The sequence below is a fragment of the Diospyros lotus genome, chromosome 12 (assembly GCF_014633365.1).
Source record: "Diospyros lotus cultivar Yz01 chromosome 12, ASM1463336v1, whole genome shotgun sequence".
Lineage (NCBI taxonomy): Eukaryota > Viridiplantae > Streptophyta > Magnoliopsida > Ericales > Ebenaceae > Diospyros > Diospyros lotus.
Window position 1 is genome coordinate 36,073,932 of NC_068349.1, and position 53,145 is coordinate 36,127,076.

Below are 53,145 nucleotides of genomic sequence, written 5' to 3' on the forward strand. Positions count from 1 at the left end.
CCTTGGCCATGAACCCCTTATTTATAGGCTTTGGAAACTTAGCCACCAAGAAATACATATTCTGCAATCATTTCAAATCTTTCAAAATCTTTTCCAATCGTTCCAAATCTTCTAAAATCTTCTACAATCATTGTAAATCTTTTAAGATTTGAATATAATCATTCCAAATCTTCTAAGATCTTTTGCAATCATTCCAAAATCTTCTAAAATTTTCTCCAATCATTCTAAATCTTTTAAGATCTTCTACAATCATACTAAATCTTCTAAGATTTTATATAATCATTCCAAAATCTTCTAAGATCTTCTCCAATCATTCTAAATATTTTAAGATTTTCTATAATCATTTCAAATCTTATCCAAATCAAATCTTATCTTATCTCCAAAGTCATCATGAGCCTTCATCTTATCTCTAACATCATCATGAGCCTTCATCATATCTCTGATGTCATCATGAGGCTTCATCCTTATCTCTAAAGTTATTATGAGGCTTTTCTTGAATCTCCCAAATGCCCCTAGAAAAAAGGTTTCAAGAATTACATTTTGATCTAAACTTTTAGGTAATTGCACTTAGACCCTTTTAAGAAGTTTTTGGGCTAATTTTTAATTGCATTTTAGTCCCTAAAGAATGGATTAATTACGCCAGTACCCCTAATTTTTAGATAAATTACACTTTTACCCGAACCTCAAAAATTATGATTTTGCCCCTGGCTCAGAAATTAAACTTTTGTCTCCAAACACCCACAATCCCTTAAAATATCCTATTTCCTCAAGTATCTGAATCTAAAAATCTCGAGTATTATATCTCTTATGATCATTCGACTTTCCAAACTAAAATTAGTTGTATCGAGAAATTATCTCTATTCCAATTTCTTTAAGTGTTATAAATCATGTCTCAAGAGATTTGTCAATGACATACCTTTTTCCTTAGATATTTACATTCTAGGATACTCCATTTCATTAATTCGACAATTAGTTAACTAAATTCTCAAACTGATTTTCAGTTCTTTGAACTTACTTGACACTTTGCAATATGAGGTATTATAGTATGTGGCTTAGCTAGTTTTGTTTTCTTTACTTGGCTAGCTAGTTTTTATTATTGTTGATCTTTTTTGTAGGCTTCAGCCTTAAGTTTCTATTTTAGCAACAAAAATGTGATTTTTGCTATAGATGTGGGTGCTAACTCATGCCATGCTTGATTGTCTAGAAAATGATTTAGTGTATACTAGTTATAACTTCAAAGTAAAGAGTGAAACCTCACAAAGTTGAACGCATATATGTATATTCTTGATAAAGATTTGAGGAAGTCATTTTCAAGTGTAAAGGAGGAAAAGTCTAATGGAAAAATCATAGCAAAGTAATGAGTAACAAAGGAATTGAAGATTCACTTAAAAGAATCAGGTTGTGGTGCATGAACTTAAGTTACAAAGATAGGCAAATTCCAAAGCATAATGTTAGTAAAAAAGGTGTAAGGGATATGGCACACACCAAGAGGGGGGTGAAATGGCTATTTTAAAAATCTTGATAGGACTTGAAATCTTTTTGACCCAATTGAGGTTTTAGTGATTTAAAACATTAAACATATGAAATAAAAAATATAAAGCTCAATGAATGTAAAAGCAGGAAGGATAAATGACACAAAGAATTTATAGTGGTTCGGCTTAAACCAAGCCTAATCCACTACCTTAGCTCCCACTAAGAATTTTAAACCAATTCATTAAAACCTCCTACTTACACAAGTAGGCCCTCTAGCTACACAAACTAGGAAATACAACCTCCTACTTAAACCAAGTAGGCCCTCTAGCTACACAAGCTAGGAAATACAACCTCCTACTTAAACCAAGTAGGCCCTCTAACTACACAAGCTAGGAAATACAACAAGTATAACAAAGAGAGGATCTAAGAGATAAATCTCTTAGTTACAATGTCTCTCAAAAATTATACAAGGCTTGAAGTAAATAAATACAAGTGAGGATCAAAGCCTTGAAGAGAGAAAATACAACAGTGAAAACGCAAATATATATAAGCTCGAGTAAAAATGATTTGAACTCTTTAGATCAACTCGTTCCCATCCATTAGTCTTCTCTTGATCATCCACGACTTGTATTTATAGGCTTTCCAAAAGATTGAAGAGAAATGTAGCCGTTTGTGACCGTTGGAGTTGAAAAACTAGCCGTTGGAAGATTTCTGCAAAACACATAGTCAACAGAAGAAAATGCATAGTTGACTATTTTTACAAATAAAACAAAATATAGTCGACAGACAAAAACGCATAGTCGACTATCTTATAACACAAAAATCCCATAGTCGACAGATACATATGCATAGTCGACTATTGCAAAAATGTGAAGAAAATTTTGAATTTTAAGAACAATAATAGTCGACAGATGAAAAGCCATAGTCGACTATCCTTACTTGATAGTCGACAGATGCAAAAATAGTCGACAGAAGCCTTAAATAATCGACAGATCAAACCAGCATAGTCAACTATCCTAAAAACATAGTCGACTATATTTAGGCATAGTCAACAGCATTAAATCACATAGTCGACTATCCAATTTGAAAAAATGAAAACTAAACAAATTCTCATTTCGATTCTTTTGAAGCAAGTTGAGATTATTAAAAACGTATTTATTTTTAATCTAAATACACTCAACCACACTTCAATATATCTCCTATATAAATTTTCATAACTTTGCTCAAGGAGATTTAAAGATTGCTTTTCTCATTCATATAGATTGATTAAAAAAAACTTTGTCCATATATATATACTTACTCATAAAGATTTAGAGATTGATTTTCATATAGTCATTATCAAAACCATTATTTTATTTTTCAAGAGTAAAATATCAGATATGATATGAGAACATAATAGTATGTTGGTTAGATTACCAAGGTACATCTACTATCTAGAAGGTGAATGATAGCTCTACAAATGATCTCACAAAATCACTACAAGTTTGAGAGGAAAATTTCCTAGTGAAGCTTCCTCATAAGAAAAAAGGCATAGAAACTATCCCATCATTTGGAATTTTTAGTCATCGGAAAATAATAAAGGAAAGGTTGTTTAGGACATATTAATGAGAGGATCGTTCTAATCCTATTAAATTAATTGGTTGATCAACATCTTATGAGAAGATGAGTAGATGTAACATCCCGCATCGAGAGAAACGAAGAACCGAAACAACTTACCCTGATGGGCCTACACGAACTTCTTAGGGGGTCACCCATCCTTAAGCTTCCCCAGCTCAAGCACGCTTAACTTGGGAGTTCTTTGCCTACGTTCAGCCTAAAAGGTATCCGGCTGATGTTATTTCCTTCCCTACTTATCCTCGATATATACTACCCATCTCTAGGCTCTCGGGGTATTACATTCTCTTCCCCTTGAGCACATGACGTCCTCGTCATGCGACCTTACAACCGGTCTTAGATCTCCCCCCTTTGCATGGCCGATGTGGGATTCGCCTAAGGTGCCTACACGTACCCCTCTTAGGGACTCAGCGTCTTCGCTGAGGTTTGCCCTACCACCACGCTCAGAGGCTCAAGAGTCGGCTTTGATACCACCTGTAACATCATGTATCGAGCGATAGGAAAGACCAAAATAACTTATTCTTGTGGGCCTACGCGAACTTCTTAGGGGGTCACCCATCCTTGAGCTTTCCCAGCTCAAGCATGCTTAACTCAGGAGTTCTTTGCCTACATTCAGCCCAAAAGGTATCTAGCTGATGTTGTTTCCTTCCTTACTTATCCTCGATATATACTGCCCCTCTCTGGGCTCTCGGTGTATTACAATAGACGATAAAAAATCAAGTTTGATAATGAACATGTTAAGAAAATAAATCTTTTAATCCCCAATATATATCTAGGGAAGAAGAGAAGTCTAGTGAATGCAAACTCTAGGAAAATGTGCAACAAAGAGCTAGAATAGGCGAATAGTTGAAGAGAGTAAGAGCCTCAATAAGGTAGACTTAAGAATGGATTTGGAGAACACCATACTATGTGAATCACAAGCTGTTGTATGTCAACAAAAAAAGACCATGAGATGCTTGCAAGATCAATCATGTAGGCTATTTGTTAAGCTAAAGCTTGATTCACAAGTCCCAAAAGATCATGGCTAATAACCCATGGAATTGATATAAGAAAAAGAATCATTAACAAATGTTTTACTTTCATTGTTCATGTAACTTCCCCCATTTTTTTCTATAATTAATATTTATATATATATTTTTTCGGGGATACGACGTCAGCATAGCTACCAAAAACTCATGGCGACCTCTTCCTTGGAAACCCTAGTTGAGGAATTCAAGGGGAAGCATAAGAATAGTTGGCACATGCCAGAGTCTTAAAGAAAAACAACAACTGACGCACACATATCTGCTAACAAAGCTTTATTAACATCACCCATATCATTCATTATATTTGAATACATGTACCAAGTAACACAAAAGCTAACCTATAATATCTACAGCAAGAAGACACCACGAGGACCGTATGGTCGGGACTGCTCTGTACATGTGTAACCCCCACCTGGAGTATCGCCTACCCCGTCCTTACTTGGTACCCTGCTCTTACCCGGAACGATGCAAGCAAAACGTGAGCCACAAAGCTCTCAAGTATAATCGTATGTAGGTAACAGGTTAAGAATGGAACTTTCCCATACCACATGTATTCCATGTCAATGCAGTAACACACCATGCCATGTTCAATAAGTGTATTAGCCCTAATTGCATAAACATAAAGTAAATTGCACATAGAGGGTCCTTAGGGCCCACATAAGATACACATACTGGCGACTAAGTTTCACATACAAACCTGCGAGTTGCCCAATATAGGTTATTATATCATCATTCCTGACCTGCCTTTTCCTAACCTTGGTCGGCTTTTTCTTACATTCATAACATGTCTTTCCTATCATACATAACATATCATCACAACATGTCGCTCTCGTAGACCCGCTCCACGGTCTTACGCCGTGGACCTAACCCACCTCTCATAACCACTCATCCTCACCATGCGATACAACACATAGGAAATGCAATGGCATCTATAGCATAAACGTGATGTCAAGGTCCCCATAAACCAAGCTTCAGGCCATGCTACGCCCATATAAGAATACACACATGTGAAGTGATCTAAATGCATATGCTCACCTAAAGTACCCAAACTAGCTCTTAGGCAGACCGAGCCATGCTAATGCTCACACATACCATCACACACAAAGCATGTATCTCCCAATGAATGCAACCTAAACCCCGTGCATCACACAATATCATGATATGCACAAGTCAAGATGGGAATCCGGTAATACTTGCTCTTCTGGTCCGTTTCCCTGCTTATCGTAGCAGCTGATAACTGAAGCTCATACATCTAACCATCGACTACAACGACCTACGGCCGACAGTCAGTGGCTTTGTACCCTATACCCTTTAATATCCATAGCCATCATTTACTTACATTCTTTAAACTTAGCATTTCATGAGTTGTCTTCATTGTAATACCCGAGAATGATTTGAGGTCATAAATAATATTTGATGAAGGGCATAAATGGACTTTGTGGAAAATAAGACTATAGGGTATACTAACGCAACTTTGGACGATTGAATTAGTCAGAGGGAGTACCCTGGACCCTAGATAGCCAAGGAAAATGGTATAGTATCGACAAGTAATACGAGTTATGATTTTAGGCATCAAAAAAAGTTGGATTGGGAACGGTTCCCGGTACAGCTAAAAAAAAGGCAATTGTGATTTAGGCTGAAATACCGAATTATCGTACGGGGCATCCGGGAAGTCAATGGAACCCCGAGGAAGTTCATATTTGGCATATAGAGTAACCCTTCAGTAGTTTTTGGAAGAAACAAAAGGGTTTGTAGCTAAAACGAAGATTCGGGCCTAAGTGCAGTTTTTTCAAAATTGACAGAGGGAGATCAAAACGATATTTTTTCGGAATTTTAAAGAGAATGTTTTAGGATATTTCAAAGGGTTATAAAGGTCTTTAAAGAGAAGTTCAGTTTTTGAGACAGGGGCAAAATCGTAATTTTTGAGGTTGGGGGTAAAAGTGTAATTTATCTAAAAATTATGGGCATTAGCGCAATTAGTCCATTTTTCAGGAACTAAAATGCAATTAAAAATTAGCCTGGGACCATGTTGAAAAGGGTCTAAATGCAATTATCTAAAAGTTCGGACCAAAGTGTAATTCTTGAAATCTTTTTACTAGGGGCATTTGGGAGATTCAGGAAAAAGCTTCATAAAAGACTTTAGAGATAAGGATGAAGTCTCATGATGACGTTAGAGATAAGATGAAGGCTCATGATGACTTTAAGGATAAGATTTGTATAAGATTTGATTGGATAAGAAAAGATTTGATTTGGATAACAATGATTGCAAAAGATCTTACAAGATTTTGGAATGATTACAAAAGATATTAGAAGATTTGGAATGATTATAGAAGATTTACAATGATTGCAGAGAATCTTAGAAGATTTTGGAATAATTACAAAAGATATTAGAAGATTTGGAATGATTATAGAAGATTTACAATGATTACAGAGAATCTTAGAAGATTTTGGAATGATTGCAAAAGATATCAAAAGATTTGGAATGATTATAGAAAATATTAGAAGATTTGGAATGATTGGAAAAGATTTTAAAAGATTTGAAATGATTGCAAATATATATTTCTTGGTGGCTAAGTTTTCTAAATATATAAATAGGGGCTCAAGGCTAAGGATTCTCTCATTCGAAGTTGTGATACATTTGTGCTAGACGAGAGTGCTTCGGGTTTAGTGGATAGAGGGTTTTTAAAGCATACGTGAGGCATCACACGCGTAGAGCACTTGGGCAGCGCGTGAGGACCTGTAAGGAGGTGGTTTGGTTAAAAGACTTGAGGAGTTGCACGAAAATTGAGGTTGGGCACAAGATTCGAGGTGTTCTGAGTTTCGTTCAAGGTGAGTGGTTCTCCTCCAAAACTTGATTTATTGTGAGTGTTCTACCGAAAAACTTGGTTTTAAGTTGTGAGTGTTTGCCCCCAAAACTTGATTTATTATGCTTGTTCTATCTGAACATATGGTGATTTCATGCAAAATGGTTTTGTGCATTAAAATGGTAACTGGTGACGGTTGGATTTATGAGGGAGGTTTGTCCCTAAACGTTTTGAACTGTGCATTGCATTTTATAAATGTTTATACGATGCATTGAATTGTGAATTGTGGCATTGTCTTGAGTTTTATGTGTACGTATGGAATGTCAACCTTGGATGTTGTCTGGATAGTGTAGCCATAATTCTCCAAGGGCGTGACGGAATAATAGGGGTATCTGATGCTGGTGTGCATGTCAGGATAGCCACCTTGGTTTCCGTGCCAGACCGTTTGGTCAGGGAAGTTGCACTAGGACGACTAGGTGGTCCATACTGTGTTGTTCATGTGGGATGTCAGCCTAGGATGTTGTCTGGATAGTGTAGCCGTAATTCTCCAAGGGCGTGACGGAATAATAGGGGTATCTAATGCTATGTGTGCATGTCAGGATAGCCGCCTTGATTTTCGTGCCAGGCCGTTTGGCCAGGGAAGTTGCACTAGGATGACTAGGTGGTCCATGTGAAATTTTGGAGTTGGGATTGTATGGTGGTTCCTGGATGCTTAAGGTGGGAACGTATTCTGGTGAGATGCGTTGGCAGCCTCATTTAAGCTAGAATCGCGTCGCGTCGTCGTGTCGTCGAGTCGGTGTGGTGGCATAGCTTTTAGAGAGATTGCTCTTTCCCCATGGTAGGGTTAAACGCGTGGGAATTCTCTTGAGTTAGGGCTTACCGGGTGTATTGGTTTATTTCATGTCTTGCATTATTCATGAAAAATGTGTTTTGAACTCTCACTTAGATGATTCATCATCTAATTTGGACTTTGTCCCTGGAATATTCAAACGTTCCAGGTGAAGGCAGCGGTGCAAAAGGGAAAGGAATCGTCGAGGAGTGACGGCGATTAGCGGATAGTTTACATTATGTCTTTTCAGTTATGTTATTTACTTTTGAAAACGTCATGTAAACGTTGGTGCAACTTTATATATAAATAAAGTGGTTTCGGTTATGACCTGTTGAGGTTTCGATCTAGCTTCCGCATTTGTGTTGGTGAACCTGTCTTGGTTTATTAATGGTTCATAGTTGATATACTGAGAAGGTGTAACGGGATCTTCGGGGAATGGTTTTTGTGTTGGGTTTTTGTTTGAAAAAAAAAATTTATCCCTGGAATCTTACGTTACGTGAACGCTCCCGGGAATTGGGGTGTTACACTCATACTCCCCATGCACCTCACCCATTAAGACTCTTAACATAACCATCCCTTTTTGCAAGAAGACACAATTCTTCATGTCATCTAACCCTAACAATAATGCATCATTCTTTAGGAAATTGAGGGCATTTTGAGACCCTCGTTGAGATTACAACCATGGTTCAACCAGATTTAGAGTTATAGGCCAAATAAATAAAATGGATCAGATTATTCATATCGAAGAGGATAATACAAAGAAGACTCGCAACGGGAACTTACATGTAGCCAATAGAGAGAATAACTTAGGATAGGGTTAAGAATTTGCATAAAGGAAGTAAATGAGTGGAAGCTTGCACAAAGGAAATAAAGGAGTAGAAGCTTGCCTATTTAATAGCAAATCTGATGATTTTTTTGAAGAAAACACCAATTTTTGTAAATCAAATATCAAATATTTTTACAATTATTTGTAATACCCAGGGTTTTCTTAAGGCTATAAATGGAAATTAATGAAAAGTATAAATGGAATTTTTTGAAAAATGAGGGTTTAGGGTACACTATCACAGTTTTAAGTGACCGAATCGATCAGAAGGAGTACCTCGGACCCTAGATAGCAAAGGAAAATTATATAGTATTGATGAGTGGTTCGAGTTATGATTTTTGGTGATAAAAGAAAATGGATCGAGAACAGTTTTCGGTACAGCTATCGACCGGGCTGAGAAAATCGAATCAATGTAGGGATCATCTAAAAAGTCAACTGAGCATATTAATGACCAATATTTTATGTATAGAACAACCCTTAAGTGATTTCAGGTTGAAACGAATGGATTTAAGGTCAAATCGACTAGCCGGGTCAAAGTGCAATTTTCTAATTTTACCCGAGGGAAGTCAAAAAGGTAATTTTTTAGAAGTTTCAAGGGTGAAATGGATAATAAAAATATTGTGGGCCTTAATGGTGGTATTGAATAGATCAGGGGTGCATAAGAAAGGACAAAATGAGATTGGAAAAAACTGTGGGGGGGTTAAAGTGTAATAAATGGAAGTTGTAATGTGAACACAGCAACCAGATTTCGGTCGCCGCAAATCCACGCACATGGAGGCCAATCTCGGCGATTGGACGGACGAGGAAGAGCTAGGGAAGGCTGTATACGGCGTGGGCTGGCTTGGGGGCCAAGCCTTGGCCGTTGATTGGCCAGAAATTGCCTATAAAAGGGCAAGGGTTTGGAGCAATTTTAGAACTCAAATTGCTCACGATTAAGGATGAATTGAAGGGAGTGGATAAGGGGCTTATGATCTTTGCGTGAATGGGAGAAAATCTAGAGCATTTCGTGTGGTTTGGTGTTTGTTTGAAGGTGGTTCGAGGCTTACCAGAAAACGCAAAGCGGTCCGCCTTGTCGGACCTGCAACTGCCCATTTGGGCCCTTTGTCGGTGGTGTTTCAGCTGAAAAATGGTATGGATGTGATCGACTGGTCAAGGGCTTGAAGAGGGTGGGATCGGATCTTCCATCGGAGCAGTCGTCGGCATCGAAAAATTAGGGAAGATGATCGACGCGTGGCTACACGCGCCATCCTTCACACGCAGCCACACACAGGGTGCATGAGGGCGCATGTGATAAGGGCAATTCAGAAGTGTTGTGGCTCGAGGTTGAGTGTAAGTTCAAGTGATTGCGATTTGGCACGCAAATCGAAGTGTTGCACGAGGATCAAGACATTTCGAATGCGTTCAGATGAGTGATTTGATCCTAGTTTTACCTTATTTTGAACGTATGTTGGATGGGTGTAATGGATTCAAGTGAGCGATTTTATCCTCCCGAGCTTAGGATACACGTGATTGAACCAGTTCGAGTGGGTGGTTGTACCCTCAAGAACTTGGATGTTATGCTTATGTGTTTTACTTATGTAATTTTGGCATCGAATGCATATTAAACATGTGGTACATTGCATCAACTGTTTTTACTTACAAAAGAGTCGGTGCATGGCGTGTGATTTTCATATCATCAGGGCATTGGTTTTTGTGTCATGATTAAGTCCATGGGGGACGGGATGGAGTCTTCTTGAGAATGGAACAAGGTTAATACAGGTAAACGAGTGACACGGTAGGGCACTCGAGGATTAAGTATGTCGTGGTAAAGTCAACCCCAACGATGTGTGGAATGGATTTTCCACGGAAGGTTGAGTATGTCAGGAAGATTTCTCAAATTAGACGTGTTTGCATGTCGTCGTTTTGTCGGTATATGCCATGCTCATATGTCTTTCATGCATTATGTAAACTGTGTCATGCCATCACTTAGATGTTTTATCATCTAATCTGGGTTATGCCCCTTGAACATTCAAATGTTCCAGCCAAGGACTGCTGCGAGGGGGAAAACGAGGCCAGTTGAGGTCAACGGTGTTTAGCTTGCTGGTCGTTGTATCATTTTGGAAGCCTTAGTATGCATTTTGGTTGTGTATGAACGGTAATATGATAATATTATTATCATTTGGTAGTTTTGTAATAAGTGTTTCGGTGTAGAAACACCTTGTAAGAACTCGTGATAGGCCACAGTATTTGATGTTAATATATTCGTTGCGTTATAATATATCTAGTTTAGTTGTTAAAATTATTGATCTTGTTAGTTAAATGGGCAGGACTAGGGTTCTCGGAATTCGTTTTTTGTATGTGAAGATGGTTCTTGAAATCACTAAGCGTGATGAACTTGAAAAAAAGAAATTTCCGAAAATACCCTTATAGTGATATGCCTGGCGAGGCGGGGTGTTACATTATTAATCTAAATTGTTTTATGTGTTTGTGGGTGAAATTTCAAAGAAAAATGACTTGGAATGCGCCCTCACACGCCCCAAGAAGACTGACCACGCGTCCTCCGGCGACAGTGACGCACTAGTTTTGTTTTTTAGTCATATCTCCCTCGTTTTAACTCCGATTTGACCCCCGTTTGAACCTATAGGTCCCTCTCTTCCCCATATATAGGAATATAACAAAAAAAAAAAAAACTTACCTTGCTTTTTTTAAATTGGTTTGGCCCAAACTCCGATGAAGCTTCAATTTTTCCAGACGAAACCCGTTCTCCCTCGTTTCTTCTCCAATTCCACTCCTTTTTTTTGCAGAATCTCTCCCCCTTTCTAAAGAACAAAATCCTCACTCTCTTACCTCCCAAATGATCCAAAATTTCCCCAAATTTTCCCTATCCGAATGTCTCAAATCCTTTCCCAAGAGCCTTATTTATAGAATGTCCCAGCAAATCATAATCTGCCATGTGTCACCGCATTTATTTTGGACTCATCATGACTTCCATGTGTTCCCATACAAATGGTATCATGTGTCCTATTTAATAATTTCTATCCATGTGTTCTTATCAAATGGTGTCATGTGTCCCATATAATCATTCTTATCCATGTGTTCTTATCAAATGGTGTCATGTGTCCCAAACCATATTAGAATTCTATTTGGAATCCAAAGCCACATTTAAATAGTTTTTTTGAAATCCAAAGTTATAAGTTTTGAAATCCATTTCATTTAGGTCCCCGAGCTATCATTTAAGCTCACCAATTCCTAGGTCTTTTAGCAAATTACACTTGTTCCCGGGTTCCTTTTTTCGAAAATGGCACTTCCACCCGAGCTTCAAAATTACAATTTTTCCCCTGACTTCCCTACGATTCTATTTCTTTGAATATGAAAAATCTAGGATGTTACAGTTTAGATGTATGTGGATTTATAAGTGGAGACTTGAGTGATTGAACATTACTTTCAAGCCCTAGTCCCACCTCAATTTCAACAAGAGGTTGTTCATGTTTCGTTTGATATGTAAGATACAAATATCTAGAGTTTCTAAAGACAAGAAACGACAAAATGAAAGCTCTAGCATCTAAATTACAAGAGTATTAACTAAAATAAAGGATTAGTGTAGCCAAATATAAACCCATAAAACCCCTATGAATGTTCACCAAAATCTAATTAGATGATTCAAGCAAGCACCACGAAACATAATTAGCATGTTCAAAGTCATTCTAGGCTAATGTTATGGAAGAGGAAACTGTTGTCATTGAAATAGAGTATTACAAAAAGTATGAGAGCAAAGTAATATGGCTAGAGAAATGGAGACAAGAACCAAAGCTATGAACACAAGCTTTATAGTGCCCTCACAAGCAACATAATAAGTCTTACCTAGAATTACCAAAGCCTAGCTCAAGACATGGAAACCAACCAAGTGTGAGACTAATCAGAGACTATATCCCAATTTCTCCCTTGGAAAGACTCAATTAATAGAGAAAAGACATTTGGACGTAAGCAAAAAGTTGTTGGTTCTTAAGGTTAGTTGGGAGAGATAAATACTAGATGATACAAAGACATACAAGTGGAAGTTGTGCTCATGGATAATCGATTTCTTGTTACCCAACATATATGAGTAATGGTTAGCAAGATGAAATGGTAACAAGCTTCCCTCTAAGAGTGTTCAACTAGTCTTGTCATAAACACATTCTCACAACCAAACAACAAAATAAAAGCCATGAGATTCTTCCAAGTGAAGAATTTCAACTACAGAATTTGGTTAGGGTAGGATATGAAATTTTAGAATATTAGAATTAATATTAATTTGAAAAAGAAAAAGAGAAAACCCATATTTTCAAAAAATATTTATAAATAAGGCATGAGTCTTCACAAATGTGCATGGTATCAAAGAATAGGTTGTGTCAAGACACAATTAAGTGGAACACATAAAGGTGTCAAATAATGTAAATACAGGTGATGTTAGCTAGTGACAACATTAACTAAGGAAGGTTAGGAACTTAGGGGAAATTGTTGCTATAAAGGTTTCGATCAACAATATGATTATCTGTTCAAGGAGACTTATTATAACGACCCACATTGAGCGATAGGAAGGACTAAATCAATTTACCCTGATAGGTCTATACGAACTTCCCAAGAACCACCCATCCTTGAGTTACCCTACCTCAAGCACACTTAACTCAAGAGTTCTTTATTCACATTCAGCCCAAAAGGTATTCAGCTGGTGTTGTTTTCTTTCTTACTATCCTCGATATATATATATTAGCTTCTCTAGAGTCCCTTCTTGGACCTAACATTGGGCTCTCGGGATATTACATTCTCCCTTATTTGAGCACATGGCGTTCTCGTCATGTGACCTTACAACTAGTCCTAGATCTTCTCCTCTTTGGAGACTGTCATCCTAGAAGTCAGCCAGGAGCCACTCTTTGTTTAGGCCCTTGCACCCCGACTCCACTCCCCGTCCTCATCGGATCACCTTCTCCAATAGTCAGTTCTGATACCACCTATAACATCCCACATCAAACGATAGGAATAATCGAATCAACTTATTATGATGGGCCTACGCGAACTTCATAGATATATATTTTATAACAAAAATACACTTTAGTAAGTACTTTTCAAATATATAATTATATTTTAACAAATAAGATCATTTTATCAAAAACATACCACATGTTTTTACTATTTACACACAAGGAGTTAATGCAATTCCAATTGGGCAACCATAGAGAATATGGTGCCCACATCTTAGTTATTAAATGTCAAGAGACCTTAGCATTGGTCCAAGAAAGAAGACATATTACAGAGCCACAGGTGATAAGTGGTCCTAAAAGCCATAGAGACAAATATCATCAAATTTGTCATGTGAGTTTCTTTTAAAAGAAGCAAATGGTACAAAACTGACCTAAATGTCACCTTCTTAAAAGAATTAAAAGATTACAATATACATTTTTTGTTAACCTTATAAAAACATATAGAAACTTTTTTTTATCCTAACAAAAATTTACCTAAGATTTAAATTTTCATGAAAAAAAATCTGCAAAAATAATTGATACACTTCCAAAAATTAATAAAAGTATCCATAAAGTTACAAGTTCAAAAAAATAATCATTTAAAGGGTTTTAACTATCAAAAAGCCAACTATAACCGACAGATGGCAGTTGGCAGCCACATATCACATTCTAATTAATTTAATAAATATTAAATGTTAAGTATTAAAATTTATTAAAACCTAATTAAAATTTATAAGGGTTTAGTGAATAAGTAGATTCTCTAAATATTTTAGTTTCATCAATTCTATTGATCAATGAAAATTGGAAATGAGCAACATTTCGATTAATTTGAAATAATCAAATTGAATCGGTTGAAATTATCGGTTTAGTTGAATTCAAACTATGGATCGGTTCGCTTCACTTTTTATGTTTATGTGTTTTGATTATTTTAGTTTGATTTGATCTTTATTTTAAAAAAATAAAATAATCAAACATACTAAAATGTTAAGAACGATTTTTTTTTCCATTTTTTCAGCCAATTCAATTTTTTCTTATCGGTTCAATTTTCTTGGTTTTACAGTTTAAATATTTAATTGGTCAGTTCAGTTTTATTTTAAAACAAATTCAATCTATTCAATTTGAGTAATTGAACCGACCTCACCCCTAATGAAAAAAGATTGTAGTTTGAAATATTTTTATTTTTACTAGTAAAATTATTATAAAAAATAAAAATAATTAATATAATAATAAAATATATTTGTTACCCCTAAAATATATATTTATTATTTAAAATATATTTATTTAAATTAAATGCATGGCAAGTGGGAATTGTACACTTGTGGAGCTGACTGACACAATGTCAGCAAGCAATTGGCAGCGAGCACTTAGGACTCTCCGAGCCTTGGGGAGGGGAAATTTAAGGTGCGGGGGACCACTCCGCATGCCCTGCACATGTAGTTGCTCTCTCTCCATTTTCGATGTCAATCCTACCGTTGGATCTAACCGGTAATAGAGATTGGATATCAAAAAAATATTTATAATAAAATATGAGTGAGATATTTAAACTATTTATTAGATATAAATAAAGTATTCTTGATAAAATCTTGTTGTTACTTGAAAAAATGTCTTCATACCTTATTCCTCTCATTTAATCCCGTTCTTGCGTTCTTCTGCAACTCTCTTCTCTCTTCCAGCAACATTCTTTGAACAACGACTTTCTCTTATATATCATATCTCTTTCTTTTTTTTTCTTTTTTTCTTTTAAATCTCTTGCTAGGTTCTTATTATCTAGCGATAGACCCAACTAGAAATTTTCAATTCTCAACATTTCTTAGGTTGACCATTAGGTCTCTTTCTATTTTATAATGCTCAAAGCCCACACAAAAAAGAGAGTCAATTTCACCATTGTGTACCATATCCAAGAGGTAAGTTGTAGAGCATTGTTTTAGCCATTATTGATATTTGAAAAAAAATTAACGTCCAAGAAAAAGATCGCTTGATTTGTTATTATGAGAAATCTCTATTGTCATTTGCTACACACTTTTGTTAGTTGTTTTTTCCACCATCAATCATGACTGGTAATAGATGATTTGCTAAAATATTTCTTGAAGCATAGCCACCATCAATTATAGTCAATGAGATCTAAATTCGATACGGGTCATTAGTTTTATGGTGGCTAAAGTATCTTTCTTCCCCCTTTCCGTCTTTGCCCTTTTTTCAAGTAAAAAATTAAAAATAATACAAATTAGTGATGATTGGTCACGTCGTCTACTACCAACAATGTTGGAAGAACCTTACCGATGGTGTTAAGGTCAATTGAACCCAAAACCTAGCATCATCATTGGGTATTTTTGTTTTTTTGTAATTAGAGCAAGGAGAAAAAAAGTAGGAGGGATAAAAAAAAAATCAAGGACAAAATAGTTATTTTATCTCATTTGTTTAATAATATGGAGATCATTGTAATTTTTAAAATTAGATAAAGTGTCCATGTAATTAGGCATAACCTAGAGGATGTCTATGCAATTTACCCATTATTTAATAATAGTGGAGTGTCGCATGCTATGCTAGTGTAAGGAGATATTTAACCAACACTCATCTCCATATAATTTAATAATAAGGGGTGATATTTGGTAATTTAGTTTAGTTTTTGTATTTTAAATAAATTTTTATTAATGATTGGTAATAATAAAGTCATTTTATTTTATTTTGACCTCAAAGTCATAGATCTAAGTTATGAAAAAAACTTCTTTGGCCATTATATGTTCTTTTTTATAATTTTTAGACGAAATATGTTTTGACAAAATATAAAAAAAATTCGATAATTAGTAATATCAAATATAGTGTTTATTTATATAATAAAACAAATATCACTTTTCAAGTTGAAAGTTGTATGTTGTAATCTCAATATCACTTTTCAATAAATACCGTTAGCTGAGAGATCTCAACAAAATACGAGATTGATCAAGTGCGTTAGAAAAAATATATATATATAGTCTCATTAACGAGTAGATTGTCCCACACATCAAAAAAGAATTAAATAACACGAGTAATAGGGTTGGATTTACTAGTGAGCTACTCTGGCTGAAACCCAAGGCATGTCACTATCAAATTTAATTTTTTAGTGTAAAAAAAAATTAATAACAGTTTAGCCCCAAAAAAATTACAATCCAGTTTAAAATCTATAATATGCAGTTCTCCACTCTTGGCCATAACACATTTATAAGTAAAAAATTATAAATCCAAAACCAAACGCATTCAAATCCTATCATTAATTTCAAATAGACACAAATAATAACTTTTTAAAATTAACTTTTATCATTAATTTTAAGTTCAAATCCTATCATTAATTACATAAGAATTTTATTACATTAACTTTTTAAAATTTTAATTTCCTCCAACATAGATTCATGGATCCGACCCTAATGAGTAACGAAATTTTAATAAGATATGAGACCGACCAAACACGTTAGGGAAAAAGTATAGTATGTTTTAGTCTTTCTAAATTCTCCTTTAATCTTTCTTCTTTAAAAAAGAATCTCCTCAAGGAAGTCAACTAACCAACCCAACAAGCTTATCTACAAGAATTCTCAAAGAATGTTGTCCAATGGATGTAGGTTTCATCTTGAATTGATAGCTTCCCTAAAAAAATATGTTCGATCGTACCACATTGATTTTGTCAAATGAGGTGTAACAGCTAACAGAAATTCACACCAATGGACCACTCCATGGATCCAGAAGAGCATGTCTCTGTCAAATACAACTTGTGGATTCGGAGACTTTTTGTTTTTTAGATTCAAAAAAAAACAAAAAACACACTAAAAAAACACTAAAGAAAGTATTTTATGTCTTTATATAAACATAAGTATGCTTCAAATCTGATGTCTTATCTTGTTACGTGTTTAAATCAATATTTTCTATAACACTATTTATTAATAATATGAAGCTTTGTTAAAAACATTTGAAAAAATCTTGGGAGCCCGAGAGGGTTACAAGAGGGTAAAAAGACAAAATTACCCCCTCAAATTTTGCAAATTTGCAAAGCATTGCCCCTGTTCCTGTTTTCTTCTCGCTCCCCTCCTATGGTCGCGCTCCTCCGTTGTCTTCGCTTCTCCTCGACGCCTCGTCGCCTCGCGCATGTAGCGACGGTCGGCGAGGCAACACGAGTCGAGAAGAGGCGGCGATGGCAGCGAGGCGAAGGAGGCAAGGCGATAAAGCGCCGTAAAGAGGCGGAGGGGCGACCATGAGATGGGAGTGAGGAGAGAGCAGGGTCAAGGGCAGTGCTTTGCAAAGTTTGAGGGGGTAATTTTATCTTTTTGTCCTCTTTCTATAAAGCGCTCAATAAGCGTGTCTGACTCTATAATAAGACTCAAAATATTTACAAGCTAGTTCGCTCTAATTGCAAATATGTGGCACTAGAATGTGATTGATTTGAGGCATTGTTAATAGATATAGTGTATCGAAAATATAAAATATATTTTTATTGTCGAGAATGGTTCTTATGGCTAAGAGTGAGATTACGAAATTTCATAATTTAAAAAAAAAATAAAGAATTTAAAAGGAAGATCATGGAATTTCATAATTAGGAGACTGCTTTAAACCTTTCATTTCATCTCTAAGGTCAATAATGTCTATGTAAGGCTATATACAATTATTAGTATTATTAGTTGCCATGGATGAGTGTTACACTGTCATTAGGTCACTATAAACCTCAACCCAATTATTTATTTTTAAATTAATTGTATATTTGATATAATATAATTTATAATTTAAAATATATAATTTAATTAAATTTCATTTACCATTATTTTCTAAAATGTCATTGATATAATAATTACTTTAAGAAAAAAATTGTTAAGAGGTATTTTTATTCACTGTATTTGTTTGCAGACAAAATGGAGAAATTCATTTATAAATTCTAACCTATTTTGGTGGAATTTTAATTTAATTGGCTTTGAGGATCGAAATGAGAAAGTTTTTCCATTTTAAACACAAAAATTTAGAAATGAAAATGAATTTCACAAAATTTCGTTCTGTATAAAATGTTTAGGTTTGAATGATCTTATATCTTATTTCACGTCAGTATTTAAGTGAACAAATTAATAACATTATCGAAAATTGTACCAATTAGACTATTTAAGACGGTCCTTGGAGATTGAGTCACTACAAAATGAGGGCTCTTTTGATCACTAAAATAATGAACACAAGAAAGAAAGATTATGAATTTTCAAAATAATAAATTATACAATTATTTGTCATCTTGAGTGTCACATTGTCATTGAGTCGCAATAAATCTCAACCATATTAAATGCCTATCAAAGTGGTGAAAACTCAAACGAAGACGATATATTTTTGAGTAAATTATACGTGATATTTTTTAAATTTGATAAAAAAATATTTATCATTTTTGTATTTTTAGAAATATATATATTTTTTGTTTTATCTTTTTCAAAAATTCTCAAAATGCCCTACTGTTCTCTCGCTCTTTTTATTACATAGATATAGATACTAATACTGGTTCGCGACCATTGCTTGACACACCATGGTCATTGCCTTCAATGGGTTCCATAGAATCCAACACAAATGGGCTTCTTAGAACCTAGCTAGAGAGAAAGATGGAGCAGTGTAGTGACCCAATCCTTCTCTACAAATTGATGTTAACCCAACCCTTCATTGCAAATTGAACCCTAAACAAAATGACAATTTGTAATGATCCCCGTCAAGAGAGTTCTTAATTGAATCCTATTGTTGAGGTGTTATAAGAGATGCGGGATAAAGAAGAAGAGATGAGAGAACTAATGATTTCGTCATGCTAATATTTCTAAAGATAGAGATAGAGAAAAGAACAAATAAAACACAAAGTTGACAAAGCATTAATCCTTGAATTGGATTAAAAAAAAATAGATTTGCAAGGTCCCAAATGTGTGTATGTGAGAGAGAGAGAGAGAGAGCACGAGCCAGCTTAGAAACCCTATCAATGATGGGGTTAGAGGGAAAGAAACACACAAAGAGATATAGACAAATTTATTACCATCGCCTTTAGGATGTTGTCGTCCTCTTCTGTCCTCCTTCTTCTCTCTGATCTCCCTTCTTTCTTTCCTAGCTAGAAAGACTCCATCTCCAACATGAGAACGAGGTAGCCCCATAGTGATGAAGTCGTAGAGAACCCTATTGAATATGGTTAACAATTAACCATTCAACCATTATCTACCCCAAGGGCAGAAAAAAATAAAAGGAGAGAGGTGGTAGTTGAAATGAGGGCAAAAAGATAAATTTGTGAGCTCTCTTAAGAACAAGAAAAAATAGTATTAATTCAAAAAAACACAAGGCTAATCAATATTATTTTGCAAAATTTCAAAAATATTACATAAAATTTACCTTTTAGATTTTGTGAGAGGTGGGATGTACACTCGAAGACTCTGGGTGTAAGGTTTAGAAATTTTAATTTTTAATTTTTTGTGATTAATTCGCTTTCAAATTAATTTATCACATGTCTATATATACACAAATACATGCATACATATATATATATATATGTTGGGAGGACAAATTACAATAACTAGAAACCTTGAAAGTTGATGCAACTAAGAGTGGACCACAGCAAGCACATGGTGGAACACAAATAGCCAAAATCTCAAACGGTGCTCACTATTTTAGGTTTTAACTTTCCTTTTTCCTACTTATATTAATGTCTTGTTATGAAACAAAAACAAAAAAAAAAAATGGAACCATTAATGTTGTCAGGATGTGACAAAGTAATTCTAATCTAGTTGATTCTAACAAAGAAAAAAAATCATATATAATATCTAAAATTATTGATATTTTATATAATATAAAAAATGTGCCGTACAACATGAAATGTATATTATATAATTTAAAAGGGTATATAATACATGTGAAAAATCTTTACATAATAATTGTATTATATATAAAAATATATATAATATACCATTTGTGTTGTATGTCGCATCTTTTACATTATAAAATATCTAATTTTTATATTTAGGGTTATATTATCAAACAAAATTTAATACAATAATAAAACAAGCAATGATAGGAGAAGTCTAGATGAAAATATAATGCATGTATTTTCTATTAAACTCGATTCATTATCATTCCTACAAAAACCATGAACTAAAAGAGATGCTTGAGCCACTTTAACTTTATGAACAAGTTAGGCAATTATATTAGGATCATGTTAAGTCCTCCTTGGGCTACCAAATTCATGTTAAATAACAAAAATACCCCTTATGCCTTACTATATCGTCTCACCGTCTTAGAAGAGAGATGTTTAGTCATGCGCCTTACCATCTCACTTCGCCTCATCGCCTCACATCATCATATTACGCCAAGAATATTTTTGTCATTTAATGCACATTGGGTAGCCCAAAGGGTAACCCAAGGGTAGCTATACATTTTCCATTATATTGACCATCAAACCGAAGCATAAAGGCCATGTACCGAAAATGCTTGTACAGACGCCCAAGCCCATCACTGTAGCCCCATCGGCGTTCAATCCAGTAGGGGAAGAAATAATGGACAGAGACGAGGGGAGCTACCAGTGGCTGCCTGCAACAGCCAAACTATCACCTCCCCTCCTTAAAACTCATGAACCATACGACAAGTGACCGACGAGTCTCGATACAAGGGGATTCACCAGCAAAACTGCCGTCATGGTAGTTGTTTTTCACAAGAATCACATTCACGTATAACACAGGAAACAGATTCATTATCCATAGATCAGGCAACCCTTTACAACTGATCCGTAACCCAAATTGCTGCACTTTCCATACAACCACTTGTAGCCTTATAAATGTGATTTCTACATCAAAACTTCACTTGTAACATTTTAAAATGTCATTTCTGCAACAAAACTTTGTTTCTACAGTTAGCTACCCTGCAAGGCACCACAAGCTTAATGCAAAGGAGTAACCCTGTAAACCTTTCAAGTTTCAACAAAGAAAAGCAAATTGCTTTAGCAAGAAAACCAAACTTTGTCATAAGATTTCCAAGCGTTCTCAAGAGCTACACTGCACTCAAAACTGCCAGTGTGCCTCACCCAAAGTCCCCTGTGAAGGAGCCAGAATGTTTACAGGAGACGCGGGATTCATTTATAGACTGATCCATCATTCGATTCCCTTTGGCACATCCCATCACCACCACCTCCTGACAAGTTCTTGGAAATTAACCGGGGCAAGAAAAGTGCTATGAGCAGTGGATTTCTTCTTAAACAGGCAATGAAATCATCCTTGCTGATCCACCCGTCACCATCAGTATCAAACAATTCGAAAAGCTCATGGGTCTGCAAACGCAAAAGTTAAATGAAGTTTCAGAAGGTAAAAACATGGCAGGGTCAGAAAACAAGCAAGGAAACCCCCAGTAGCTTTTATCTTCTCCATTTTCACTCCCTTACTATTTATTTGTGGACTGCAGCCCAATGTCAGGCTGGCAATTGCCATAGCAAGGAAAAGCACACCTTGATGCTAAGTTGCTATTTGACCACCAGAGAACATTCTCTCTTTTTATGTTTACTATAGACGCACAGATTACTTGAATTGGCCACTTAACCAATAAAGTGCGGATTACTCACCTCAAACTGGTCCACGCTAGGAATCACGAGCCGAATAGAATCCCCCAACTGCACCACATGCGTTTTACCAATCAATTGAGCACAAAACTCAAAGCTTGTCCAGTGAGTGTTAAGATAATATTAAGAGAAAAAAAGATGGCATACTTCTTGCTCAGTTATGTAATTGCTTCCACTCATCTGACACTCAGCAAAGGCTAATCCACAGGCTTGCCCAAATAATGGTTGCTTCAGAACATGAGCTGACCCAACTAGGAACTGCAAGCAATTGAATTCCCAGCCATGAGAAACCACGGCATTACACCACCTAGTGGAGACTTAAATGGCACCCATAAAGGGTCTCAAATAATAATGCATGTGAGGAAGAAACTATATCATCAACCAGCAACTACATGGTTAAATTATAAAACAACCAAACACTACTACTACAGCAACAATAACACCAAGTCTCAGTCCCACTAAACAGGGTCAGTTATATAAAGATCAGCACGTCAGTCATCTCTATTCATAATCATATATTTTTCAAGACCATTATGTTTCATATCATTCCTAAGAGTTATCCTTAAAAGTTTCTTTGCTCTTCCTCTACCTATTTTATTACAAACTCCTTCCATTCCTTTTTACTATCCTCACAAATGCATCCATTTGTCTCCTTGTCATATATCTAAACCATCTTAAATGGGTGTCGCATATTGATTACTCATAATTGCATTACAGATAAACTCATTTCTATTTTTTTTATACATATCACACATCCACCATAACATCTTCTCAACTCAATTATGATCACATTCTACACCTGTTAATTTTAAACTGGCCAGCATTCCACACCATACAATAGAGACAATTTCATATATATCTAACACAAAATGCTAGAAGGTATTATAGCTTTAACTCCACTCGGGAATTGAGTAATTCCTTCAACATTTCTATCTTTGAAAATATTACTCTTCATTGCCGCTGAGTCCCATATCCACGGAGAGGGTTGCATTTGATAATTCAAAGCAATGCTATCAACAAATCAACTTTAAAATGTCATACTTCACCTCAGATTTAAAAGCATTAAATTGTAAAATTTGTAATTGATAGAAAAATCAAGTCTTTTCACCATCATAAAATTATGCACTGGCTCCATGAATATCCATTTGAATACCCAATTGTAAGTAGAAAGAAATTTATCCACTCTTGTTCCTCAATAATTTCCGGTCTATGTTTATGCCAATAGACTGGCTTTGTGAATCAAGTTCCTTCACCTTGTATGCATCAAAAGAAAATCAACACTATTTCTGTAAAAAAAAGTGTCCAAGCTAATCTCACCCTGAAAACACAAATGAATGACTGCATATTACATTTTGTGTTTTGTGTATATGCCTGTGCTAAAGTATAGCCGCAACACACATACAGAAGATGGAGAGAGAGAGAGAGAGAGGGGAGGGGGGGGGGGGGGGGGGGGGGAGAATTGATACCTGCTTGAATGTTATTTTACCCTTCCTCTCCACATCAAGGAACCAAAATATCTACAACATAAAACAATCTCCATTAGATAAGCAAATTAAACAACTCTAAAAAAATGGAATAAAGTTACTTTTCTTTGGGATTCCATGGACAGCAATCAAACAGGCTCATATGATATTATACAACAAGCATCAAAGTATATTCATAGATATCCCTCAGCTTTCTTTCTATGAAAAATGTCCCTTGTTTGTCTGTTCAAGATACCAGGGCCACGTTGTCTCTAGCAATAAAATATAGTATTTTCTTTTAGAGACTGCCACTCTACACCCATTTGAAATCTTAAGAAGATGGGATTCCTATTAGAGTATGGAACAATAATAGATAAGATGACCTTTGTTGTCAAATACAGTATATACTGTAATCCATTAGCTTATGAGACTCACATATATAATATGTTTGCCTAAGGGAGGGGAGGATACAAATCAATCACAATAGACAAGTCAAACAAATAGAAACAGGAAGGTAAACTACTTAGAAGTAAAAATACACAAAGTAATCCAATTAGTTTAGGAACAAAGAATGCATTATAATCAGAAGGAAACAAAATGATCAATTATTATGAAGATCTTGTGCTTGATGATGAGATTGTACTTTTGTCTCATGGATTTGTTATTGCGGATTTTTCATCAAGTGGGAAGATCGTCCAAATTCATATGTTACTTGGATTATTGATGATGATTTCTAAGCCTTAGATCCTGAGCTCTTAGGGTGGAACTTGCAATCCAATTCATTGAAGTCAAGTTATTTTCAACCAGGGGAGAATGAAGAATAGGGAAATAAATATTTTTGGGAGACATTATTAGCATTTTTTGTCTATTTGTTTTATTTATTTACTTGTTTATTTCTTTCCTAAGTAGTTTTGGAAAGATTGTGTTTCCCTTATTTAGTATTGTAATTAGGATTGGACTTTAATCTTTGTTTATGTTTCCCAATTGGACTTTAATCTAGGTTCTGCATCAAGCAACATGGCAAAATCTGAAAGGCCTTTAGGTGTGGTGAGACAAACAAGGGGACTACAATTCATATAGAGATTACTAGATTACAAAAATTTAGATTTGGTAACAGACCTTTTCAGAAAGACTGCAAGCCTTCAATCTCAGAGCCCTCAAGAAATCATGGATTTGAACACATCCACTGTTGAACAGGACAAAAAGAGAGAGAACCAGTTCTTACAATGCCACCAATTAAAGCAATATTGATGAAACGTGAACTCAGGGGTGTCTTGACAAACTCAAAGGGAAAGAATGCATTTCACTAAGAAATATTACAATAAGAACGGGCATTAAGCACATTGTGGCACAAGGTCCACATCTTCAGTTTACTGATGCATGGAGTTATATTTCAGCGGTTACAAGAACTGAAAGTTTGACTTCCCATATTCTCAAATAATGTAAAACAAGATAAATAAATAAACAGATAGAGAAACATTGAAACCAGAATGATTCACGAGTTCCAATATAATAGCAGGATTACCGAGTATGATTATATACAGAATAATGACGGTTGGGGTGGTTTTGTCCATGGGTGTGTTGTGTGGGATGGAGGTGTAAAAGGGAATCCAAAATGAGAACAACCAAAACTTATGATCAATATCATTACATATCTGCAAGGTTATGATATATCTAGAAAAATACGGAAGCAACAACATATGCTTTCAAAAAAATAATTGCATATCTACAATGACTTGGTGCAGAAAGCTGTGTGTTGCATCAATCACATGAATTCAACATTAACTCAAGAGAAACATTTATTACCAAAATAAACTCAATAAAAGAAAAAAGCTCCTGGCATCTGCAACTAATAGACCAAAAAGGGAGTAAAAATGGCAAGCCTGTTATTCAGCCATGACAAAACAACCCACTGCAGCATATGGTATGTATGCAGGAATTGGTTGGCTGAGAGGTATGTATGCAGGAATGCGGGATCGGATGCAAAAACAGTTCAAATAGGAGTACACCATTACACCAATGGTTCCTTACCAGGTAAAGCAAAGGAGACTTAACTAATCAATGTTGAGAAGAATATCACTGAAATTTTATATATCAAAAATGTAAGAAGAAAAGAAAAGAAGGAAACATCAGGGAAATCAACAAATGACAGCATTATACCTGGGATCCGGATTCATAGAAAGAAATATATCTAGAAAGTCCACAGCTTCCAAACTGCTCAAATGGAACATCTGGAAAACAAGAGATGTTATCCAATTCACCTTCACTTTCAGTTCAGTAACTTGTATGAAAGCAGGAGCAATTCCACTATGAACCATAATACTATTACAAAGGGCGACTTTCCATTTCACTCAAGGAAAAAAAAATGATCCAGCAGAAGATCAACGCAAGGCATTCATCGCCCATCAGATCATAATAGTCTTCATTTCAGAGCTCTGAAGAATGATCATAATGAAATACTATGGACTTTTTCTCCCCTTGATAAATAAAGGTAACTGCTACAAGCCAAGTAGCCAATAAAGGTGAGAGGCATCTAAAATGTGCACACTGCACCCAAGCTCGCACGCACACAAACATGAAAAGTAATGAGAGAGAAACATCCAAGCAAGTATTGGAACTGTACTGCAGCCATGTAGGTGTTGGGTATCTTAAAACAAACTAAATAAATGGAGCAGCTCCCTGAAGAAGATAGATTAAACAGAAATGCCACATACATACGACAACTATTGAATCCTAAATTGATGAAGGCAAAAAACCATTTCAAAATCGTTATAAAACAAGTCCCGATCTCTCTAAATGCTGAACATAAACAATCACAAGAAACTGGTCCTTTCATTCCATATTTATTGCATATGCAGCATCAATATTTAATTGTTCAGTCCATTACTTATTCAAATTCTTGCTATGACAAATTTCAGCTACAAACATTTCCAAAAGCATCCTCCGTATAAGAAACAAAATAAATAATAGAAACTGAATATAGAAGGCTAGAAAGAAACATCTTTGGGAGGCATAAAGGAATATTAACTGTCTTTCATCACGAAGCAAATAAACCTTAATAAGTTTATAATTGGTGTTTCTTGCATTTGTTTTATTTCTTTATTTATCCACATTAGCTTTTTTAAGCAAAATAGCATTCTCTTAGGGATGTACTGAGAAACATGGCTGCCCTGTGCATTAATGAATGAGTTTCAAGGATTTGAACCGATAAAGGTCAAAATATGAGAAAGCCTAACACGTCTTTGCAGGAACTTTTTACCATATTTAAGGTTTTCTCTAAGTGCCATCTAAAGTATCAAAATCCTACAAGGAGCAGCCAGATCTGTCAAAGCACAATAATTAAACTTGAAGAGCTCTAGAAGGGTTACAAGAGTGTTAGCTCAATATTCTCAAAGTTGTTAGCCATGATTAACATCTTCCTGAATATCAGAGGCATAAGCAACACCAAAACAAGGAAGGTTGCCAAGCTTCTAAAGATATATAACATCCTATCGATTGCTATTCTTCAACCTCTTCACTATGCTAATAAGATTCATGAATTCTCCAGCACAACTGATTCAACGTTTCATTGACAAATCAACTAGAAAATGGTAAGATATGGCTCTGTTTGAATCATGAAAGTGCATGTGGTGCTTGTTGAAACTTTGGAACAAGCGTGAGTTGATAAGTCCATAGGCAGCCTGTAATAGAATAGTAGATGGTGGCCTTTCCATTTTCCAACTACCTTCTTTGATGTATCCATAGCCAGTTTCCTGTGATACAGAGTTCTTTTCCATTCCAGGCCAGTGACGCCATTAAAAAGCAGGAGTATTTCAAATAGGCAAGCAAAATCAGAGTCAAAAAGGCATGGATGCAATCTACAAGAAAGGGTTGGAAGTTAAATTCTGTAAGCATTCTATCATGGTGCAAGTTTGTTCAGTCTTAACACCAGACTATTCTTTTCATCATAATATATTTATAGAGCATGTTTAATGGAAGCGTGAATAAACAGCCTGTTGCATATGAATAAAGTTCTATCATATCTCAGATATGATCATAGTTTTAAGGATCCAATAAAAAAACTCACTCAGAAGTATAGGGACATCGAAAATTTTGAACCTTTTTCATAGCATTTTTTGAAACAACTACTTGTACCATACACAGGATCAATATATAGGGATCTCATCATAGATTATGAAATTACAATAAAAAAAAACCATAGTATAAAGCTCATTCAATTGAAAACTCACCGTTTTCATGCTTGCCATTTCAGCCATATAAAGAGCAGGATTTTCCTATAAAGCATAAGAATAGTGATTGTCACTGTCAACAATTACAACCATATGCAAACAGGAATTTGAGTGTTCCCCCACCCAAAAAAAACAAAAAATTGAAATACAAAGGCTAAGAACAACCACAAAAAAGGAGGTTCATTTTAGCTTTTCAAAGCAGTATTCTTTTTGCTCTTTCCATATTATTACTATTCTTGTTGTATCTATTGGACAAGAAAGCATTATGAATAATTTAAAGAATTCAGATTTAGTTTATCTTATAATTGATTAAGGGTAGCAGACAAGATAAAAAAATAACCTAAAGATTTGAAAGTAAATATAAGCAAATAATTAAATAAAAAAACAAAGCCAAAACTGCAACCAAACCAGCGCCAAGGCCTAAAAAGCACTGACCCTTGTAATGAGTTCAATTATGTTGCACTCCCAAATTTGACAGATACTCCGAGATACCTAGTGAACACTACATATTTGATCTAGCAAAATAAAGGTTGGTGATTGTTGTTGTTGTTGTTGTAAAACTGGACACTTCTTGAGAGCTTGCAGACCCATGTGTCCATGTTAGGAACATGCTTATGCTTATCAATCACATAAGCAAATTAGAACATTATGAGTTTGAAGAAAAAAAATTACAACCAGTTATAAGAAGAAAACAATATGGATTTTTCAATTAATTGTGGATAGACCATTCTAAAATAGATATTAGAACTTGTTCACAGTTTTCTAATATTCTAGAATGCACCCAATAAGCTTCTATTAAGTTGATAATATAATGTCCCAAAAAATAGTTGATAATAAAAATGAGTTCCTAATCTGAAAAAATATTACATCATCATTATATTTCATTCCCATATATAAATGATTCCGATAGGACACTGATAATCGAAGCAACTACAAGCTGAAAATTAACAAAATGAAAAGAAAAGAAAGTGGACTTTCGAGAGGTCCACGCTCTCCCTCTATATTCACCAGAAAATTCCCCCCCTTCTACTCTATTTGCTTCTCTATTTAAAGGAATTTGTTGCCCTCACATGCCTCTCCCTCTTTGCTCTTCCCATTCTACCCCTTAACTGAATTTGTTGGCTGCACATGCACCACTTGCCTTCTCCCATTTCAATATCTCTATTATGCCCTTATTTCTTAGGTCTTGGGTAGGGAAATGTTATGGGCTGCCTAACGGATTCTATTTACTAAATTGACATTTTCCCGCGTTATGTCCTAATTTATTAAAAATTCAGCATGTTGGAGACTGTGCCTACATGTCATGTTTATGTCTCGTGATAGTATCCATGCTTTTAATGTCTTAATATACTAAAAATCCATCAGATTGGAGACTTTGCCTCCATGTTTGTGCTCATATCTCATGATAGTATCCATGGTTCTTAGGCAAACCAAATTCTTCAAGGCTGGAATAAGCATTCAGACTAAGTTATTACTAGTGTTGATTTGCAAATTACTCCATAAAAGAGCATGGTTGCATATTTAGCAAGAAAATAAACTCTTCCACAAGAGTTGAAAGATGCAGAAACAAAATATACCAAAAATCAACCACCAGAAAATATGCTAATAGAATCCTTGAAGTTGCATGGAGCTTACACATCAAAACTTATATCTGCAACACTGATGAAAACATTGTGAGGCTCCAAATTGAGAGCCATATCAAAGGAAGCAAACAATTGGATCCGTAGGTACATTCTATTTGGAGCTCACAAAAGTCAGATTCCTGGCTAACAAATGCTCTAAGCATCAAATGGAACAAGATGCGGCTTGAACTTGGCAAGCCTGTGTTCGTGAACTAGGTCCACTAGCTGCTAACAACTTATCTATCTCTTCCTCTCTATCTGGATATTGGAGGAATTCAAATTGGTTTCCTGGAGCTCACACTGGAAAATGAACCCACAAACATCAATGCAATGCAAGGTAAAAGGAGCTTAAGTACAACATGAAAGCCTTCAGAAATCCTTGACCACTTTTGTATATCAGCCAGGTCATCACTTAATTCTTCTTGCATTCTGTTGAAGCTTCAACAGATCTTACAAAAGGACCATAGTCACAAAACTTTCCACCAACATAACTTAGAGTTGAATCTTTTATAGAAGACCTTGACATGAGCTTGAGTGAAGTTGGCTCTTCTCCATACAAGCCTTAAGCAGCTATACTTTACCAGAGAATATAAATAGCCAGATATATTTGGCTCATCTGCACCTTCATTGAATGTCACGGACCAAAATTTCAGATAAAAATTTGTTTCCCTTTTTTCCTTCAAAAGAAAAATTAGAATCTTGAGTCTGATGGGACCAGTGAACCCGGCCCTTCAGGCTAGATTTGTCTCACAAAAGGAAGATGTGTAAAATAGTTTTCATGCATATGGAATATTAGATTTCTAATTAAACAAAATATAGTTATAATAGTGAACTTATAATGAGTTTGACTAAACCTAACTTTAGTGAAAAAAAAAAATCGTTCACCTAACTTTAGGTTTAATCCAACTTGTTAAAAGTTCACAATAATAATCAGATTCAGTTTACTTAGAAAATCTAATATTCCATATACATAAAAATTATTTCACACATCATACCATTTGTAAGAAAAATCTAGCCTAAAGGACCGGGTTCAGGTTCACTGGTCCAGTCACGACTCAAGATTCTAGTTCTACTAAGAGGGGGAAAAAAGCTTTTTTTTTTCAAAATTTTGGGTAATGACATTGAAGGTGAGTAGTTATGTGCTACATCTTGCACAAGTAGTGTTTACTCTTCTCACAAAATTAAAATTTCAAATAGTGTCCACTTGCTTATGCTTCTCTGGTCTATTAATTAACAATTCCTTGTTTATAAAAACAAATAGTCATAAAGCATTTACATATTCAAATCTCTATCAAAACCCTAGTTGAGATGCAAACAACTTTCTGCGAATTGAAGGAACACAGGACTCTTTACTGGAACATGAACTTTTCCAACATTTTAATGTGCCATACTTCTTCACTTATTTTCTTGAAATACTCTGAAATCTTTCCACTATATATTTGCCTTGAATGTGAATGTTTATCATAAACATTATCGTCTATCGCTTGCTACTGTATATGCAAATATATGAAGCTAAGCAACTTCCTTTTTTTTCTACAAGTATTTCAAAATAGATGAGTAAGCCATAAGCGTTATGTGACAAAGCCTACAACTCATGCATTATGAGATTCCATGAATATAAGGTGCATTCCATTATTGCAGCTACCTCAAATATGCAAAGTAAATTGCAATCAGGGCCCTCAAATTAAGTTAAAGGGGCTGACATCATGCACTCCCTTGCGTGTTTAAATTTATTACAAGATCATTTATGCAGCCCCTCTAGCAAGATAAACTGTAAAAATAAAAAAATAAAATAAAGCATGAAAGATGAAGCAAGAAAAATAAACCTGCTTCTCAGAAGCCTTCATAACAAGCATGAAGTCCCCATAGGAATGAGCTGTTTGCACAACATTAAGAGCAGTGGCAATGGCATGGCTAGTCTGCAGAAACCCATTAGGCACAAGCACTTTTAAAATTTTGCTAATTTACACGGAAAACTCAGAGAGATATATAACCAAAGCCATCTTATGTGCCAATCGAGACACATCCAAATATGAAGTTCACCTCATGATAACCTATGTTGCACGGAAACGGAAACAGGAAACGTTTCCGATAGGAAACGGAAACGTGGAAACGGACATTCTTATAAAAAAATAGGCATAAATAGGGTCCAAAACGGAAATAGGAAACGTTTCAAAAACGGGAAAACGACACTTATAAGGTGTTTCCGTGCAACATAGATGATAACCATCATGTCAACCAAAACAATGATTTTTCCCCATTTACCCAAATAACATAGAGAATTTTCAAAATGTAAACACATTGAACAAATGCCACAAAAGATAATACAACGAATAAATGCTTAGCAAACTAGAAAACAAACCAAAAACAAAAACTTAGCAAACAAAAAACCAACTTTATGAAACAATTCCTCTAATTTTAAGGAAGTTACATGGCACATATAAAAGACATGTTCATGCTCCTGCACCCTATTTAATATGTTACCACGCGGCATATATTCTGAAACAAATCACAAAGATGATGAATAAACAACCCGTGAATGAAAAGCTCTTCTTGTGAATTTGTTTCTCAAAAAAAAAAAAAAAAACATAAAAAATGATAGTAGAACAAACAATTAGCTAATACTCTGTGCACAAGTGTAGAAGGCAGGCTCTCCACTTCCCATGCTAACGGGCACAAATGCAACAGAATAATGCCAAGAAAACATAATTTCAACATTCAAAATAAGTCGAACATCCCAAAATTTTGCATTGCTTAAGAGATGAAGCATACAAAAGACAGAATGTTTACAATACATAACCATAGAATTGAAGACAAAGAACCTGAGATGCATAAATGCATACTCATAATACAAAATTCAACTAAATCAATAAATAATGTAAACAAATAAAATATAGATTTACCCTCTGAGAAAATTGGCCAGCATTTTCCTTCTGACTTTCAAGAGGTGAAATAACAGGAAGATATTCCACCTGTATAATTTAGTAAACGAGTTCAATTAACGTTTGACGCATGTATCATAAATGCAGATTATGGAGGGACAAAAAAGTTCAAATTGACTAGGAATCCTTTCCCTTATAAGATGTGTGCAAACTACACTTATCCCTAAAAAGTATTGCCTCAAAGATACTTAAATAGGTTTAAAATGGAGGAGAAACTGTGAAGCAAGGCAAAATGAAAAGGCATACAAATCTTAAGGCACATGAAAAGGCATACAAATCTAAAGGCACATATATATCATTCAAATACCTAAAAAGCACTGTACTGGATACAACATAGATACAAGACAGAATGTGGACACTCCAACATGGCAATTTTTTTTCAATGGGTAAATTACACTCAGCACCCCTGAGATTTGAAAAAAGACAAAGACACCCCTGACATTTGAGAAATGACAGTGACCTCTTAGACTTTATAACTCTAGCCACACTCCCCCCCCCCCCCTGTCATTGTTAAAATTGTTAATATGACAAAAATACTCACATTTTCTCTCCACCTCCCATTGTCCTCCTCCTTTGTCCAGCGATCTAGCTAGAATTCAACAGTTTGATCTCTTTCTCTCTCCAGGGTTCGACCATGGCTAAACCATTGTAGAACCAAAGACAGAGAGACCGACAGACAACCAGATTAGGCTAGTTTGCAAAATGAGGAGAAGAAAGGGAGGGGGAGATCAAATGTGAAGGTATTTTCGTCATATTAAAATTTGTAACATCTATGAAGGAACAGTAGAGAGAAAGTGTAGCTAGAGTTGTAAAGTCAAAAAAGGTCTCTTATCATTTCTCAAATGACAAGGGTGTCCATCTTTTTATCAAATCTTAGGGCATTGAGTGTAATTTACCCTTTGTCAATTCAAAGAACCTGGAAAAATCATCAGCCCATAAACAAGAGCTCTAAAATTCTTGAAATAAAAAATTCTAGAAGAGAAAAGACTAATAAATATAAATCCACATTTTTCTTCACGTTATAATTGATCTTTAATTTCTTCTTTTAAGATACTGAATAAGTGTCCACCAGTGATGCCTTTAAGCTTGTGAATAAGCATCTAATTTATTTGAGTGATGGACAAGATGTTCTTAATATCAAGAAATGTCCAACTCTAGAAAAAGCTAAAAATACCATTACATATTTGGTGTCCAAATTTTGGTTTCTCAAATGTTACACCTTTTTAAAACTCTTTGCTTCTCAGCATAGGAACAGCATTTGAAAATATGGGCAATGAGCATCTAGTTAATAAATGATTTGTTAAAGTGATGTACATATGAAAGGAAATATGGCAGATTGGGTTGTTATGACAACACAAACAGACTTTTATGACACATAAACCTTACCACCACCACCCCCAAAAAAGGAAAAGAAAAAAGAAAGAAAGATGATCAACCCTACATTTCAGAACATGAATAAACTAATCATTTGGCTAAGGGTCAGAGAGATGGAGCATTGATGCCTTTAGCTACAGCATACCTCCATGAAATTGTGAAACTGTGTGAACATTCTAAACATGAGCTTCCCCAACGATATGTTACCCCTAAACAAAATAGCAGAGCAATAAATTTAGTAAGATATTCAACTGGATAACAGCTAAGTGGTCTAAACTAAAGAAAGCTCTTACCAGGATTGGTCAAAGTGGACGTGGGGATAGCGAACAACCACAGGCTGGACAGGGTATCCAGGGATAAATGCACCAAGTTGGAAAGAAATGAGGAGTCTTCCATTTGTTGTTGTTCCCTCAGGAAATAAAAGCAGACGAGGAAATCTATTTGAAGAAGCCTTTCTCTGTATTCAGATCCTCGAAAGCACATTCTGTATCAAATAGCTTATAGATTGATACAACTTAACTACTCTGAATGCTTTTCTTCCAAAATGTAGGGTTTGACAATTAGAAAGCATTCCTTTACATAGTTGGAACACAAATACCAGATTCAAACAATTTAGGGAAAGAAAAAATTGAAAGAAGAACACAATTTTTTCCCTTGTTTGTTCGCCACCACAACTAAAAGTGAACTCAGAAAATGGGAAATAGATTTTAACGAACAGAGACCATAAATAAGTTCAGCTAGCATGTGTTCTCAAGCCATATAACCAAGTTAATTGGAAGCTAGCATTGCAGAAAGTTAAGCACAACATGCTATGACCACAGGGGCAGAAAACGAGTGTTTTTAAAATGGAAAAGAGCAACAAGATAACAATTGAAATTTGTTCTTATTTTATTAACCAACAATTCATTTTTGTTTATTTTTATGCATGAATTCATCTATTACATGTTACTCTGACCAATCCAACATAGTCACTACACTGCTAAGTTTCTGTTTGTACCACCAACGCAGGTTCAGACTTGGAGTACAGTTTTAAGACTTCAAAGAGCATTCAGATAACCAAGTATGGTATTTCAGACAGCCAATTCAAGTTCTTCTCTAAGACGGAAGAGTTTTGAGGAAGTTTTTCAGATGTCTGTCTTTTTTTTTTTTTTTTTTTTTTTTTGGGGGGGGGGGGGGGGGGGGGGAATGGTGGACTGCTTCAAGCTGCTACTCAAACAAAAACTGAAGGACTTAAGCTGGCAACAGTGTTGCTGCTTGGAAGACTAAGGGGCAGTTTGGTTTTACAATGCTTTTCATTAAAAATTATTAAAGAAAAAAAGTAGTATTTGGTTAAGAAAAACTTCGCGTTTAGAGCACAGTTGAAACTTCTAAAAAAAGGGGTTAAGCTGCTTTAATCAAAAGCAATTAGATTAAAAGTAAAGTAGCCTATAATGGGACACCTTATTTAAAAAAAAAAAAAAAAAAAAAGACAATTTTAACCTTAACTTTTAAACATATTTAAATGTGGTACAAAAAGTCAAAAACATATTTTCAAGCTTTTGCATTTAATTTGATGAGAAGAAAAAATGTGTTTCGAGAATAAATATGAATATGAATTACTTTTTCCGTAATAAATGACATCTTTTTCATACTATTTTATTTAGTTATCTAACAAGCACTTTAAGTTTATAATATTATAACAGTAATTTAAACATCATAAATAATTTTAGTATAAAATATTTGTTTAAAATCTTATTTCATATATTATTGACTTTTTTGGTGTTTTGCATATTTACAACACAACAAAAAAAAATATTAACCAACACTTATTACTTGTTTTTGAGTTTAATAAACACAGTACCACACTCAATTACCAAACACTACTTTCACAGCACAATGAAGCCAAACAGACCCTTAGACTTATTCACCATCTGTTATACTGGAATAATGAAGTTATTTTTAGGAATATATCAATTCACGGCTCATCTCTATCCAGTCTTTTTTCTTTTCTTTTTTGATAAATAATAGGTTGACCAAGCCTTAACAGCTCATTTGGAACCAATCCCAATTGAATCAAAATTATAATTCTATAGTTTTAATGATTCCAATGTAATTAGAATTCTAGTTACTTGTTTGGAATAAAACATTAAAAAATCAAATTTATTTTTCAGAATTAAATAATTATTTGATTCTAAAACTCTGGAATTGGAATTCCAATTCCACAGTTACTGAGGTTTCCAAATAAGCTGCGAGAGGTCAAATCTCCCTTAACAATCTCACATGCAGAATGACTGGCCACGTCATTCACCCTTCCTGCCCAACAAACGGAAAGTTGAAGTCGCAGCACTTGTAAAAATAATTCCACCAAAAGAGATAGGTGCCCACTTCCAGGTATAACATTGTTTCATGCTTGGAGCAGCATACAGAATTTCAGTTGTATTTGGTTTGTCTTCACGTGATTTGCCTACCAAATATCAATAGGGTAAGGTCAAGGGAAGAGGAACATGGAGATCATTGATGAACTCATAACTCTTAACCCAAATTCACATCCCACCCCCACCCCCCCAAAAAAAAATAATAATAATAAATAGCCCTCACAAGCCTTTGAAGGTCCACAAAGGTCATGGGTCCTCTCTAACTCTCAAATGTGTACAAATTCCAAGACATCCCTGGCTCCTACTTCCAACAAAGACTACACAGGAACATCATTGCGTAAAGGCATCAAAAGATGAGGCATTATTGCATAGGCATCCTTGTTAACCCTAGAGGTTTTGAGCATATATTTGGTAAGACGGTATGCTCAAAGGCCTCTACCACGGAGCCAAGGGGTTTTTTATCATGTGGAAGTGCATAATTGGTCCAAGTATCACCTCATGAGGCTAAACATGTGATCAATTGCAGACATAGGGTATGCATGAAGCCTACAACCCCTCTCTAATAGTTTTGTAACTCTTTTGTTAAGAATTTTGTCTCGAGTAAGAATGATGTTGGCTTTGGCAAGGAAAGTGCATCATTATTTCAAAGGGTACAGATAGGCGGCGGCCAACTTGTAATTAGAATTTAAGTTGGGGGGTTAAACCGGTAATATCCATACCTGGTTATGTAAATGTCTAGGAGTTAATGCCCTAATTTTCTATAAATAGGGCAGAGAGCTAGGTGTTTATAGATGCATGATATTTACGAGAAAGCTAAAGAGAAAAGGTTGTGTAATTAGTGATAGCTCTTTGTAATATTGTATGCTTGTAATTGTAGGCACTAAGGCTATACTGATCTCATTCTAATCAATCAAAGAAGGCTGATCGGAGGGTTCTAAGGCTGGATGTAGGGTGGTCCTAAGGGACAATCTAAACCGGGATAAATTTGGTGTTTCTTGTTGGTTTGAGTTTCTGAATCTATCTCTATTTCAATTCAATATTCTGTTGTTTTGTGTTCTGGTTTGTTTTGATAAATCTGTGTGCGCGCGCATGAGAGAAGCTATAATTTCATCTAACGAATCTGTTTCCAGTGCTCCCAAGATAACATTTTTCTTTGTCTATGCACTTTTTGAATGTTGTCGAAACAAATCATTTTTGTCCCCCCCCCCAAAAAAAAAAAAAAAAAAAAATCTAAAAAAGCTTCACGACCCAAGGGATTAGAAGGGTTATGCTGTATTTCTTTTACTTTAATTGTTGCATCTATATTCCAGCTATCAATTATGTTAGAATTAGAAAGGCCACATGTGAGGCCTTAGGAAAAGGACAAAATAGTTTGTTGTAACTGCTGGAGGGGGGGGGGGATGGTCTGCTGCATCCACACCCACGCCAAGCACCTATATGTATTCATCCCATTCCGTGGGAGAAGGCATGCAAAAATAGAATACAACATTATCCTATTCTCTCTCTCTCTCTCTCACTCTCTCATCTCACTCAATTCTCTTTTCTCCCTCTGTTCATTCTATTCTTGCCTAATCTTCTTCTAAATTCTCCCTTCATTCTTCCAATTTCCAATCCAACCCTAGGCTAAACCCTAGGTTCATGACAAATGATATCAGAGCAGTCGTTCCTTAGTTGTGAGTTCTAAAATCCGGTGGTTGTCCTTGTCCGATCCAATTATGAAGTAATCAAGCCGATTCAAAGCAGAGCAATACTTCTTCAGTTGTGGTTCATATAATTGTGGGTAAATTGATTCCGATGACTTTTGCCGGAATTGATTGAGCAGTGAATTCCGCAAGTGGTGCAGAGAAGTGGTCGGTGATTGGATAAGCAGAAGACAAGTTGCGAGAGCTCCATTAAAGTGATGACGTGTGTGAGGAAGGCTGTCACAGCCAGGTCAAGCAGAACCAGTGATTCCGAAGCCTACAACAATCGCGATTGGATCTCGTGGACTGGTCAAATCAAGGCAATTGCATGTGGGATTCCAAGTATTAGCGGTTACGTGGGTGTCACTATTTGAACTCGGGAGTGACGCAATACAATGGGTGGACTTGAGAGTGTAGTGATACAATGGGTGTAGCGATTGGAGCAGCAGTGAATTCTGGTGACTTCTAGAATCAGAAGCGATCGCAAATTGGGCTAGAACTCAGGCAGTCATCAGCCTTACCCAGACCTTCAGGCAAACCCATTGAACATCAACCCGATCGAAAACACCAACCAATCGGGTGGGGAAGGATTCGAGTACCGGAAAGAAGCAACGGCTAGGTGGGACACGAACTGAGGAGCATTCGCGATTGGTGTGGGAGTCCATCAAATGCAGTGACGCGGACGGCCAAAAGGTTCACGAGTGAGTCGGACGAGGAAGTAGGAGACGCAACCGTTGTCAATTGCGATCAGTGGTTAGGCAGAGCAGGTTCAACAACTCCAGTGACCTGGAAGGTGGTTGACGTTTGGAGGTAGTAATCTCCAATGTTGTTTTATGAAGGTGGTCCAGCGGCGAAATTGACGATGTTCGGAAGGCAAAATTCGTCGGTGATCTAATCAGGTGAAGTCCGATCAGTCCTAGACTGTCGCTTCTGATGTATCTCCAAGCAAGCGAGCACCCTCAATCCAAACTAGGAAGGCACAGCAAGTGAGTGACCCTCAGTAAATAATTTCGCTAATTAGTGTTTGGAATTGAAGGGAGAACCAGGGTCTGGAAATTTTCGATCACCTCACGATCTGAATCGAAAGGAGTCACAAAGTGAGGTTATCTTCATGGCTGTAAGGGACCAGTGATCAGAATTTCCGTCTAACTTTTGGAGGCGAGTAGGCTGGTGTTTCCGACGGTGATTCCAGCAAGTATTAGGTATTATTGCGACAAGAGAGACAGGATATTCGATAGCCTTAGGTGACTCTAGAAGGTTGATCAAGTCGTTGTAACTATGCAACTTCTTCCGCTACTACAATAAACCTGACCTTGAAGCAAAACAGCCACTAATTTGCCACTAAGTGGATCAATTTTAGAGGTGACTGGGTGAGGCAGTTAACAGAAGGGAAGTGTGGGGAATTATGATGGAAAGAGCTGTGATTTCTTGGCCTATTGCTTTCCCAGCTAGTGAGATTTCGGCCAGGAGGAGTAATGCACGAAGGAGATCAGTGGAGCCTCAATTGCAACAGAAGAATGCTTCATTTTCAACCGAAATAGAGCCTCAATGGCAGCCAAAGGAGGCTGCATTTTCAGTTGGCAGCAACAGGGACAAAGGAACAAGTAATGGGATTCATGAAGAGTGTAAAGAATTTGACCGTATGTTCCGCAAGAAGTTACAGGAGTTTGTGATGATACTTATTAAGAAGTATCATTACAACTTTCCGATTGAATACTTCGATGATTATTGCGAAAGTTTTAACAAAGAGGAATTTCTCAAAATGGACCAGCCAAAGGAGAAATTAAGATGGCAAGAAGGGGATTCATTGCTCACTTCCAATGTTGAGCAAAAGAAGTATATTAGTTTAAGCGAAATTGACAACGAAGATACCAACTCATTACCCCCGTTGGCTAGTGCATGGGTTGAAGGATTTGGGGGTGTTCTAGATCAGAAGTTCGTATGAAATGGAATAGCATTGGATCAGGAAAATTTGACTAAAGGACCTCAATCTACACAGATATTGGGGTTGGAATCCTTCCTCCTATTTTGGACCTACCAAAAGCTAAGGATTCTTTGGCTTAGGTTAAAAAGGGCAGCGAGAGGGGGGAGATAGCGCTAGCTGGAGGATATCTTACTACCAACATAAAAGGCTCTAGCACCGAACAATATGATGGTGTTGCTGCCATTTCAAAAAGGGCAAGCCAAATTGCAAGTGTGAACCCGTTGTCAGTATTGGGGGTAACAGAGGTAACTAAAGCAGGGATTTTGGGAGAGTAAAACACAAAAGTTGAAAAGAGAGATGTTGATTTCTCTTTCAGTCAAGGGAAATCCTTTACGAGTTATAACCTTGCAAGTAGTTCTTTCCATCAGTAGCAGATTCAAAGTGGTGAGAAATTTTGGAAGCCGGTTGTAGATGGGGAAAAGCTAAAAGAGGTAGCTGAAGAAGTTATAGGTTTTGCCAAAGGGAACAAAATTCCCGTTGCTGCATTGGTTCCTCCTCCAGTGGGAAAATTCGAATGCTAGTCTATTGCATTGACTAATGAACAGATGGTTCAAGACAATGTGGTAGCAAGTCATGATGTTGTTACGGTTGAGAGAAAAGAAAAGAGGAAAAAGCCTAGAAGGATAAAGAAGGAAAGAAGCATTAAACTGATAGAGAAAGCTAGAATTTGATGAATAAGAACGGCTCAAGGTAATAAGTTTCTTGGAAACAAGAAACCTTTCAAGGAGAGGGGATTGTCACGACCCAAGGGTTAATTAGAAGGGTTATGTTGTATTTCTTTTACTTTAATTGTTGTATCTATATTCTAGTTATCAATTCTGTTAGAATTAGAAAGACCACATGTGAGGCCTTAAGAAAAAGACAAAATAATTTGTTGTAACTGTTGGAGGGGGGGATGATCTACTGCATCCACACCCACACCAAGCACCTATATGTATTCATCCCATTCCATGGGAGAAGGCATGCAAAAATAGAATACAACATTATCCTACTCTCTCTCTCTCTCTCTCTCTCTCTCTCTCTCTCTCTCTCTCTCTCAATTCTCTTTTCTCCCTCTATTCATTCTATTCTTCCCTAATCTTCTTCTAAATTCTCCCTTCATTCTTCCAATTTCCAATCCAACCCTAAGTTAAACCCTAGGTCCATGACACTTGTCTTCACCATGAGCCAAGATTACAATAGTAGACAAGATTAAAGAGGTAGATTGGAGAAGGATGGCCACCAGAGGGTCACCTGTCACAAGACAGCCCCCCCCCCCCCACCCCCAATGGAGAGAAGTTACCAAAGGGGTCGACCATGGGTCACGGGTTCCCAACACATGACGGCTCCAACCAACCTCTAAGGACTCCTCTCAAACTCGCCTCCCTCAGATTCGCATGATTATGTCCATTACAGCTATTGAAAAGTAAGAAACAAGGAAGAATCAAAAATAACAGTAGGTTGGTGTTGGTTAAGCTTAACAGCAGATAAACCAAGACAAGTTGCTATTTTTTTTTCTAAGTTTTCAATTTCCTCTTTGTTTTACACTCTTGAGACATTTTGCATGCCTCCTCTGCCAATGACCCCTCAGTTTCCCTTTTTTTTTCTTGGTTACAACCTAGCTGAGCGCCTGAGATGCCTGATACAGTGATACCTCATTAGAGGCTCTAGCCTAGGCAGCAATTGTATGAAGGAGCCTCACCTAGAAGTAGGTGAGGCGCTTCCATGGCCCCTTGCATCACCCAAGTGGCTGGCTCACCTTTGACTACTCCCTCAAGTATCAGCGGAGAAAACGGAATCCACCAACTGTTGACATAACTATCGGTTATTTATTCCTTTGTTTACTTTTCCAACCACTCAATTTCAAATTTAACCTATGTAATTTGTCTAAAAAAAATTGATATTAGTTATTGGATTTCTTGCAATATAAAGTTTTCAGACATATGGAGGACAGGAAAAAAGAGAAAAGTTTTAAAGTTTGATATGAAGTGTATGGATCTCAATGAAGATATGACAAAAGATAGAAATACATGGAAGTCTAGAATTCATGTAGCCAACCCCACATAGTGGGATAAAGGCTGGATATGTTGTTGTTGTTGTTGATGAGTTAATTAATAACAGTCAAACAATTTGATGAAACAAGAAATGACAATAACGATGCTTAGTAAAGCACTACATAAACATAAAACTAAAAGAATTCATAAAAAGTTCAGCAAGAGAAAAGACTTCAGAATAACTATTCAGTGAACACATAAAAACTTTCTACCTTTATTTCATTAACAGCATGCTTCCTTGATGACGGTGAGAACCTATTAACATATATAACCTAGAGAACAAGAAAATTGATAAAAAGAAACATTAGTTAAAGATATTAGTGAACTCAAATGCACAAAACTAACTCTGAAATTTTTATGGCAGTAAATTCAAGAAGAAAAAACATTTAAGTACAAGAAAAAAGACCAAACAAAGCTTTCATAAACAGAATGGATAAAGATTACCTGCATTGCTCTGATAATGGTTCCAACAAAAGGTATGGAATCATGGGACTCAGATGCAACAATAGTGGGAAATAATTCATAGAAGAAGAAAATCGGTTCTATATATGATACATGGTTAGATACAACAATTGGAGCAACTTCCCTTGCAGCAGGCTTTCCTTTACGTCTTATCCAATGATAGCTGCAAGAAAGGAAACCATTTAATAAAAGTTAATGCAGGAAGTAAATTTTAGTAAATCAAATTTTAATTAATGAGATCGATCTTTAGATTCCCTTTCCTTTTCCCCCATCAAAGAAACAGACACCAATGTTGGTACTCATGGAACATAGACTCATAGTACCTCATGCTTGAATGAGGAAATATCAGCACAATATTTGCCACAATCAAGACAGTTAACTCAGGAGTGGAGCCTCAGGTCTTTAGTTGAGATTGACTGAAGTAATGCAAGACCTGGGTAATAGAAAATGCCTATGCTGTAGCAATCCATGAATCTATACTCCAAGACATGGCATACTTCCATTCCTAAATGGTGAATTTCGTAACCACTATCTTGTGCCTTATCAACTTCTCTTTTTTCATTCTGAACTTTCTTCAATCTACAACTATCACTATTCCTTTTTTTTTTCTGATAAATGGTATGAATAAAAAGTACACCTTGCAAGGGAAAAAACTTCCAATGGCTAGAATCCTAGAACAAACTAAAAATTGGCAATGCAAGTGCAATCATTCTTCACACTCATATAGTTATATGGACAAAGGCTCCCTCACTTTGCAAAGAGAGAGCATTCCTAGTGGACAAGGCTCTCCAATTTGCAAAGGGTGGAAGGCCAGTCATCTTTCCATACAATCTTACCCTTACTTTGCAAAGAAGCTGTTTCCATAATTCAAACCCAAGACCTACCAGTCACAAAGGAGCATGCTTACCATTACCACCTAGGTTTGCCCTCTACAATCTAAAAGGTACAAAAATATTAAAAAAATGCTATTGTTCATACTCTATATTTGGAAATTTTAACACCCAAAAACTCTTTGTAGTTGCTACCATATATTCTGACAGACATTTTTTGGCCACTAGAAGAGCCAAGGGACAAGAACATGCTCACATAAAAGAACCAATGTTCAATGACTTTCCAAGTCTTAATTGTTCCCTCCTTTCCCCAAATTACCAACAACCAAACTCTTCCTCTGGTTCATGCTTTGAACAACATTTCTAAAATCAGTGTTATCCCCAATCAAGAGGTGAGAATTAATTGTGAACACCTCTCGGTGTATGAGTGTGATAAGTCCAGTCATACAAACCTCTGATTAATATATCATATACAAACAAGATTCTCTATTCTAACGGGTCATGGTAACGATTTATTTTAACAGTTGACTTCCACAAACTGAATTCAATTGTCGGTGTAGCTACTCTACAAAAATAGGAAAAAGAAAAAGGCTACCGCTTTCCTGTTACGAATTTGTACTTGCCCAAACCAACTAAAGTATATTCCTACGGTGGATTTCAATTTGTCCACCGATTGGAAAAGAAAATAACGATAACGATGGCCCACCCCACCAAAGTTTTCTTACACAAACATTTAGAAACTAAATGCAATAAAGATGGATTATGGATATGGATACACATCGAAACATTTCAGTCCATACACACACACACACACATGTATATTGAATCCTAATTCCACATTGACTTACCCAAAAGAAAATAGGATACAGCGAGCACAAATCCGGGTAACCCACATCAGCCTGCACCTCCATTGAGGCATAGGGTTCTGCTTATCCTTCCAACCATGAAGAGCCAGCTTGGTGACCAAGTAACCTAACGACAAAGCCAACCCAAACAGCACGAGCCGGACCAACACAACAGGCATGGAGACCCCGATTTTGAGCCACTCATAAAGCCCTTCAACCCTCGGCGTGTGGTTCCGGAACGGGTCGACGGTGGTCGAGGCCGGGACGTCGAACCCCTCGGCGCCGAGGAACCCGAACGGGCTCTCGAATCCCGGAGGAGCACCGCTGGTCTGGCAATTCTGCTTCGTGGATCGGCTTGAACGGTCTTGATCGAAACCCCCTTCCTCCTCCTCCTCCTCCTCCTCCTCCTCCTCGTCGACGGGGATGATGACTTGGGGCTCATCGAACGGCTCGAGAAGAGCGCTCTCGGGTAGCAAGGGACTGATCAGATCGGGGTCCGCCATGGCTGGAGCTTGGAAGTGCCTGTGGAGGAGAGTCAAGATGGAAAAAAGGCGCTCCAGCAATGGACACGTTGAAAAGAGGAGAGAGAGAGAGAGAGAGAGCGAGGGAGAAGAGAAAGAAAGCGATTTGTTTCTGTGTATGGGATTTGGAGGCTTTTGTGGTGTGAATTTGGCGGAATGAAAAGTTCACAAATTTTTAGAGACAGTGAGGGCAATGGACTTATGATGTAAGGCCACGTGAATCGCATGTGGCACAAACTTTTTCCTTTCTTTTCTTTTCTTTTCTTTTCTTTTCTTTTCTTTTCCAATAAGAAATTGAATTTGAAATCTAACCATTGTTTCCTTTTTCTCTAACTAAATCACCTCCTCTTTCCATTACCCTCCTTTTCCAATCCGATTGCAACAAATTTTTTTGTTTCTCTCTAAGTCATAGATTTTAAGTCAAGTTTAAAACTAAATATATTTATAATATCGTTATTGATGTTGAGTATTTTTTGTAATGATTCAAACACTTCGATTTACTTTATGTTTTTATCAAATCCCATAAAATAAAAGACATAGATTATTTCCGTAAAATATATTTTTTAATTAAGGAATAGTGTAGATGAATCAGTCACGTTGTTCTGCAACGTTCAGCAACTCGATGCTTGCTCTCCTTCGTTTTCTTTGCTAGATGGGAAGATATGAGTCTTGAAAGTCTTCTCACTATATAAAGTTCAAACCTCTCCTAAAAATTGCAAGTAATGAAATGCAAAATTAGTCCAAAAAACTTTGCTCATAAATAAGAATGATTAATTTTTACTTATTCTCTGTACGGTAACTTATTGACGCAAATTTAATCATATTTTCAAGAAAATGCTTATTTTTATTACTTACAATTTTTCACTTAAACAAGTTACCTTATTTTCATCTATTTTAAATTTTTGTGACTTAAAAATACATCCAAAGTCATTTGTAATTTAATTATTTTGCTCAGACTCCTCATCTAGGGGTGCACAAAATTTTGATCTAACCGAAAAAAAAATGTTCCGTTTGGTTCGATTTTCAAATTTGACAATTTTAGCTATTTCGATTCGATTTGATTTTTACATTAAAAAAAATCTAAAATAATCGAATCAACTAAAATCACCAAACAACATCGTTTTTTTACCAACATTTCAGTTATTTTTGTTCGATTTTGTCAATTTTTCTATTTCTTTCATTTTTTTGGTCAGTTCAAGATTTTGTTGGTATTTGTTTGGTTTTTTTTTTGTTTATTTGTTCAATTTTCATATTTTTTAGTTGATTTAGTATGATTTCAATCGATTCTAGTAATCGAATCAATCAAATGCTCACCCCTATTTTTATCCACAAATATTTTAAAAATGACAAAAAAGTATTTGAACTAAACTAATAAATCACAATAATCTTTAAACGGCCGAAACCACAGGCATCTAAGTGCAATTTTTGGGACAAATAATAATGTAATATTCTGATTTTTTTTTTTTTTATTACTTGGTGTTATGGATAATAATGCTATTCGGCCATCCTCTAGGAAATTACCAATATACCCATTGTCTGGGGCTATTGTTTGTGCTTTGGTGGCTTCCTCTATGTCATGTACTATGCCCATAATACCATCTTGTTGGCAGCATATTAATCATAAGATTGGCAGCATATTAATCATAGAACAGACCAATGAGAAGAGAACAAACAATCTTTCTTGCTTTCGTACGTCTCTACAATAAAGTGATTCCTCCTTGTTTCTTCCCTTCATACATCTTTAGAATGGGGTCAATGGTAAAAACAAATTTAAATCTTTTAATAAATTTATAAATTTATTTAAATATTTTAATTTTAACAATTATATATTAATTAGGTGTAATTTTATTTAATAACTAAAATTAATTTAAGAGACACATGTAATTGTTGATGTGGTAACTCACATGATAGAAAAAATATATATAAAAGTGGAAATTACATGTATAATTTTTTTTCATGTGTACATGTCGGTCTTATTTTTTTTTTTTTTAATGAAACGTGACATGCCACGTCAATAATGACGCATGCCTCACAAATTAATTTTAGGTATTAGATAAAATTACATCTAATTGAATTGACTAGGATACAATTGTCAAAATTGAAATATTTGGATAAATTTACGAATTCATGAAAAGGTTTGATTTTTTTTTTTTTTTTGCTATTTGCCGATTTTATTAAATTATTTTTGGTTTAATTTTAATTTGTTTCTACACACTATTTTTAATTTGTTTGGTTAAAAATATTAGTGTACATTCATTTTATTGTTGAAATTAAGTAAGTTAATTTAATATAAGGAACAAAGAATGAAGAGAATCATATTTAAATTTTTATTTAAATTAATTTTATTATAAGTTTAAATTTTGGAAAATTAACTACAAATATATTTAAAAAGGGCAAAGAAGTAAAATCAAAAAAGTTTATCTATGTTAATAAAAAAATTCAAGTTTAATTATCAAACAAATATTTTAATTTTTTTGCTTTATTTTCCACTAGAAATAAATGCATATAAATCTCTATTTCGATCTTATAAAAATTAATAGGAAATATGCAAAAAAAATGGGATAATTCACTAATTAATAAAAATATAATCCTATATGATAATTAATTATCAATCTGACAACTCTATTTATCTAAAGAAAATGTTATTGGTACACTATTGTGTACATCTTGAACTACACAATGATGTATCGATATCTAAAATGTCATCACCCGAGGTGGTGAAGTGAGGGATATTTATGTCATTTACGTGCCTTATGAAGTCTAAGATGTACATAAATAATGTACAAATAGTATGACCCTTTATCTAATTGTGACACTTATTTTGTATAATTTTACTAAATAAAATATTTTTTTTATACACAATGTATGATGAATGAAATGTTTAGGGAGCGTCGTTTTCAAAATATTTTCATTTTTAAAACACTAAATAAAAACAAAAAAAACCGTTTCAAGTCATTTTTGCAATTTTGAAGATGTTCCAAGACCACATTGTAATATTAGAAAAATATCAAAAACATTTAGAAACACTTTTTCGTTCAGGAAGATGTTAGAGATGGAATGGAAAAAATTTCGTCTTAGGTTAGGGATGGAATTTTTTTCGTTTCTAACTCAATTTTTAAAGCTTTTTCGAAATTTATTTTTGAAATTTACTTGATACATTATAATACTTATGTTCATTTTTAGATTGAATAATTATTTTTTATAATTTTTATATTAAAAATTATATTTACAAAAATACCTTTATATTTTTTTATTTACAAATTTTTCTGTATTTTTGTTTCTTACTTTTTTCAAAATTGTCGTTTCATCATTTCCCTTTTACGTCGTATTCATTTTTTGTTTCTGTTTCTGTATAACTTAATAGACAATAAATAATAATTCGACGTAATTAAACTTTGTACTTTTATCCCAACCTCCCTATTTCTACATAACACATGATTTCAAAAAACATATTTATCTACTTGATTACATTCACTAATAAAAAATATTATTTAAACATTTAATTATTATATTTTAACAACACTAATGTATTAATAAATTGTATATTTAAATTAATATAAAAATATAACACATCAATAGGCAAATATCACCCAAAACATCCCAATTAAACACTCAAATAACATTGGCTCAAACTTTGAGAAGCCATCCTAACAATTCCATAATCTAATCAATTAATTAATTAACGCTTGTTTGGTATCGTAAAAAATGTGTGTGCAATAAAAGTTCTCATGGATCCACAGCCCAAAACAAAACAGCTTTATTATAACACAAACAAAGCTTTTCCGACTAGCCAACAGCATGAGAAGTGAAGGAAAATGTTAACTACTTGAGAAAGTCAAGAACTTTTCTGTGCATTGCCAAACAAGCCATTAAACAACTAGTCTCTTTTGGGTGACCAGCTTTATTAATTAATGTAGGAATGGCAGACTGGATCTGGGGAGGGAGATACTCTATTCCCTCCCTGCATTGACCAAACCAAACATTGAAGAAGAATCCTACAGCCCCATCTAATCCTCATCAAGATACCATTTTCTCCTAAGTAGTGTTTGGTAAAATAAATAAGATAATATTATATTAAGATAAAATTAAAATATTTGTTTGATTAAAATATAGAACTGTCAAGATAAGTTTGAGAATATTTTAAAATTTTTATCAAAATATTTGTTAAATTTTTTAAAATGCATTAAGGAGCATACGAATCATTTTTTTTATCTGTAAGGTTCAAGATAAATTTATCTAAATAATTTAAAATAAGAAGCCACGTGATTTTTTTTTAATAGTTCTCAAAGAAATTTAACAAATATAATGAAAAATATTTTTATCTCAAATGCTTTACATATTTTACTTTTTTTAGTCCATATCTTAATTAACCGACATTATTATAAAATTTTATTATATTTTGAATATCGATATCTTTTACATCGTAAAGAGTGTGATATATAAAATAAATTATATATTATACATTTAAAAGTATATTATATAATTATTATATAAATACTTTCCATCTGTGTAGTATATATCTTTTATATTATCCAATGTATACCATTATACTTTTTGTGTTTGTATTATTAAAAAGTGGATGTGCACGTGACCTGACAGAACCAGAATGTGACATTTAAACTTATTTGACATAATTAGCCCAGCTAAGGTCACATGCAATGGATTGTTTCCTGGATCTACAATTAAATCCCAATAAAAGCACCTAAAGCAAGAAATACAGAAAGAATAGCAGAAGAATATGGGCATTGAGAGGTAAGTCATGGGGGTCAAACCTATATTTTTACTTTTATATTTTTATATATTTTTTATTTATATAATTATTTAAATTTGTTATTATTCCAATTATATTATTGAATTTAGCCTGGGTTCTCTTTATTTTTTAATTTTTAATTTTAAATTTTGAATTCATTTTTAGTTTTCTATTTTGATAATTTATTTTTAAAAAATTAAAAACGCGTTTCCTTTATCATTTAGAAAAATTATTTTTCAAAACAGAAAATTAGAAAATATTTTCTCTTTGAAATTTTTGAAAATAAATTTATAGATAAAAAAAAAATATTTTTATCATTTTAACTTGTGTATACAATCGTTTCTGTAAGGCTACGTGTACAAGTAGCATGATCATTTTCCATGTCGAGGATGCAAATGAAGAATTATAACTTATGTCGAGTTGCATTTTTGAGCACCGTATCAATGTTGAAAGGACATGACACGACATTAGTATTGATATAGATATGTGTGGGGCTCTTTGTCATTTTGTCTATATGTTAATTATTGTTTTTTATGTATTTAATTTATTTTTAATTTAAAATTATATAAATTAATAATTTATTTTAATTTATTAATTTAAGTTGTTTCTAACTTTTTAAACTATATGTTTGTATGAGATCACTCAAATAGTTGTCCACACTCATGTTTTAACTAATGTTTCGTTAGAAGATAAAACTATAAATTGAGGAAAAAATATGCAGAAATAAGAGACAGACAGATTGACAGAAAGGGGAAAACTATAAGAAATGGAAGAGAAATTTGATAAAATTAAGGGAAAAATTACAGAGAATAATAGGAAAATATTAAAGATTTCGATAAATTCTTTACAATTCATAAATTAATCTCGACATTGTGAGGGTTAAAATTTTATATAAAAAGGTAACAACACTTATATGTAGCAGTTACCACTTTTTCACTACCAATTATTATTCCTAAATCACTCCACTACCTTACCACTACTCTATAACTGTAATTTCTCATACATAGTCACTAATTAAATATACAACAATTAAAAATAAAATAAAAAATATTTCTTAATTCATAGGGCGGTGACAATTGTTTGGCCATTAGTGACCATTTTATCTTTTATGTACAGTAACATACCATGAATTTTTAATTATACAACTAAAAGAAAAAAAAGATTTATATGTGCAGGGGTAAGGTAATAAAATTTATTATTCTCTATCCCAATACTTGTCTTTTATGTTCAGAGACATATCCCCATATCCTAAAATTCATAAAAGTGACAAATCCGACCGCCAAATACACAGCCAACACCCATACCCAAGTCATGTAACCTTGATTACCAGATATACAACTCAACCAACACTGTAACGAGCTAACTATATGAATAGAGAAAGTCAATGTAGTCCCAAGAGATATAGGCTGGTGGTTTGACGACTTTTCATAGAGTCTGTTTCGTTATAGTTAGAGTTATTTTCGAGATTAAAATTAAGGGTTATTAAGTTTCTTTATTTATCTTCTATACCATTCGTTGGAACTTGGTAATGCAGGACGTTCGCGAGAAAATATAATCCCGATAGAAGGTCAATGTATAATTTATAACCCTTGTTAATTCACCATGATACCCAAAACTACAGTAGCAAAAATGTAAGGAGCAGCTTTCATTAGAACCCAAATGTAGCACATGCAGCAAGGATTGTACCAACTTCCAAATTGAGAAGTTACAACAAAGCCGGGAGCTCACCCAGCAACTCTACAAGTTTCAGAAATGTGCTTTTAAACTGATTTGTTGATCTCAAATGAGCAATAACAAATAGAGACAATCGAGAGCCAAGAGCTATGTTACACGAAAACACTTCATAGGTGTTGTTTCTTCGTTTTCGAAACGTTTCCTATTCCCGTTTCGGACCCTATTTATGCTTATTTTTTTTAAAAAAACGTCCGTTTCCACGTTTTCATTTTCTATCGAAAACGTTTCTCATTTTCGTTTCCGTGCAATATAGGCCAAGAGTAACTTGATTGTTTTACCTAATTATGTTGTTAATTAGATAAAGCCTAGAGTTAGAACACATACATTTATTTTAAATCTTACAGATAAAAAAAAATGACCTATATATTTTTAATACATTTCAAAAAATTTAACAAACGATCTAAAAAAAATATTTGAATGCTTCTCGTTTTTTTTTTACCATTTCATATTTTGGTTCGAAAAACATTTCAATTTTATATTTGGCTCGTTTTAATAAACGGTATCAAAATAAGTAGAACACTACATGATCGAGATATGTTGATTAATAAAAAAAGTTTTTATATTTTTAAAGTATAATAAAATATCAAAAGATTTAAAATTATATTTCAAATTCATAAATACGTGTCAACCCTTTCTATATCACACTTTCTCAGACTGCGACCTGAAATGTACATGTTCCTGGTAATTGTCTGTGTTCTAGCCTGTTGGGCTAATATTTTATCAATGGCCAAATTCATATTTATATTTATATTTTATTTATTTATTTATTTTTTAATTTTATTTTTTTATTATTTCAATTATATCTTTAAATTTGATTTTTAAATCAATTTAACTGCTGTACTTTGATATTTTTAATGGACGATAACTTAAAATTTTCGTTATTTTGATTACACTCCTAAACTAGTATTTTCAAGTTAATTTAATTATTGTATTTCATATGTAAAAAAATAAATAAATAAAGTAAGATGATAAACTATATATCATACTTTATTTACGTCTAAATAAATACATGTGTTAAATTGACTCAAAAATATAAATTTAAATATATAATCAAAATAATAAAAAATTTAAGTTGACATACGAAAAAGAAAAGAGTCAAAATATAAGTGTTAAATTCTACTTAATTTTCTAACTATTTCAACTCTTCCGCTAATGAAGTGTGAAGATTGTCTCACATGACATGATGAAATGGTAAAACATTTGAAGTTTTACATGGGATATCAAAGTTCGAATCAGTATGATGATTTGAAAGATAAATTTATTGCTAGAAAATAACATTTAGCTAAAAGACAGCAGTAAGGCTAGAAGATAAGTCTTAAGGGGAAGATCACCTGCTTTTGGAGATTAATCGGGCGAACCTCAAACACTTAAGATAAATAAAAAAATAAAAATAAAGTGTGTAGATGAACATAGGATCATAGCTAGATAAGCTAACAATCAAATCAAAATCATAAAATAATCAAACAAATTACACAGGAAAAGGTGTGCATACCTGGTTTGGTTCGCTTGTGCCTTCTGCTCCAAATTTGTTCTCCCACGTTCTTCCTCTTTTCTTTCAAATTTGGGTCCTTCCAGTCCTGAGTATACGCCGCCCTTTTCGTGGCGGATGGATGTGACCCGTTCTGCTTCTTCGATGCTTATTACCCGGCGGGATTCCGGGTTCAGGGTTAGGTTTAGGGTTTTGATGAAGAGAGAGTTGGGGCTTCACGGAATGCTTGTCATTTCGGTTCAAAGTAGCAGAGGCCGCGGAGGAGGAAGACTCCTCGTGGCCCTTACGGAATCGATTCCGGCGCGGCTTTCGAGGGACAGAGATGAACATCGCCGACTTTCAGTCCGAGATTTCGCCGGCTGTTCCGAAATGAGTGGAAATTACAGGAAATCAAATTGAATTGAGAATGATACTTTTACAATCTTGCTCAGACGATCAATTACATTGACGGATTTCACAGACGCGCGCACACGATTTGTCGGAGTGATCTTGTTTTGGCAACAAATTTAGAAAGAGTTGGTTGTCACATTCAATGCAACTCGGATCTCGGGTAATTCACATCAAAAGTCATAAAATTTTAGTATGTTTTACAATTTGATCACTAAATTTTAATTAATTATAAAGTAATCATAAAATTTTTAAATATTTTATAGGCCCCGTTTGTTGCAGTTTAATTAAAGAAATTATAGCTTCAAGCTTTTTAGATTATAACTTCTAAAACTTA

The 53,145-nt window shown here is 34.8% G+C and overlaps 1 protein-coding gene and 1 long non-coding RNA gene across 2 annotated transcripts; one reads left to right on the forward strand and one right to left on the reverse strand.

Annotated features, from left to right (window-relative positions):
* Positions 1-21,286: 21,286 nt before the first annotated feature.
* LOC127814197 (lysophospholipid acyltransferase LPEAT2) lies at positions 21,287-44,590 on the reverse strand. The gene is made up of 14 exons (XM_052355531.1): positions 43,931-44,590; positions 42,235-42,415; positions 42,003-42,062; positions 34,031-34,194; positions 33,883-33,946; positions 32,325-32,393; positions 31,248-31,340; positions 27,800-27,844; positions 25,731-25,801; positions 24,690-24,756; positions 23,574-23,624; positions 22,255-22,365; positions 22,111-22,158; positions 21,287-21,822 (listed from the first exon to the last, which is right to left on the reverse strand). The coding sequence occupies exons 1-14, from the start codon at positions 44,428-44,430 to the stop codon at positions 21,628-21,630; spliced, it is 1,719 nt and encodes a 572-aa protein (XP_052211491.1). The 5' UTR covers positions 44,431-44,590; the 3' UTR covers positions 21,287-21,627.
* LOC127814198 (uncharacterized) lies at positions 37,592-41,017 on the forward strand. The gene is made up of 2 exons (XR_008026303.1): positions 37,592-37,725; positions 40,898-41,017. It is a non-coding gene; the product is annotated as an uncharacterized LOC127814198 (long non-coding RNA).
* Positions 44,591-53,145: the final 8,555 nt, after the last annotated feature.

What these genes read in the sequence shown, in the direction of transcription:
- LOC127814197 (XM_052355531.1), bottom strand. Translation starts at nt 44,430, where the DNA reads ATGGCGGACCCCGATCTGATCAGTCCCTTGCTACCCGAGAGCGCTCTT. An exon ending in TGTATCCTATTTTCTTTTGG is followed by an intron (nt 42,416 to 43,930) that starts GTAAGTCAATGT and finishes CCTTTCTTGCAG; the next exon opens with CTATCATTGGATAAGACGTA. An exon ending in TGAAGGCTTCTGAGAAGCAG is followed by an intron (nt 27,845 to 31,247) that starts GTTTATTTTTCT and finishes TATGCTTTATAG; the next exon opens with GAAAATCCTGCTCTTTATAT.